This window comes from Carassius auratus, unplaced genomic scaffold, assembly GCF_003368295.1.
Source record: "Carassius auratus strain Wakin unplaced genomic scaffold, ASM336829v1 scaf_tig00023455, whole genome shotgun sequence".
In the NCBI taxonomy this organism is placed as follows: domain Eukaryota; kingdom Metazoa; phylum Chordata; class Actinopteri; order Cypriniformes; family Cyprinidae; genus Carassius; species Carassius auratus.
In genome coordinates, this window is record NW_020525270.1 from 62615 (window position 1) to 125589 (window position 62975).

At 36.8% G+C, this 62975-nt stretch overlaps 4 protein-coding genes across 4 annotated transcripts; all 4 read right to left on the reverse strand.

Annotated features, from left to right (window-relative positions):
- Positions 1-12050: 12050 nt before the first annotated feature.
- LOC113077876 (plexin-C1-like) lies at positions 12051-27855 on the reverse strand. The gene is made up of 15 exons (XM_026250143.1): positions 26860-27855; positions 17818-17943; positions 17407-17541; positions 16489-16589; positions 16246-16357; positions 15990-16149; positions 14938-15049; positions 14558-14651; positions 14330-14365; positions 14080-14213; positions 13802-13981; positions 13515-13620; positions 13039-13209; positions 12745-12906; positions 12051-12560 (listed from the first exon to the last, which is right to left on the reverse strand). Exons 1-15 carry the CDS (start codon positions 27778-27780, stop codon positions 12423-12425), a joined length of 2688 nt encoding a protein of 895 aa, XP_026105928.1. The 5' UTR covers positions 27781-27855; the 3' UTR covers positions 12051-12422.
- Positions 17994-19744, reverse strand: LOC113077878 (uncharacterized). The gene has a single exon (XM_026250146.1). It carries the CDS (start codon positions 18970-18972, stop codon positions 18070-18072), a length of 903 nt encoding a protein of 300 aa, XP_026105931.1. The 5' UTR covers positions 18973-19744; the 3' UTR covers positions 17994-18069.
- A 17266-nt stretch (positions 27856-45121) lies between the features above and the next one.
- LOC113077877 (plexin-C1-like) lies at positions 45122-54083 on the reverse strand. Its single transcript, XM_026250144.1, has 15 exons — positions 53184-54083; positions 52926-53051; positions 52511-52650; positions 51598-51693; positions 51356-51467; positions 51100-51259; positions 49990-50101; positions 47617-47710; positions 47389-47424; positions 47139-47272; positions 46861-47040; positions 46574-46679; positions 46098-46268; positions 45804-45965; positions 45122-45619 (listed from the first exon to the last, which is right to left on the reverse strand). The coding sequence occupies exons 1-15, from the start codon at positions 54081-54083 to the stop codon at positions 45482-45484; spliced, it is 2667 nt and encodes an 888-aa protein (XP_026105929.1). The 3' UTR covers positions 45122-45481.
- Positions 54084-55649: 1566 nt separating this feature from the next.
- LOC113077881 (plexin-C1-like) lies at positions 55650-60495 on the reverse strand. Its single transcript, XM_026250148.1, has 10 exons — positions 59723-60495; positions 59465-59590; positions 59148-59282; positions 58526-58626; positions 58234-58345; positions 57995-58154; positions 57778-57889; positions 57600-57693; positions 57396-57434; positions 55650-56788 (listed from the first exon to the last, which is right to left on the reverse strand). Exons 1-10 carry the CDS (start codon positions 60491-60493, stop codon positions 56699-56701), a joined length of 1740 nt encoding a protein of 579 aa, XP_026105933.1. The 5' UTR covers positions 60494-60495; the 3' UTR covers positions 55650-56698.
- Between the last annotated feature and the right edge of the window lie 2480 nt (positions 60496-62975).

Consider the following 62975-nt stretch of genomic DNA (forward strand, 5'->3'; position numbering starts at 1 on the left):
TGCATTCGTGAAATATGAAGCCACAATTGTTGTGAGATGTAAAGGCATTTTGTAAAATTTGTGAGATTTTTGTAAAACCACAACTCTGAGAAACAAAGTTGCAAACACACATACAATCCAAATCACACTGGGAATATGAAGTCACTTTGTGAGACATACTGTAATTACAAGAAACTAAGGCACCATATGTGATATATAATGTAACAAATATGATGTATAAAGTTACATTCTGAGATTTAAAGTCGCAGTTATGAGAAAAAAGTCAACCTCGTGGCTGCGTCACTATTATAAGACAAAAAATAGCAAATATACAAGAAATTATTAAATAAGTTAATTTGAGAAACAAAGTTGCAAAGGGTTTATTTATTTACTGTGAGGTGAAATCAGGCTATATACAAAGCTGACATTTAGCTTATAAAAATGTATCTGTAAAAGTAAGCATTGATGATGGGATGCATATAAACTTTTGTCCAAATCAAGTACCCTTCAGAATGACAACATCCTTCCTCTTGATACCATACACAATCATGGTGAACCAATCATGGATTACATCTGTGATGTAAACTACAGGCTATAGACTACTTAAAAAAGGAGTTTCAATACCCGACCCAAACTTCTTGTTTCAATAGAAAACACATCAACACAAGATAAAAACACTGCTCTTTTTTTCACAGGTTTTAGAAAGCAGTATTTAGTCATTCGCAAAGCCCTTGACGTGAATGTGTGAAAATGAATATGTGGAAGTGCTGAAGGTTAAAGTAAGGACTCTGAGCATGTCCTAGTGAAGGCATCGGAGGTCATGTGAGATAAATCAGGATCAGGAAGAACATTTAAACCTGTGCATCATCCTTCTCTAGTCAACTGTGTACAGTAAATGCACAGGGGAGACTTTATCAGAGCAAACCATCACAGCCCCACACCTTCAAATCCTGACACCTCTCTTATTGTTTCCTGATCCTATGTTTGTAGGCTTAATGGTCTATTCATGAATCAAGCATAAAAATGAGTGCTAAAGGTCGCTTAATTAAAAGAACAGGAACAACTGCAGGTTTTGTAGGATTGTATATTTTAACATTTAGCATTTATCAACATTTGTGATATGATGTATTGTATCTTTGAAAAGGCGCAAGAGTAACAAGTAGGCTAACCTACATAACAAATCTTAACAGAAAGTGGCTTTAAAGTGCTTAATTTAGCCCAAAAACTGATGGGGCAGCTTCACTGGAAGACAGAAACTGCACCTAGAACCTTCTTTGGATGACACTCCGTCTCTGTGAGTTACAAAAACACGACTGAAACACACGAAACATGACTCTCGATAAGCATATATACGCGAACGTGGTATGATTACATTTACATAGCACAGGGTTGCCAACAATACCGTCATGAGTCCTGAAACTCATGAGTCGGTAAAATTAAGTAAATTAAGTATTTGTAATATACATACAGCAGATATTATTAGATCAGTAGACTTTTTTTCTTGATCGTAGATGGCACACATTCTTATTTCAGCACTTTTGACTGGCTATTTTAGATTTTATCATTTCACCTATCAACATTTATTAAATTATGTCAGTCAAAACTGTATTCCGGTTAACTGATCTAATTTTGAATCTCTGGAAAGTAAAGTAATGATCTATGACCATGTATTGTTGAATTGAAGTTTTTGTCTGTTTGTTAATGAGGGATGTTGTGGACACATGTTTTTGGAGTAAAAGTTATAGGTTAGCCAAGGTTTCTGCTTCAGAGCATGTTGTTACATGTTATTATTTTTAATTATTTGTACTTTTTTAAAAATGTTATTATTTATTATTTTTAATTATTTATTATTTTTATTATTATTTAAATATATAATTATTTGTGTTATTGAATATTTCAATAAATTACTTATACATTTCGGGAATATTCCCTTTAATTAAAACCTAGCTATAGGTTAATTTAGTGACATCATAACATTTGCATTCACAGTGTTGCTACAGTTGCTACAATATTTAATCTTCAATTAAAATATGGTCTGTTAAATATGTAAATACAACTGCAAATCATAAAATTATGAATCTCTTTTACTGGGATTCTGCTTTGCCTGTCACCAGGTATTAAATTATTCAACTAAATTGTTAACATGAAATTTTAAATACAGTATCTGATCTAGTATTGCTAATGTTACTTTAAACATCTATAAATCTAATAATAGAGTTATATCAAAATTAATTTATACATTTTATAAAAGTTTATTTGGACAAGCTTCTTAGCCCAGAAGGAGGCCATCTTACCCCTTTATTAATATTTGACATTTTGTGTTATAACCACTATTTATTTAACAATGGGCTGATGCATAGTCATCCTGAATATGCTAAACTTGTGTCTAAATTGGTTACAATTTAAAAGTAAATCCACATTATTCTTAATGGCATCTTCCCCCATCTTACCCTAAGCATAAGGACATGTACTTTAATAAGTGGTTAAATTTATTTGAAGTAGCGTATACACTGGAGTACCAATATATCAAGTAGCCCATCACTGCACTGTATATAAAACCGCTATAGTATTAACTCTGATACCACAACTGTATATTGTTTTAAATGGACAGAACAACAAACGCTACATCACTGCTACTTATAATCTTTCTGGCTGCCAGTGAGATCAGACACGGCTTGTTCAACATTATGCTGCTCTACTACATCGTATAGCCTTAAAGCTAGACTAACAGCTGCAGTGAATGAATGCAAGAACAAAGAGTTGTGCCTGAGCTTTAGTTTTAGACCGCAGTTCCCCAGTCATCTGACTGCGTGCATTACCGTGGAAATGAGCTCACCCCTGTGTTCTGCAGTATAGCGTTTCAGGCCACACAGTGTTTGCACAGATGTCAGTTTCAATGACATTTAAAGCTCTGGTAAAGGGGGATTTTGTGTCTTTGTGAGACTGTGTGGTGTAAGAAGGCAATGTGATTGGAAGGTGTGGAGAGACAGTGGATGTGTTCATGTCTGTAAGCAGAGAACAGGAAAAATGCGTTTCTCCTATACCAGATTGAGTCATAAGGGTCAGTCGTGATCAATTCTGTTAATCAACAAAAATGCTTAATCACTATCAGTGTCAGAGCTAAAACATCAATAAAGCATGCCAATATACAGCAAACCAGGACTTCCCTTACATACAGTCCAGTATATATATATACACTATATGCTATATAAAGTGATAAACAATCACTGGGATTGTAATGTATTATGCAATCATCTGCTATGCCATGTGTGGCAAGTTAAACATGAAAATAATCCTCTTGAGATTTGTACATAAGCTGTGCATTGTAGGAATTGTTTTGAGGCTATGACATGACAGAGACATGACATTTCTCGGAAATGCATACCGCATTACTTATATACAATAGATGTAATGCTAAACTATGCATTTTGTAAGCGTGTTATCAGTCAGTGGCCTTGTCCTCTGCAGTACATCTCAGCATACTGTGAGCATTACTCCTGTACTTTATATCATGTGACCTGACTGGGGTGGCCATTAATGGTCTTTGTGTGGGTGTAATAATGTTTATTATTTTATGCTAGAATCTATAAATATATTTAAAAATACATAAAAATATGACATTCATACAGACACGGGGTTGATTAAAATACATAAAAGAATAAAGTTAAAAAAGATCTGGTATGACCATTTACAAAAATAAACAGCCTAATTACAAGACTTACATTTTATTTAATATTTGGCACAATTTATTTGATCAGAACTTACTTTATATAATATTATTAATATTTGATCATGTTGATAAACAGTGTGATACAAAAAAATGCCATTTTGCCAAAAGTGGCATTTGTTAAATTATTGTTAATCATGAAACAGAAAATTGCTTAACCTAGGACTGCTGTTGAAACCCTATTGGGGTCTTTAAAATATGAAATTACCTGGCATTGATGGCAAGGTATATGTTGTCAAACATGATACTTATGACTCAATTTTTTTTAAAATGCAGCTCACAAAACAAACAAATAAATAAATAAATAAATATACAATAAAATGAAAAAACATTATCAGCTGCATTGTAAATCTGATCTTTTAAATAGTAATTTCCCCCTCATTCTGTTGGTTTGAATTTTTTATATATATTTAAATTCAATATATTCAATAAAATATATTTTTCCCGTGTTGGTCCAGACAGTGGAGCCTCCCTTGTTTCCTTACAGTCGTGTTCTCAGATTCTGATCCCTCCCTTCAATTCACGTCCTGTTATTCTTAAGCTGTGGTTGTTTTTGCTTGCACAGTAATAAGCAGGTGGGGTCTCGACGTCCATATCCTCTGCGTGTGTGTTTGTGCGAGACAGACACTTAGCATTTACGCTAGGGGTCAATGTGGCCATTCAGATCTCTGGGTGTTGGTTTAGGGAACGGTGTGTATTCCCGCGAGACTGAGACCCAAAGCCACAACATCTCTGGTTATTGTGTGAATGTGTGTGAGTTTGGCCACTAACTTGCCCCAAAATGACATGGCTGAGAGGTGTCTGTCCATATCCGGCCCGTTTCTTTGTTTGTCTATAGAGTGGCCTACAATTATGGCTGTTCGGATACTGTAATCCAACATAGTAAATCATATTTAACAGCAGCTCCAATCTTGCAAATCCACGTATTTGAGATATGGCATGTTGAGTTACACTAGGCTTGATTATTGAGAAATATTCACATATCAATATATATATATATATATATATATATATTTATATATATATTTATATATATATATATATATATATATATATATATATATATATATATATATATATATATATATATATATATATATATATATTCATGCTGTAAAAAAAAAAAAAAAAGATGTTTTAATAATATGTAAGATGTAATAATAGCAGAAACTAGATCTTAAAGCAGCTCTTTTTATCTGTTTGTGCGTTCTGTGATTGATAGTTGTTTATTAGATTTTCATTGATCTCAGTACAACTGGACGCTGTGTTCCCACACCCATATGTTCAGATATGCAACACACACACACATACACACCAACACAAGCTGATAATAAAGCACCATATGTCCAGAAACAGATTTCAGTGAGCCTGGCCTGAGCCACATATTTATGTTGACGCGAGCAGATCCACATGGCTTTTCGCATATGAGATGAAGGCATCAACACTGCATTGATTCTATAGACCGGTGGGTCAGCCCCGATTTTACTGATCATAATGTACGCCGGTTTACCTTTAGTAGCTATTTTTAACCCAAAGGAGCAGAAACGGAGTGAACACGGAGTGTGAGTAGATAGACTTACATAACATCTTTAATATACCGCCTCATGGTTTAACCAGTGTCACTCTCTCTGTCATTCACTCTCTTTTTCTTTCACTCACACAAACATACACTTCTTAAAGAGAGAAAAAATCAAACGTTCTTTCATCAGTTGCAATTATTATGATAATAGTCAATACACTAGCTTTGGACTATTATTCCCTGAAAATATGGAGGAAAGGCAATTTGTGAACAAATCATTCTTTTGACAAAAATATTTTAAAAGATTCACAATGGATGTTAACAACTTCTTAAATTTCAAGAACTCTTTATTGATTGACTATCATATGGCTTATGACAGAAGACTAGGACTACAACTCATGAATATTATATTTATGGTGATTTTATGCTGCTCTTGCATCCCTTTTGAAGTTTGAAAGCTGTAGTCCATGTATACTGTAATTGAATTAAAAATAGTTATTAAAAAAAAAGGATCGAAAAGCATTGTAAAACATTGTGAAAGTAGTCAACATGATAGCTTTGGGTCATAATTTAATGACAGTATTAATGAGAAAAGCAGCAATGTCTAATTTGTGAACAAGTCATTCTTTTCAGTCAAATCGTTTTAATGAATCAGCTAATGTAATTCACAAAACCAGTGACTTGGCTTAGAAAACAGCTTATATTTACTTTATGATACGTTTATATAGCTTTTTTGCATCCCCTTTGAATCTTTAAAGCTGCAGTCCCCATTCACTGATGTGAAAAAGAGCAACTAGCACAGTATTCCAAATTTTTCCTTTTGTGATCGATTAAAAAAAAACATTCAGAGAATTTTTGGTGAACTCTTTTTTTAAATCTACCATTATTCCTTTTCCATCACTAATAGGTTTGGTTGTCGTGGCTAGATATGGCTTTTCTCTTCCTTACTCTCTCTCAGCATCAATGTGCTCCACTGGAACCACGTAGATAGAGCATAATGAATAAAAAGCCATTTCTCTTTTTCCTCCTGAAACACTTTTCTGGCGACCAGCAACAAAAGATGTGTTCCCAGAAGGGCATCTGCTTTCCTGGTAGCAGCACACACCCACAACACACACACATACACTCACTCACTCACTCACTCACACACACACAAGCTCACACACACACACACACACACACACACACACACACACACATACACACAAACACATAACCCTGATGTGCACACTGAGTGAGGGCAGGAGAGTGTCTCCTTTCATGGTCTAAGGAGATGAGAGGAATTTCTCTGGGATTACCTACAGTACAGCAGGCTTCCCAGAATTCCTCACACCAGGAAATGGATTTCTAGGAAGTGGTGATTAGAACGAAGTGGCAGAACGCCAGACAAGTAGGATCACCCATCAGCAGCTCCTCCCCTACTGATGCATACGCTCTCTCTCTCTCTCTCTTCCCTTCTTCTCTCTGTCAGAATGCTTGCTAACTCAGGGACAGTACTAATGCACCTATCTTGGTGTGATTGTATTATTATCATTATCATCTTGATGATATTGTCCTAAGACTTCCAGCATGCACTGCACATGATACTTACAGTTTTTTTCAATCGCTAACAAGCGCTTAACCATACTTCAGATACTTTTTCTAAACTCTTAACACAGACTCACACCTACAAAACACAATTGGCCAAATGGATAATTTCCTTCTCAAAAACACATTTTGTTAAATATATACTAAATCTTCATTTCAAAATAGAACACATCTTTTTCTGCACACACCAACTTTACCAAAACACTGGAAATCTGACTCAAAATCAAATTATTCTGTCAAAGAATAACACTTGTTTTCACCTCAAAAGGTACATGCAGTCAAACAAAGTACACCAGGTTTCAAAATACTGGCTATTGTTGACATTACAAAAACTGCATAGACTTTTCAGTCTCAGTTTTACAGGTAGTTGCATGCAAAACATGCAATTCACTGTTTTACACTAAATGTCTTGGTTAGGAACCGTATGTCCAAATGTACAGTAATGCTCACATTCAAGCATTCCAGTAAAAAGCTACTTTTTTCCTTTACTGTTTACTGCAGGAGGTACAGTAGAAACACGGTATGATAGAACAGAAAAGGTTTGACAGTATTGCTTACAGTGAACAAAATATCCATAAAACACATAAGAGCATTCTGAACAAAAAAACAACAACAGCAAAAAGGCCAGAATAAAAAAGGGGGGGGGGGGGGATAAAATAAAAACAATCTCTCACTGCTCCTGTTCCTCTCACTGCTCCTCTCACTGCTCCTACTCCTCTCACTGCTCATCTCACTGCTCCTGCTTCTCTCACTGCTCATCTCACTGCTCCTGCTCCTCTCACTGCTCCTCTCACTGCTCCTCTCACTGCTCCTGCTCGTCTCACTGCTTCTGCTCCTCTCACTGCTCCTGCTTCTCTCAATGCTCCTGCTCCTCTCACTGCTCCTGCTTCTCTCAATGCTCCTGCTCCTCTCACTGCTCCTGCTTCTCTCACTGCTCCTGCTTCTCTCAATGCTCCTGCTCCTCTCACTGCTCCTGCTTCTCTCAATGCTCCTGCTCCTCTCACTGCTCCTGCTTCTCTCACTGCTCCTGCTTCTCTCAATGCTCCTGCTCCTCTCACTGCTCCTGCTTCTCTCAATGCTTCTGCTCCTCTCACTGCTCCTGCTTCTCTCACTGCTCCTGCTTCTCTCACTGCTCCTGCTTCTCTCAATGCTCCTGCTCCTCTCACTGCTCCTGCTTCTCTCACTGCTCCTGCTCCTCTCACTGCTTCTGCTCCTCTCACTGCTCCTGCTTCTCTCAATGCTCCTGCTCCTCTCACTGCTCCTCTCACTGCTCCTGCTTCTCTCACTGCTCCTCTCACTGCTCTTGCACCTCTCACTGCTCCTGCTCCTCTCACTGCATCTCTCACTGGGCCTGCTCTTCTCCCTGGGCCCCTTGCTCTTACTCTTCCTCGTCCATACATTACAGTGTTTGTCTTTTCTGTTTCCAAAAATATCACTCTTCAAAGTCCTCCCTTTATTGTATAAGTGTCAATGTAATAGAAAAAAATAACCCCTGCCATTGAGTCTAAGCCAGATTGGAATCAGTTGTGGTTGGCCCAATTTACACAACATAAATCAGCTAAGATATATTGTTTTTGAACTGATATCATTGCAGAAGCAGAGGTTTTTATACTGTATCTAAGGTTTGGAACATTGTTTTTGCTATTGTGGGATGTTGTGTGTTAACATTTGTAAATACTACCAAAACGATCCATGATTTTGTTGGGAGGTATAGCTTGTCTGTTCAGAAAATGTAAGCATTGTGGAAATGTGTTCAATGAATCCATACTGTGTGAAAACGACATGAAATGTGTGAATGGTATGGCCACAATAGACAGATGCTGTGCTAATTGTGTTTAGAGTTTTGAAAATGTGACAACTGCTTGGACAAATGCTTGTTAGCGATTGAAAAAAACTGTAAATACAGACAAGGCTTGAATGAGAATGTCTGCCCATTTCAATCATTAAGAGATCTCTCAGAAAAGCCCTGTACCAACATGCTCCAGATTACAATACATGGCATAAATTAGATTAAAATAGCAACAGATTAAAATATGAATTTTAATAGTTGTGATATGAGTACCTAAACCGGTTCTGCTTTTTTATTTTTAATACCAAACTATCAAACTTTTTCTTAGCACTGTATATATTTTAACTAAGAATTGTTAAAATTGTTAATTTTGAAATCTTTTTTTCGGCAATGGCTGAAACAGGTTATATTTTATGTAAATATTTGTGGAAAGAGATTGTAATATTGATCAAATTGCTAATTTCTGTGATGTATCTTTTTTTTCCTTTTTTTAATTTATGGCAAATTATTTATTTTCCTCAATTATAACATTTTATACAATTCCATTGTTATGTGTCATTTTTCTCCAAAAATGTTCAGTGTTTTTTTAACTGATCCACTGTCTCTTTCTGTCTGTGTTTCTCAGACTCTGTCAGTCTTTCGCTTCAGCGCACCTCGTCACATGAGATTTATTGAGTCTAAATTAGTGTTGGAGAAGCCGGTTTGTTTGCCTTGCAGTTTAGTCTCTCTCTGATTACTGTCTTTACATGCTTTTGGCACTTGTATTTAGTCAGGCAGAGGGAATTAACGCTAAACATTTGAAGTGAGCCTAACAGAAGCACTGCGGTATCGTTCAGGCGAAATTTGTGGAAATTACTTGAAAAAAGAAGTTTTTATATATCTAATGAGCCATTTAATTCCAAGAATGTTTGCTCACAGATTGTTTAAGGGTGTTATAAAGAGTTGAAGAGAATACCTTTGCACAGAGTGTCACCTGTCATGTTAGCCAGAGGGTGAATAGGCCACCTGTGTGAACTCTCTCTCTTAACTCACACACACACACACACACACACACACACACACACACACAAACAAAAGAGACGTGAATTGACAAGTGAGATGTGTGTTTGTGTGTCAGAATTTGCTTGTAATGTGGAACAAATGTCACTGCAGAAATCACCTACATTGTGTGGAGTTCCCATGTGAAAAACAGCCAAATGCATTTGCAAAGTAATAAACAAATAAAAATGCAAAATAGTGACAATATGACAGTAAGCTTTAAGGACAGGAGATAAAAAAAAAAATTATTTGCTCAGTATAGAAACACTAGAAGTGAAACAGAAGTCTTTGTGATGGTAGACTTAGTATTACAAATAGTATTATTACTTTAATAAAATCTCTTTCTTGGTAAACAGGCTTGTTAAAACAAACACAGTCTTTCCAACAAAATAGAACACCTTGTCCTCTGCCGTCCTAAGCGCAGTTTAGTTAGCTTATAAAACATATTATTTTTTTTATATATATTTTCAAGTTTCAGAAATATCTCCGTATTTCTATTTATTCCTGCACATAAATCTCTCGGGTGTCCTCGGGGACGTGGTGACAGTGTGTGGTGCTGTGTCCGTGAGGGGCGGTTCAGACGAGGATTCTGAGAAGTCTCCATATACCCCTGCTTGTGCAGATAACAAGTATTAACCAGGGCTTATTGGCAGCAGATGCCCTTTTCCCAAAAGCCTCAGCTGGGTTAATTTCTGAGAGTTCAGGACTGCTTCTTTCACCGCTGTGATCGAGGGGAGTGTTTGTGTGTGTGTGTGTGTGTGTGTGTGTGTGTGTGTGTGTGTGTGTGTGTGTGTGTGTGTGTGTGAGCGCAGTGATTTTTCTGTGAATGATGCTCGAGTTCCTTGAAGGGCTTGCTAACTGATGCGTTTCTTTTGCTGATGTAAAAGCTTAATCAGTAAATTCATGTAATCATATATATATATATATATATATATATATATATATATATATATATATATATGATTACATGAATTTACTGATTAAGCTTTTACATCAGCAAAAGAAACGCATCAGTTAGCAATATATTAAATTCCTGCCACGACAAAGCTACATTTTCAGCAGCCATTTATCCAGTCTTCAGTTTTCACATGATTTTTCAGAAATCACTCTAAAATGCTGATTTGGAGCTCAATAAAAATATTAATATAAATGTTTAAAATGGATGTGCAGTTTAATATATTTTTTAGAACTGTGATTTACCACCATTCAAAAGTTTGGGATTAAAATTTTAAGTAAATTTAAGTAAAATTTAGAAAGAAAGAAAGATAGAAAGAAAGAAAGAAACAAACAAACAAAAGAAAGAAAGAAATGAATGCTTCTATTGCGTAATATCAAATATGACAGTAAAAACATTTAGAATGTTACAGAACACTTCAATTTCAAATAAATGCTATTTATTGTAAATTCTATTTTTCAAAGTTTTCTGAAAGATAAACATTTCCACAAAAATATTAAAGAGCAAACAACTTTTCAACATTGATAATAATAAGAACCATTATTAATAACTGCACACCAAATCAGCATATTAGAATGATTTCTGAAGGATCACGTGACACAGAAGACACTGAAAATGCCATCACAGGAATAAATTACATCTTAATATAAACTAATGGTGAACTAAAAATGTACCCCCTCAGAATAATGATCGGTGTAAAAATACATGATTAAGAAGAAGTGGTTCTGCCTATTGGAAAAGGCTTCAGGGTTTCCTGGAACATTAGAAGGAGTGAATAATGTGCTATTGATCCTTCCAAGTGAAGAACTCAGGAATGTGGTTCGTCTTGTTGCTATAGTGATTACAGTCTCTCCATACCTTTATTTTTATCACTGTCTGATGGATTGTGTCTCAAAGCACGAGCTGTAATTGCATGAATGTGTTTCTGTGTATTTGTGGGCTAGTGCTCTAGTGATGCTTTTCTGCTAGAATAATTATAGTAAATTGAGTGCTCTGAAGCAGTTCTTCTTTTCAAAGGTAATTTGCAGTGACTCTATTAGCAGAATAATAGAGAAATTATGTCTGAAACCAAATGAATCATGTCCCATAGCTGGATTCAGAATTGGCATTGAGTTTAGGTGTTTTTCTTTGTTCTGTCCTCAGTTTGTTTTCTTTTATCACTCTTTCAGAAGGAATATATCCATTTTGTGAAATTGTGATGGTTGCATAGGCACTGGTAAAGTAGCACAAACAAGCTTTTGGAGCAGAAGTAGTTTCTCTGCCGAACTGTGATAAGCTTTCTATATTAGATTTAGATATAAAATATATTTAAACTGCATTTAGGAGTTATTTTGATAATTAAATATATATTTCATGCCAGTAATTTTTGAATAAAATGATTTGCCTGAAAGGGTTAATGCAGTAGCGGAGTTAAATCAAGTAACTATCGTTATAACAGAATAGGCCTTTGTTATGATCATGGAAAAATCTTTATTTAATTACACTTTGTTTTACAGTATAGCGATAACATCAAACTTTCAGATTAACAAGAGAACAATGAGAAAGATACAATTAAAGCCTACTAATGCAAAATAATTATACTAAAGTGTTTGAATGGCAATGTTTTTGCAGCGTATCATAATATGTGAGTATGAAGCGCCACCTGCTGTCTGGAGAACAGCTCTACAGTTTGGATCTGACGGGAGATTTCTGACCAGTCAAAAGGATGAGAGCTATTACTCTGACTTAAACAGAACTTTACAACACAATTTCACTTATAAAGGCTGCATGTTTGTATATATCTTATTTGGAGTGGCCACTGAACAGGAAAAACAGATCGGAAGTTATGTTAAGCCCGAAAAATTGATAACAAAATCAAAAAGATAAGACAAAAGAATACGAATACTAAAGAAAATACTATAGAAAAAAATCCCAAATACTCTGGTCTTTCTTGTCGTAGGGAAGTAGAAAAATACCCAACGTTGATCTGAAATGACAATGAAAGAAATGTCCTACTCATAAAATATCTCATAAAGTTGACAAAGATCTGTGATAAATTTAACAGTGTAGCACTAGTGGGGCAGTTATCAAAGCAAAAATCTGAGATTCTCCCTCCCATAATCTATTGAGAGACAGTATTACATTTACGTAAATATCAAAAACAAACTTACTTTGAGTTCGTCCACTGCTGTGACGGCTCCTGATTCTCCTTTAATCTTACAGATGACAGCTTTGGACTGAATTTCCTCCAAAACACACTGATACTGCTGATATCCCTGTAGACCCGTCACAGTCACCTCATTCACACTCAAATGCAACATATCTGCCCTTTTCTGCGAAACAGAGAGTGTGGCATGGTTCGGAGGTTGTGAGTTTCACTTGCTGATGTGCAGAAACGCTGACTGCTCACAATAATAATATTTACTGAAGGTGTTTTAATACCTGTACACTGATGTTAAACTCACCTTAATGTTCACCTGTAGATCATTGGCCACCTGAAAGGTAGTGAATCCAATGAAAACTGGATCGGACTCATAGGACAAATACTCATAGTTCAGACTGGAGTTCCCCACATGCAAGGTAATAGAACGACATTGATAATAATAATAGCATTCGGGGGAGTGAAACCACATATCCTGAAAAAGAGAAAATATAACTAATTCATGTGATGTACAGAGTAAAGCTACATGTAAGCTGTGAATAAAATAAATTATATTTTGTTTGAATAAATAAATATTGATAGTCAATGAAGTACATTTAACAATTATACTAACAAAGTAATTATAATAATAATCTGCCAAACTAGATCTCATGTGAATATGGGCTGTTTAGCTGTTGATCTCCATATGTTAGATACAGTGCAATAGACTGCTAGACTGGATCCTTTTTTGGGTAAAGCTCACTTTTAGACTAATGCAGGTGTAATAAGGATACAGCTTACCCCTGAGCTTGTGTTGTATTGTGTTTGATCTTGTATCCTGTTATTGACAGAAACTGATTCCACAAATTCCAGATTGCTGCCCTGAACATGAATCTTCCTTCCTCCACTGAAAATACATTTAAGACCATTTAAGCAAAAAGCAAAATCAGTAATAGAGGAGCCAAATCAGTAATATTTGGTATAAAATATCTGAAATATCTACAAAAAATAATAATGAAAAATAAAATTGTCAATTACATTTTTCAACAATGACAATAAAGCAAATGCATGTGTGGAAGCTGTCTGACCTTTTCCAGCTGACTGTGGGCTGTATCCCAGTGCAGCTGGGCTGAGAACTGTAAGTGATGATGCTGTTTCCATGACAACGGTCGTCAGGAGTAACAACACACACTTTGACTGTTCCTTTAGTTTCACTGGGAGGAATGTGGAACCTTAAAGAGTCACTGGAGCGATCAAACACTGGAGATCTGAAGAGAATCATTCATGTACAGATATACAGTATAATTTATCTCAATCTACACACATTTATCTATATACCACTAAACACAAACACACAGAATCTCACTCTTTAGGAACGCAGTCCAGATCTCCTGTAATACGGATTTTATTAACAGATTCCAGGTTCCTTCCTTTTAGTGAAACTCTGTTTCTGCCATGGAAAGAAACCTTGTTGGGCTCCAGAGACAAAATCTCTGGCTTCTACAACACACCAAAGTGTGAGGATATAAGATGCAACCAAACATAGTTAAAAGTACATTTAACATGACCTTTAGTCCTTATAAAGCAAAATCATCAGTATTTGGTATGACACTTACTTCATATTCCATCTGTACATTTACATTACATGCATCCTAAAGAGAGCAGAAAGACGGAGTAATATGAAGATGGAGTTTTCTTCAGCCAGTGCAAAGATATTTCAGATATCAATGATAAAATAATCTCTTTTTGACAGAGAATATCCTTTTACACTTTATGAAGGTTATGCTATTTCCCATTACACATATACAGAATTAGTGGATTGTAGGTTACACATTGTCTCTCACCTGTATGTTTAACTTTGGTCCAGGTCCATCTGCCCATTCACAACGCTGAGAGGATGAGGACCAGTGACACCCAGATGAGATACACTGAACACACCTGCATTTATTTCATGTTTAACGTGTTAAACAAATGTGTTTAACCACTTCATGGCTTTTTTTTATTTATTTATAATATATATATATATATATATATATATATATATATATATATATATATATATATATATATATATATATATATATATATATATATATATATATGTGTGTGTGTGTGTGTGTGTGTGTGTGTGTGTGTGTGTGTGTGTGTGTGTGTGTGTGTGTGTGCGTGCGTGTGTGTGTGTGTGTATGTATTTTAAAACTATTTTAAGCTCTGCATTTCTTACTGTGTATAAGAAGCCCCTGGTGAATTATCTTTGATATTCAGGCAGTTTTTCAGCTCCAGCTTCTCTTTGATCTTTTGTTCCCCAAGAGCCACTTCAGCTGAGATGTTTAAACCTTAACAGATTATCAAAAAGTCATTATAATATATATATATTTTTAAGTTTAGATAGTCAGTACAGCAGAATAGACCAGACAGGCTAATCAGGACTTCTCACATTGATACTGTATCTATGCATTTAGCAAACATCCAAAGTGGCTTACATTGCATACTGCTAGTCTCGTTTATTTTTTTATTTATTTTTTTTAGATACTTTATCATAAAATATATTGGTTTCAGATGCGTCATGAAGTTTACTAACATGGTTACGGTTGCTGGGAGAGTGAAAGGAAATAACAAGATAAGTAGATATGCTCTGTGGTCAAAGAAACTATTAATAATTTCCTTCCTGCAACATACAGACTCAGACATATTATTGAGTCAATGTTACTAGTCCCTGTGTGTAAGTGAGAAATCATTGTCATCATTGAAATCAAGGTTGTCATCATAAGTTATGTATTGCTGATTTATGGGTATTTACAATTTCTTCCTGCTATTAGCAATTTATTTTAGCTTGTGCTAATTTCCTTCCCTTTATTTTGAATAAAAGAGCAGCAGAGTTGGCAACTTCACTTATACATAATTTTAAGCTTATTTCTTCAAAGGTCCTAACGATTTTGTTACTGCTTGCATTTTTAGGGCTTATTTAGAGAATTTGGGCTTGTTGGTAGCAGAAAGCGAATGAAGAAGAATGATCAGATACTTTCTACATCTGATTACGTTTCTGTCTATTAATGCCATTGGAAACTCTGTTCCGTCTGTTTGAATATGTGCTGTGATGTCAGAGCCATTTCCATTTAAATGCTGCTGTTATACATGTCATCTGCATGCATGCTAAAGCTGCTTTTAATGCAATAGTGTTTATATAAAATAAAGTGGCTGGATTGGTGGACAATAAAATCTTACATATGCACATTGAATACAAAAGCACATAACACCAATCCACAGAGAACCAACCTGTAGTATATATTAGCTGGTCAGAAAAACTGCAGGAGCAGTTTGGAAAAACTGCCCTCAGATCAGACCCATCACACAGTTTTACACTTTCAGTGGTGAAGGTGCACGAGAAGGCAGGGTTTTCTGTGCTCTCCAGACTCAAGAAAATACGTAGAGTAATCTGTGTAGGAGCAGGCATTGACTGGTCAGTAGAAATCAATAATATGTTTTCAATGCAATGAAAAAATTGTCTTATTTGAAGTTAATATAATTATACCTTGCTGGAAGTTTTCTCTGGCCAAACCTGAAAATAAAACAGCATTTCCTGAAGGGAGTTTTTTGGGGTGGACAACCATGAAGATTTTGAACATTCATATTGGGTGGAGCATCTAGATGAGCAGAAATATACAGTATCATTTGGAGTTGTTATGCCAGGTTGGATAAGCTATTGATTTTTTAAAACTAGCTAGCATATTAAACTCTTTTTTTTACTTCTTAGTGCAACAGATGTTTATCTGACCTCAATGTGTTCACACACCAGCCGCAGAAAGGATCCAGAGCAGCTCTGCAGTCTTTCAGAGTGCTATATTTAGCACACGGAACCACCGACACTCTTCTTAACTACAGCAAAGACACGAGAAGAATTAGTTTTATATGTAATATAATTTGTATATTATTAGTTTGATTATTTGAAATAAGGACAAATTAAACTAAAAAACAGAGATTGATTATGGCAGTCAGAGAAAAATTAATAAAAATTACAGTCTTTCCTTCTGCAGCTCTATTAAAACACATTGCAGCAGCACTACAGTATAGTTTATCATTATTATATGCCAGAGTATAACAGAAGGTATGGTGTACACAATTTAAAAAGAAACAAAGAAAAGCACTCAGATTTTATAATATACATTGTATATTGGAATTATTAATCATTTTGAAAATACAGGTTGATAGTAGGCTGTTATGCTTCAAGCATAATATAACAACAAACTTTAAATTAATTTTAAAGTATGTTTTTTTTTTACTTTCAGTTTTTATTCTATTTTTATTTATTTATTACAATTTCTGAAACTATGGCTACTTTTCTCTTAACTCTACACCGAAAACTGCAAAACATTACGCATCTCTTGCAAAAGCAAATACTTGTTTCAAAACTATTTTAACTCTCATAAAAATTTAGTTTTTGCACAGTAACTCTGTAAGACTAATTCTTGGCCTTTGACTCAGTTTTCAATTTCAAAAAACACATTTTGCAAAACACAACACACAATTCTTTATGTAACACACAAATAATATAGGAATTAATATTATAGCACGTTTTTGCAAATGTTTGCTTGTGAGATGTGTTTGTGATACTTTGAATGCAGTGCTTCATTTTACAAGATACATTTTGTGTGTGTAGTTTGTAAGATTTGAGTGTAAAATGTGTAAACCTCACCTGTTTCTTCAGAGCAATGTAGATGTGTTTGAAATCTACTGGATCAAAGTGCATTCTGGGAAGCACTGCTCGTTCATCATTAGATTTGTACAGCATTATTGGACAGCCTGGTGTATATCTCTCATCCAACATCAACTAAAAACATAAACCACAGCATTATCCAAACTTTAGCCAAATCATTATGTTGAACACTGTTCATTGCTGGCATATCAAACACATTTTTATTATTCACAGACACAGATTTTATGGCCATTTAAGATGCTTACTGTGTTTAACAATACTTCATGATGCGTAAGCCTTATAATTTTAACAAGGCCCCACAAATTCAAAAGCTACTTATACCCTCAGTGTTTTGTAACTAGAGATGATAACAAATGATGAAACTAGTGAAAAATAAGATATGAGGCAGACCTTAATGAGTTGTCCATCACTGGTTCCTATGAACAGCACAATCCAGGATTCAATCCTCGTTGCTGCCACTGCTGACATTGAGCTGTACCTGAACACCACAGAGAGCGGCTGAAGTCCACTACCACTCTGAAACACAAACAACATTAACTTTAGATGACTTTAGTGAATAGTACAACTATGTTTATCATGCAACATCAATAAGGTGAAATACGGTTCTCAGTCATTTTATTAAAAAATGTGTAGAATGCAATTTCAAACCTCAGAACCACATAACTTTTCACCGTAAGCGCAGAAACCCTTGACTTGGCCTCGAACATTACTGATGTCATACAGAGCCAGCGCGTTCTCCGGATCCTCCTGATTCTGTGAACTGAACACACCTGCCCAAATAACATCGTTCACTGAGGGAATAACGGTGCTGGCGACGAGCACTGGACGAACTTTATCACTGCAGCATCGTACCGTTGAGGCCTGCAGGGATTTGATGATTTCTGACTTTTTCTCTTTAGAGCTGTCCATCCTCAGGACGAGCACTTTCCTCTCATTGTTAGTCTTTGTGTTGAGAAATAAATACGAATCTGAGGGCGAAACTCTCTGGAATCCATCAATAAACTCTACATCTCTCACTGTGCTTTGAATGATGGCCTCTGATCCTTCTGCTATTCTTGAGAAAATCCCTCCTGGTTGAGAATCTAAAGTGCTCCATAAGGTAACAACAGAATACCTGGTATCTTCAGCTTTTGCATCATCGTCCTTTTTCCCAACTAAAAGGTACCTTCCAGCTATGAAGGCAACAGTTTTTCCATTCTGTTCCGGTCCTATCAAATTATCACTTTCATAGTAAATACTGTTTGTAATATCATTTATATCAAGAATTTCACAATACCCATCTTTAAAAGTCCCACACGTTATCAGGGTGCTGTTCACGTCATAAGGCACCAGAATGTTGACTCTGTTGTGTTCAGTGGCTTTAGTGATGTCTTTCCTCTTCTCCTCATTTAGATCGTGTCTCATCTGATGAAGTCGATGGTCAGTAAGAACAAACAACTTACTGTTACCAACTACAAAGTCCTTAATGTCTCCATCAAAGTCCTGCACATCACCGCAAATGCAATATTTCAAAAACACAAGTATTCCAAGTAAGTGTCTTCCCATCTTATTTAATAAGTAAATGAGCAGTTGGATAGGCCTACTAATGTATTTGATGACAAGATCTTGTCACAGAGATCAGCTGTGCTCAGATGAGTATAAGGGTGAAGTGAGTGGATGTGAAGTAACACTCTGAGATGAGGGCGGAGGTTTAGCAACAACAGATAAATTTTGGTTTCTAAAACGAAGATAAACTTTACAAACAGTTACTTGAGTGAAAGTTAAAAATAAATAAATAAAAACACTCGTACAATACACAAAATTATATTAAAATAATGTTTAATCGGTTTAAAATGTAAATTATGACATCAAGGGGAAGGAGATTTTTGCAAAGTAAAAGATCAACGTGTTTAATAATAATATTCATATTGGTTTATGGTTTTTGTCCTGATCCAAAAAAAACTAACAAAAAAACATCTTATATCTAATATAACTTGCAGGGAAAACATACATCTGTATATGTAAAAACAAATTAGGCTATTAGTTTTGGGACATACAGTAATTGCTGATGTTATATCAAGCTAAATTAATTACCATAAAAAAAAAATGAAGATGTAAAGATGTAGTTTCTCAGCTTGTTTATTTTTGCTTGTTTCTGTATGAACAGAAGAAAACGTGTCAAAGTATTGACATTAATAAAATATTACAACGCAGCAACCACTATGAATACAGGAGAAATGTGGTTTTTAATATATTAACCACTGTGCATATGCAGGATATACCATTTTATATAGCAAAAGAATAGCAAAAGAATCTGTTTTTATGAACACACAATTAAAACAACCAGCGTAACAGTGGGGTCAAGGGTCAAGAGCCCAACAAAGGGAAACACTGATCTCATTGATGGTGACTTCAAATGAAATAATATAACGTTTAAACCTCTGCTAATTCTCAATAAGAGCTTCTCTAGATGTCTGACAGAAATAAAGTCAGTCTGGCTAATAATGAGATCCTGGTAAAGCTGTTTAAGGAGTTGTTTAATCAGATCTTAAGAGATTTAATGTCTTGTATTTCAGTTGATTTGTTCTTCATCTGTGGGTGTAGTCAGTTGTAGTTCTTGTGTTTCTCTTTCCTTCGGTGATCCTGCTTGTTAACAGCAGCTGTTCATCATTAATGCTCAGTCCTCTCATAATTATCTTCTTAACTCCTGAACTGCTTCAATGCTACTTTAACACTCTGTAGAGTGGAAACACATGAGCACTGAACAGTGTGGGGACTTTGCTGTGAACTATGACATAAAACTTAATCGTTTCATTCACGTTTGATTGACGCATATGAATCACATTAAATTTATTCATTTGTTTCATGTTAAAACTATGTAATCTGAATGGATGGAAATTTGTTATGTAACTGAAACTAAAATTTAGAAACTTGATTTCACTGTGTTTATAAAGAGTTTAATTAATAGGTCACGTACAGCACCACCTGCTGTTTAGAGAACAGCGACACAGTATCTGACAGAGGATTTCTGACCAGTCAGAAAGGTGAGATAGGAGTAATATTATCCTTCTGATCTCCCAGGGATACTTGTTATACCTTTGTGTAAACAGGGCATTATATCTAAATGATTCCCTGACAGTATGTAAATCACAGTGCTCACTGAACAGGAAAAATTGGTCATTTTATTCAAAAAGTCGGCAAGACATACTATATGAAGTCCTACAGTCAGTTGCAAGAATATTTAATCAAGGAAGTCAGATACAATTTGTGTGGGTACCAGGACATGAAGGGATAAGGGGAAATGAACTGGCAGATAAATTAGCCAAGACAGCATTATTAAAAGGAAATATAGAAATGCAAGTCAGTATCAGCAAAGCAGAGGTTAAAAGTGTGATATGGAAGACAGTAAATCAAATGTGGCAAGAGAGGGAAAAGGAAGGCAATTATATCAAATCCAGAGGGATGTTAAGTGTACAGTGATTGGAAGTGGAAATAGCAGAGAGGAAACGGTCATCTCTAGGTTAAGATTGGGACATTGTTTATTGAATAAAACACTAAAGTTAATAGGTAAACATGACACGGGATTGTGTGAAGTGTGCAAGGAAGAGGAGTTTGGCATGGAAAGAAGTGGAGCATTTGGTCTTGAGGTTGAGCAGGTATGATGTTCCGAGAGAGATGATGAGGAATAAGTTGAGAGAGATAGAGGTTCAGGACATAACATTAAAAGGGCTATTGAGCACTCTACATAGGGCACAGACCAGAATTCTGATGGGTTTCTTAAGGGATACAGGTGTTTATAATAGAGTGTGAAGAGTCATATGAGTATTGAGGAAGGTTATAACTATTATTATTATTCCTTTTTTATTTTTATTTTTTATTATTATTATTAGTAATATAATAGAGTAGAATAATGGTGAAGTGTGTGGATGTATATGATTGGGGAGTAGGAGGGAATGGGGTAAATGAATATATTAACCTGTTTTCTGATCCACACTCCGGAGCAGAGTGTGGCGGTAATGCACCAATTATGCTGGATGCCAACCGCCGTTAAAAATTAAAAAGAAGAAGAAGAAGAACAGGAAAAACATGCTGAGTCCCAATTCGCATACTATCCATCCTAAATAGTATGCGAAACTAGAATTAATGCGTCCCAAATCGTAGTATGTTGAAAAGAGTATTCCAAAGATACCCGGATGGTCTACTCTTTCCGGTTAGAATTCGAAGTGCAGATCAATGCACACTGCTAATATTGCCCACAACCCATTGCGTGCGGGAGGGAGGAGCTTTGCGATGGCTTTGTGGTGATGTAAACATGGCAGCCAGGTGCAGCAGCGGAGATACGCCCTCAGCTTTTAAGTGTAAGAATTCAAATGTTTAACCCTAATTAAAGTTATATTTTATTTCGTTACACACATTGCACATGAAAGTCAGAACCAGCCGCCTCACAAACGACCTGCGTTTGGTTCTACGACGATGTCACCCTGCTTCTTCACTCCTCAACTTGGTAGAAGAACACATTGTAAAATGTATTGTAAAAAAAAAAAAACGATGAGAAAAAAAGATGGGAATAGTAAACAAAATTTTATTGGACATAAAGAATGAATGTAACGTTAACAGTTGTGGTGTGCGTGACTAGGCAACCACGTTGTCGTTCACGTTGCATGATGTCATCGAAGTATGTCCCAGAACGTGCATACTCTTTTGCTACACACTCAAAAGTATGTACTTTTTCCTCACAAAAAAAGTACATACTTTTAGGTCGTAGTATAAGTAGGCAAACTGGGACTTAGCGACAGACTGGATATTGCGTTAAATCCAAAATAATTAGTATATTAGTAAATAGCAAATCATGCTCTCCCAGTCTTTTTTATTCTGCAGATTTTTGCTGTGAGAAACCAGAATTGTTTCTATTACTACTTCATACTTGACCAAATGATTTCTGTGGACCGAGGCAGAAATAGTTTGTATTTTCACTCATTCTGTGAAGACACGAATTTCCAAAGCTGATCTGAAAATATAATGGAAAAAAAAAGTTCTGCTCTTAAAGTATCTCATGAACTTGACTAAGAATTAGCAGCAATTAATAAAGTCAAACTACAGACTTCTCCTTCTCATTATCTATTGAGATTGAACATTATCCATCTTAACATTTAAATAATCATATGCAAGAAACTAAAACATACATTTAAAAATTAAAAAATCCATAATGGGGCACTTTAATATAATTAGTAGTAGTATAAATCCACATTGATAAAATATATTTTAAATATGAATACACACACACACACACACACACACACACACACACACACACAGAAGGAAATCAACATTTGATGTGGATGAAAAGAGTTCAAAGTTAACCTAAAACCAAAATGAGTTCTTGTCTTAGGACACATTTAATGAACTCTTTCGATCCACATCAAATGTTGACTACCACACACACACACACACATACACACACATACATGCATGTATAAAGTATAATTATGATTGTGGTCATTTTTTTCTCAAATGGGGAAACAAAATCTTCGGTCTCTTGTAAAGTCAAGAAAATCATTTAAAACAGGGACATACTGAAAACACAGTATCCCAATTCTATGAAGTTGAAAAACACAATCATGACACTTACTTTGTAGTCCATCTGAGAGAGCAGATGTTTACATGCATCCTAAAGAGTAGAGAAAGAGCAGGTCATGTACTTACTGAGTTCACTTCAGTCAACACAATGAGTTTAACTAACAACAATGAATTGATAATAATTTATAAAGGTATGCTATTTCCCAATAAACATATACTGAAACACTGGATTATAGGTTACACGACATATTCTCACCTTTATGTTTAACTGTGGTCCAGGTCCAAGTGTCCAATCACAACGCTGAGAGGAAGAGGACCAGTGACACCCAGATGATACACACTGAACACACCTGCATTTAATTCATGTTTTTAATATCATTGAAACAAAAGTTCAAAGAAGTCTTTTAAACTATTTTAGACTGTGAATTTCTCACTGTGTATAAGAAGCATTTGTTGAATGATCTGTGATACTGGAGCAGTTCCTCAGTGTCAGCATCTCTATGATCTTCTGATCCTCAACCGTAACAGTAGCAGAGACTTTTAAACCTGAACAGATTACCAACAAATGTTTCTGATTACAATAATCATATTCAGACTAGATAAAGGCACTGTATGTTAGTAAATATACAACTTCTTTGAAGGAGAACTAACCTCCAGTATATAGCATCTGGTCAGAAAAACTACAGGAGCAGTTTGGGAAGACTGCAGACAGATCAGAGCCATCACACAGGTTTACACTTTCTTTAGTGAAGGCACATGAGAAGGCAGGATTTACTGTGCTCTCCAGACTCAAGAAAAGATGTAGAGTAATCTGTGTAGAAGAAAACAATGGTTGGTAGGAAGTAATCTTGTAAATGAAAAAAAAAATGTTTTAAATACTGATTTCTACCTTTCTAGAATAATTCTCTGTCATCTGAAAAGAAAACAGCTGTGTCTCAAGAGAGTTTTTTGGGATGGACATCCATGAAGTATCCGAGCATTCATCTTGAGTAGAACATCTACTGTAGATAAAAACATCACCAACTAAAATATCACTACAGAAATGTTTGCACACTACACATCATGTACAGTATTATTCAAAATAATAGCAGTACAATGTGACTAACCAGAATAATCAAGGTTTTTCGTATATTTTTTTATTGCTACGTGGCAAACAAGTTACCAGTAGGTTCAGTAGATTCTCAGAAAACAAATGAGACCCAGCATTCATGATATGCACGCTCTTAAGGCTGTGCAATTGGGCAATTAGTTGAATTAGTTGAAAGGGGTGTGTTCAAAAAAATAGCAGTGTGGCATTCAATCACTGAGGTCATCAATTTTGTGAAGAAACAGGTGTGAATCAGGTGGCCCCTATTTAAGGATGAAGCCAACACTTGTTGAACATGCATTTGAAAGCTGAGGAAAATGGGTCGTTCAAGACATTGTTCAGAAGAACAGCATACTTTGATTAAAAAGTTGATTAGAGAGGGGAAAACCTATAAAGAGGTGCACAAAATGATAGGCTGTTCAGCTAAAATGATCTCCAATGCCTTAAAATGGAGAGCAAAACCAGAGAGACGTGGAAGAAAACGGAAGACAACCATCAAAATGGATAGAAGAATAACCAGAATGGCAAAGGCTCAGCCAATGATCACCTCCAGGATGATCAAAGACAGTCTGGAGTTACCTGTAAGTACTGTGACAGTTAGAAGACGTCTGTGTGAAGCTAATCTATTTTCAAGAATCCCCCGCAAAGTCCCTCTGTTAAAAAAAAGGCATGTGCAGAAGAGGTTACAATTTGCCAAAGAACACATCAACTGGCCTAAAGAGAAATGGAGGAACATTTTGTGGACTGATGAGAGTAAAATTGTTCTTTTTGGGTCCAAGGGCCACAGGCAGTTTGTGAGACGACCCCCAAACTCTGAATTCAAGCCAGAGTACACAGTGAAGACAGTGAAGCATGGAGGTGCAAGCATCATGATATGGGCATGTTTCTCCTACTATGGTGTTGGGCCTATTTATCGCATACCAGGGATCATGGATCAGTTTGCATATGTTAAAATACTTGAAGAGGTCATGTTGCCCTATGCTGAAGAGGACATGCCCTTGAAATGGTTGTTTCAACAAGACAATACCCAAAACACACTAGTAAACGGGCAAAGTCTTGGTTCCAAACCAACAAAATTAATGTTATGGAGTGGCCAGCCCAATCTCCAGACCTTAATCCAATTGAGAACTTGTGGGGTGATATCAAAAATGCTGTTTCTGAAGCAAAACCAAGAAATGTGAATGAATTGTGGAATGTTGTTAAAGAATCATGGAGTGGAATAACAGCTGAGAGGTGCCACAAGTTGGTTGACTCCATGCCACACAGATGTCAAGCAGTTTTAAAAAACTGTGGTCATACAACTAAATATTAGTTTAGTGATTCACAGGATTGCTAAATCCCAGAAAAAAAAAATGTTTGTACAAAATAGTTTTGAGTTTGTACAGTCAACGGCAGACACTGCTATTTTTTTGAACACAACCCTTTCAACTAATTGCCCAATTGCACAGCCTTAAGAGCGTTCTTATCATGAATGCTGGGTCTTGTTTGTTTTCTGACAATCTACTGAACCTACTGGTAACTTGTTTGCCACGTAGCAATAAAAAATATACTAAAACCTTGATTATTCTGGTTAGTCACATTGTACTGCTATTATTTTGAACAATACTGTATATATATAATGAGAAGTAAAATGCTGTTCTAAATTTAGGCACATTTAATGTAGAAGCAGCATAGAGCAGACATGTGTGATGTGTGAAAAATAACACGTGATAAAGTCAGGCTGACCTGTGAGTGTTCACACACCAGCCACAGAGAGGATCCTGAGCAGCTCTGCAGTCTTTCAGAGTGCTGTATTTAGCACACTGAATAACCGACACTCTTCTTAGCTAAACGCGAAAACATGAACAGAAAGAGACAGGAATGATGATTTGATCTAACACACAGTAAAGTATCGGACATAATGTTTGATAACTTCTGGATAGCTTAATTCAGTGGTTTCTAACTGTGGGGCATGTGAGAATAATTTTCCCCAAATTAAAAAAATTATCTTGGATTAAAGTTTTGGACAAAAGTATGCCTATACAGTAGGTCAAACTATTCCTTTCATACTGAGACTAAAAAGCAATTTAATTTTAATTCTTCAGTCTAAAACAGTGATTACTCTCACACACCTGTATGTGATCGATAGGTGTGAAGGATAAATGACCAAAAACAGGCCAAACATCAAAGCAGAAATCAATGAATCCTGCTAAATATCAATCATTTTTTTAAATGCACCAGATTTCTAAATCTCACCTGTTTCTTCAGAGCAATGTAGATGTGTTTGAAATCTACTGGATCAAAGTGCATTCTGGGAAACACTGCTCGTTCTTCATCAGATTTGAACAGCACTGTTGGACAGCCTGGTGTATATTTCTCATCCAACACTAGCTAAAGAAACAAACAGAAATACATATCATGAATTATGACTGCAGTAACCTAATTAAAATGCAGAATGAAAAAAAAGAAATGGTGTGCATGTGCTTAAAAATAAAAATCCTGTGTCTAGTGAAAATAAAGTCACATGTCTGACAGATGGATGAAGGAGACCTTTATGAGTTGTCCATCACTGGTTCCTATGAACAGCACAATCCAGGATTCAATCCTCGTTGCTGCCACTGCTGACATTGAGCTGTACCTGAACACCACAGAGAACGGCTGAAGTTCACCACCACTCTGAAACACAAACAACATTAACTTTAGGTGACTTTAGTGAATAGTACAACTATGTTTATCATGCAACATCAATAAGGTGAAATACTGTTCTCAAGTCATTTTATTTAAAAACATGTATGAATGCAATTTCCAACCTCAGAATCACAATTTCCACTATTAGCGCAGAAACCCTTGACTTGGCCTCGAACATTACTGATGTCATACAGAGCCAGCGCGTTCTCCGGATCCTCCTGATTCTGTGAACTGAACACACCTGCCCAAATAACATCGTTCACTGAGGGAATAACGGTGCTGGCGACGAGCACTGGACGAACTTTATCACTGCAGCATCGTATCGTTGAAGCCTGCAGAGATTTGATGATGTCTATCTTTCTCTCTTTAGAGCTGTCCATCCTCAGGACGAGCACTTTCCTCTCATTGTCAGTCTTTGTGTTGAGAAATAAATATGATTCTGAGGGTGAAACTCTCTGGAATCCATCAATAAACTCCACATCTCCAAATGTGCTCTTAATGACGGCATCTGATCCATCGGAGTTTATTTTTGAGAAAATCCTTCCAAACTGAGATTCTAAAGTGTTCCAGAAGGTTACAACAGAATACCTATTATCTTGAGTGGATTTATCGTGACCCTTTTTCCCAACTACAAAGTACCTACTGCTACTTGTACCGGCTATGAAGGCAACATATTTCTCATTCTGTTTCGGTCCTACCAATATATTACTTTCACAGTAAATACTGTGTGTAATATCATTTATATCAAGAACTTCACAATACCCTTCTTCAAAAGTCCCACACGTTATCAGGGTGCCGTTGGCGTCAAAAGGCACCAGAATGTTGACTCTGTTAAGGTCAGGGACATTAGTGATGTCTTTCCTCTTCTCCTCATATAGATCGTGTCTCATCTGATGTAGTCGATGGTCAGTAAGAACAAACAACTTACTCTTACTAACTACAACGTCCGTAATGTTTCCATCAAAGTCCTGCACATCACCGCAAATACAATATTTCAAAAGTACAAATATTCCAAGTAAGTGTCTTCTTCTCATCTTGCACATGTGACGAGCAGCTGAAGTTTAGAGATCTTGACACAGAGCTCAGACGCGTTCACTCGTGAAGTGGATGGAAGTGAAAGCGGCTCGGAGGATGCAGATGACTTCCGCGCAACACACCAACAAATCTATAGCCTTAGTGCGGCATTTAGACGTTTTGAATATTTAATGATGAAAAACATTTTACTATAAAACACAAAAGAAAATACGATTCAGGAACAAGTCTAAACTCTTTTAGATTAATTTTACTGACAAACTTCATATTTAATAGTTGTAATTTTGTGAAGTTCTGCAGTTCTTTATGTAGGCTACTGCTGCACCCGTGTGTTAGCCAACATAAACAGCTTCATATTTACAAAAGAATAGAATACACAAAAATGTAATTTATTGTTATTTAGATATAATTTGATATTTGAGCATTGGCGAAACAATTTATCTGTCTTTTTCTATTTTCTATCTAATTAAGCTTCAGTAAAATAGTATAGTTGATTATAGATAAAAATTATTTGGATATTATTTCTGTTGACATTGGCGCGCTATAATATACACACGCATAAACAGTCTATTGTTGCCATACAGGTTTGTTTCTTGTGTCTATAAGCCAGAGACATTTAAAACCCCATTAATAGAGGATTACTAATCAATGACCACTATAATCAATGATTACTATAATCAATAATCATTTGAAGTACATTTATCTGAAAATAAATCACACTATATATATTAATATATATATATATATATATATATATATATATATATATATATATATATATATATATATATATATATATATATAAAATAATAGCTAATAATTTAAATATATGCAAAATGGCAAGAAACAGACTGTATGGTAATTCAATCAACCTCTTGAAGAGGAAATGAGACATTTGTCCCATGTCCACCTTAATTTATATATTTTCTAATATAGACATTTTAAACCTTCTTTTGAATTGCACAATATGTTTTCTTTCCTTAATTGATACAGGTAAATTATTCCACAGCCTCACCCCGTTGACAGATATGCACATGCTTTTGAGTGAAGTAAAGTACGTGCCATTGATTGAGAGAGATTTCCTCTCCTTGTTAAATTATATCGACTATCTCTTTCCTTAAACCATTTTTGAATATTATTAGGAAGTACTTTGTTTTTAGCTTTATACATAATTTGTTTGATAGCCAACATTGCAAACTATTCTCATTGCCTTTTTCTGCATAGTGCATATAAGTATTGCCCCAGCACAGGTAAGGACAAATAAGGAAGAAAAAGCGTGCAATATAAAATATACATTGTTTCCCGGTTCAATATGTGTCTCACTTTACAAAATATACCAGTGATCTTTGCCAATTTAGAACTAATGCAATTGACTTGTGGTTTCCAGCTGAGCTTATGGTCAGTTATTACTCCCAGAATGGTGTTTTCATAAACTCTTTCTAATCTGGTGTTATCACACAGTACTTCAATAGTTAAATCTTCAGGAATTCTATGTTTCCCCAAAATCATAAATTTAGTTTTCTTTATATTAAGAGATAATTTGTTTAAATCAAACCACAATTTAAGCTTAACCAACTCTTGAGAGACAATCTTCAAAAGATGTTGGATATTCTCTCCTTCACAAAATATATTTGTATCATCTGCAAAGATTATGAATTTCAACAAATCAGAAGTTTTGACAATATTATTTACGTATAATATAAATAATTTTGGACCTAGTATTGAACCTTGTGGTACACCATATATTGTATTTTCGAGCTTTGACTTTACCTCTACCATCTGCAAAAATTGTTGTCTATGTTCTAAATAGCTTTTTTATCCAATTTATCCCTATTCCCCTAATTCCATACGTTCCAATTTTTGAAGCAAAATGTGATGATCTATTGTATCAAAGGCCTTTTTAAGGTCAATGAATACACCTATAGCAAACTTCTTATCATCAATAGTTGTTAATTCTTCCACTAGGCCAAGTAGAGCCAGAGATGTAGAATGATTTGATCTAAAACCATATTGACTATCAGTTAAGATTCCATGTTTATCAATAAAACTATCCAATCTGGTGGAAAATATCTTCTCCAGAATTTTAGAAAATTGGGGAAGCAATGAAATTGGCCTATAATTAGTGTTGATTCTGTTCACCAGCTTTAAAGATAGGAACGACTTTAGCTATTTTCATCTTTGTGGGAAAAACCCCACTTTCAGAGAGAGATTGGAAATATATACTATGGGATCTATTATTGCTACAATTAATTGCTTAATTAAAAACATATCAATATCATTACTGTCTCTTGATGTTTTATTCTTAAAGTTATTGACAATATCAAGTACTTCAAGTACTCTCAGTGTCTCTCAAAAAAATAGTTGCTGGATTTCTTTCTTCAAGAAATTGTGAGACATCGCCCTCTTGTGGAGGGATTCTCTCATTAGCCAGATTAGGGCCTACGTTCACAAAGAATTAATTGAAGCCAGCCATGACTTCATCCCTATTTGTAATTATTTTACCCTTATCAATAAATTTGTTTGGAAATCCAATACTTGTTTTTTTCCCTTCTGATAATTGAATTTAAAATGTGCCACGTACCCTTTATATTATTTTTATTGGTTTCCAGCAATCTATAATAATCTTTTTTACATTTTCTTAAGATAGCTGTTAATTTATTTTTATATGTCTTATATGTAATTTTTTCTCTTCAGTTCTGTGCTTAACAAAGTCTTTACATAAAGTATTCATTTTTTTGCAGGCATTCATCAGACCCCTTGTAACCCAGGGTTTATGGACGTTTAGATGTTGAATTGGACAATTTTTATAACACAAAGTCAAAAAGGTATTTAGAAATGAGTTATAGGCCAAGTCAACATCCCCTTCTTCATAAACATGCTTCAAGTCTTGAGCTAACAAGTCATTTTTTAATTTATTCAGGGTGTGATCTGTTATTAATATCCTCTGTATATTTATTTTGGTGGTATTTAAATTATTGTGTTTGCAGTTTGCAGTTTTGGCAGATGGTCAGTGATATAATTTATTAACAATCCACTTGCTAAATTACTACTCATATTATTTGTAAAGATATTATCTATAACTGTTGCTGAGTGGGTGGTAATTCTGCTCGGTTTGGTTATACATGGATATAGGCCTGTACTATACATTGCATCTATAAACTCTTCTATTGCAGGTGATTTACTCAGATTTAAGAAATCTATATTATAATCCCCACAAAAATAAGCAACCTTCTGCTTGGCATTCAATACCATGGCCACAAACACATCTTTAAAACTTTCAATGCCAGAGTTCGGTGCTCTATAAACACAGCTAACGATAACATTCTTCATTTTACCCATATCGATTTCCACCGTTATACACTCACAAATGTCATCAATAACAGTCGTCATATTTTCAACAATCATATACTTTAACCTGCTATCCACAAACATTGCAACTCCCCCACCCCTTTTGTTCACTCTATTCACAAAATGTAAGTGATAGCCTTCTAATTCAAAGTGAGTCACTTTGTCATGACTGAGCCAGCTCTCAGAAATAGCAACTATATTAAATTGCATGGTATTATGTTGCAAATAATTTCTGATCTTATCAAAGTTTGCGTATAGACTCCTGCTGTTGAAGTGTACAATTGATATACCATTCTCCAAGTTAAATTTTTCCTGAAGTTGGTTTTCAGTATAATAAAAACAATTTCTAGTAACTTGGTCAAAAAAATTACTTTCCGGGTCTATATCTCGTTCCTGCATTATAATTGTTCAATGTGGTCTCAGACATTATTCCCAATCTTACACATCCCGATCAGTGCACATACACACCGGTGAAAGTAATAATAGAGCAATTCATCCAAGAGAAATCCAACAAAAAAGTTGAGAAGTTGTAATATTAAAATTTGACAGGTAGGCATATAGTAATAAGAAAGTGGGTTCAATATACTGTAAGTCTCTGGAACATAAAGAAAAGCACTTGGAAAAACAATAAGTCAACCATCAGTTTCAACCAAAAAGGGAGAAAATAACCTTCATAATTTATAGCAGGGTTGTTCCAAGTAAGTGTAGATCTGCTCACCACCACCAAGTTGGGCTTTTTATGTGTGAAACAAACCTCTATCAGGTAGATCTGGGCCTCAAGAGAATGTTCTTGTTGGCTAAACAGTGCCACATTTCTCCAAGTCTTTGAGGTCCCGAACTAGCAGGACCTTCATCTCCTCACCAGATGAAGCATTTATACGTATCCAAATTTTACAATCCCTTGTCCATGTTGATGTTACACTCCTGGACTCATTTAGTGTGTTTTTGCCCCTGTGACCCAGTTTCTGTCTTCCGGATTTGGTTTGATTAGTTCCCAGGTGTGTCTATTCTATTCCCCATGTGTTCCATGTCCCTGTTAATTTAGTCATGCCATCCACCTGTGTTTCCCCCAATTATCCCTTGTACATAAGCCTTGTCCTTTCAGTTCTGTTTTGTCGGGTCTACTAACCTACTTACTACAAACGTGTGTCTTCCTCTGAGTTTCATGTTGGATATTCCCTGTGTTGGATATAATAAATCCTTATTTTGTGTATTCCTCGGCTCCGTGTTCCTTCCGGCAGCGAAACTGTAACAGAAGACCCGACCCAAAAAGTTTTAAAACTGTGTGTTTTTCCCTCCGTTTTGTTTTCGTTTTTTCACAGTCTTTTCTTTCCGTAGTGTGTCATTGGATCCCCTCTATAGCCCCGAATTCCTCCTCCTCCTGCTGGAGCAGGAAGGACGTTCTCTCGAGGACCACACCAGATGGTTTCTTTTGCTAGCGAAGGCCACCAGCTACCCGGACTATGTGCTCTGCACCTTCTATAACACCAGCCTGAACGCCCGAAGATGGTCCTCGGGAGGAATTCGCCGCAGACCCCGACCCAGAGACCAGCCAGCCACCATCCCGCCACACGGAGCCAGAGACCACCGCAGCCGCAGAGCCCGAGCCATCCAGTGACAAGGAGCAGGATCTCGAGAGCACGACTGACCAGGTGTGCGAGTGGGAGTTGTGGGAGTCCTCGTGGAGATCGAGGGCGTGGAGGAAAGCCCTGCCCACACTCCTGCGACTGTGGGTGAGCTGTATGCGATCTCGGGAAAAAACATGGAGCAATGTATGGACCTTATGGACTGGTCTATGGAGGTAATCCCTAATTTTCCTGTTTCTCCGCTGGTTCCGTCCAGCCCTGATCCCCCTGTGTACCCTCTCAGTCTCCCACTCCTACCTCCTCCAGTCAGTTCCTATGCTCCATTTCCGCTGGTTCCACCCAGCCATGAATTTTCTGTTTCTCCACTGGTTCCGCCCAGCCCTGAATTTTCTGTTTCTCTGCTGGTTCCGCCCAGCCCTGAATTTTCTGTTTCTCCGCTGGTTCCGCCCAGCCCTGAATCTTCTGTGTCTCCGCTGGTTCCGCCCAGCTCTGAATCTTCTGTGTCTCCGCTGGTTCCGCCCAGCCCTGAGTTTTCTGTTTCTCCGCTGGTTCCACCCAGCCCTGAATCTTCTGTCTCTCCGCTGGTTCCGCCCAGCTCTGAATCTTCTGTGTCTCCGCTGGTTCCGCCCAGCTCTGAATCTTCTGTGTCTCCGCTGGTTCCGCCCAGCTCTGAATCTTCTGTGTCTCTGCTGGTTCCGCCCAGCTCTGAATCTTCTGTGTCTCCTGTGTTCCCTCCCGGCCTCCCTCTCCCACCTCCTCCTGGACCTGCCGGTCCCTCTGCTCCACTTCCGCTGGTTCCGTCCAGCCCTGATCCTCCTATCTTTCCTCCCATCCTTCCTCTCTCTCCTTCTCCTAGACCAGCCAGTTCCTCGTCATCCCTGCTGGTGCCAGTCAGTCCCGCAGCTCACCCTCAGTCCGCGCCATCTGGGCGAGATGGTTCGCCGCTGGACTGCCAGTCTCCAGCTCCACCTTGGCGCGTTAAGGCCCTGTCTCCGCCTCCAGCCTCCAAGCCCTGGACTCCTCCTCGGTCCTTCGACCCAGCGTTCCGCCTTGGCTCTTAGCTCCCTCGTCTCCACCGTGGCCTGGCATCCCACCTGCTCCACCGGGCTCCCTCGTCCCTCCGGCTCCACCTTGGTCAGTCGTCGACCATCCGCCGCCTCGGGACTCCACTCCTCTGGTTCCACCTCGTCACTCCATCCCTCCGGCTCTGTCAGGCTCCTCCTTCCCTCTGGTTCCACCTCCATCCTCGGTCGCTCCGGCTCCACAGCGGTCTTCCAGGACCCCGCCTCCGCCTTGGTCGCCTGAGCCTTCTGCTCCACCTAGGCCCTCCGGATCCTCTACGTCAATTAAATTCAAGTTTATTTGTATAGCGCTTTTTACAGTACAAATCGTTACAAAGCAACATTACAGAAAATTATGTTTCTACAATATTTAGTAGTAGCTAGTAGTTTGTGCACATTTGACAGGATTTTAGAAAAAATAAAAATTATAATAATAATACAAGACGTAGTCAGCTAGACGATGAACTATCAATATTATTAATTAAGTTATTATATGATGCAGTCACACATTTAGCAATAATTGTTAGTTCTGTTTGTTGATTCAGGGTTAGCATCATCTGAGGTCCTCTGAGGGTCAGCATCATCTCTTCTCAGGTGTTCTGGATCCAGACTGGAGCTTGTGTAAATCCTAGTTACCATGGGATGTAAATCCCATGGCGAAACATAGAAACAAAATACAGACATCATTAGCATAGCTGCTGATCCAACAAAGTAAAATTAGTTTAACCCAAGCTAATGAATAAAAATGCACCTTTGATCAGATGCAACTACACTCACAATTTAAAAGATACATTATTCGTATGCTTGGCGAAAGAGATGTGTTTTTAATCTAGATTTAAACAGAGAGAGTGTGTCTGAACCCCGAACATTATCAGGAAGGCTATTCCAGAGTTTGGGAGCCAAATGTGAGAAAGCTCTACCTTCTTTTGTGGACTTTGCTATCCTAGTGTAACCCTTTATTTTTGTCTGCACCTACTCAAGTCTCTTCAACGTAGATCAAAGAGATAAAACCGAGATAAAACACGGGTTACAACGGTGATAATTCACGTTTCTTCTTTTAATCAGAAGCATCGGCATAACAGCATGAACAGCCGAACACACAACACTCTCGCTTCACTCGCTTGGGTTTTTTGTTTTTTTCCCCAAGTGCGCCCCTGCCTTAAAGGAGCAGGCGCACCAAATATCTTTCTAACAAAACATGTATAAAACTTTGCATAAGACATTTGAAAATACACAAAAATCTTACTAAACAAATTCACCCAAAATGTCTTATTCTTCCTTTTTTTTATATATATAACCTATGAATTGACAAAATGTAAAATAAAATAATGAATTAAACATAAGGTTACAGTCTTCCCAGCTTAACAAGGAAACGTCCTCGTTTCTCCTATATAGATTATCCATTACAGTGAAAATACAGTGAAAAATACAATGCACAGACAACCAATAAGTGCATAACTCCTTAACAAACAAAATCTTTAAACTTTTCAGGTTTTTTAACCAAACGGCCACTACGGGATAATTGAGGTGTGTCTGCTGAAGGCAATATAGCCCTCTCCGGGGCCATAGAGGCCGGAACACTGGGACTTGGCACACTTTCAGGTTCAGTCAACAAAGCAGTTGGATTTGAACGTTCAGTCTTTGCATTGGTAGTAGTCTGTTGTACAGTTTGGTTGGGCACATACGGCAGTGTTGAGGGTCGAAAGGGTAAAGCACCTGACAATGCAGTGAGGGGAACTAAAGAATGTCTTTTTGTCATACTGCCGTTTCTGGTTAAGTTTAGCTGCAGTGGACCGCACAGCAGCATCTTTGAAAGCATAAGACAAACGCATGGTCACATCATGAGCATAGCCTGCAGGGGTGCCTTGTGTATAGGAAGTGACAGCAGGACTATAGTTCAGAATGATATCTGCAGGTAGCCGTGGTTCTCTGCCATGTGCAAGAAAGAAAGGAGAGAACCCCGTGCTAGAATGAATACTGGAGTTATATTACAGTTCCACTTGAGGCAGATATTTATCCCATTCACCCCCACTTTCACAAATGTACTTGGCGAGTTGGTCTTTCAATGTTCGATTCAGTCTTTCGACCATACCATCACACTGGGCGTGGTAGGGTGAGTTGCGGGTTTTCTCAATGCCTAATTGTCTGCACAAATGTTTAATCAAATCTGACTCAAACTGTCTACCTTGGTCTGTATGGATTATCTCAGGGACCCCATGCTGCTTAATGTAATCCTCAAAAATGCACTGTGCTACAGTTGTTGCACGCTGATCCTTCAGAGGGTACAAATTGACAAAACGGGTAAAATAATCCATCACAACTAAAACATACCTATTCCCAAGAGAAGTAACAGGTAGCTCAGTGATGTCAGCGGCAATTCTTTGAAATGGTCGTTCTGCATGAATTGACTGTAACAGGGCCCTTTCATGAGGAGTGGTGGAAGCACAGGACTGACAGGATACACATTCAGCACAGAATATCTGAATATCACGGGACATGTAAGGCCAATAGCACATTTTCCTAGCTCTCAACAAAGTACGCTCAGCACTCAAATGACCACTAAACTTCTCCCCATGAAAACACTTAAGAGCTGTTAGAATGAGTACCTCAGGCAAGACTACTTGGTAAACATGAGGGCTATGAGGAGATGATTTCACTCCACAACACAGTATACCCTCTTGGACTGATAATTTGGAAAATTCATGCCAAAGTTTCCTCAGTGTGGCAGGGGAATGTTTCAGTCTGCCTAGTGAGGGCCTTTGATTACCATTCTCTTTCCAGTCCATGACAGTACTAAGACAAAAGTCAGCCTTTTGCTGAGCTTGTAATTCAGTCAAATCAACTGACAGTGTCGGACCCACGTCAGGAAGAACCCCATAACCCAGTGGCACATCAGATGAAAAGGAGACTTTTTCAGCAGTAGTATGGCTGGGAATTACACACTGCACTGATTTCGTTTCAGTCACCGGCGAGCTAGGACACCGCGCCAAGGAATCAGCATTACTATGATGCTTCCCTTCCCTGTATTGAATGGTAAAGTCATACACATCCGTTTCAAATATCCAGCGTGCTCTTCTACCAGTCGGATCATTATCGACTGCTGCCTTTTTTTGATTTAACAATGGTTTGTTATCTGTAATAATCTTGAATGGCACCCCAGACAAGAAATGTCTAAAATGTCGAACAGACCACACCACAGCCCACAGTTCACGGTCATAAGTTGACCATCTCTTTTCTGATGGAGTGAGAGCATGACTGGCGTAAGCAATTACGCGTTCCTTCCCATCCTGCATCTGAGCAAGCACTGAACCTACACAATCATGAGAAGCATCAGTGTATAGTAGAAAACTGTGAATATAGGGTGAGCTACAATGGGAGGACTAGTAAGGGCCTGCTTCAGTGACCTAAAAGCCTCCTCACAATCACTTGACCAATTGAAGACAGCACCTTTCTGGGTCAGTGCATGAAGGGATGCGGCCACTACAGCGAAGCTCCTGACAAATCTCCTATAATAGGAGCATAGACCAACAAACGCTCTCACCTCTGTGACCGTCCTGGGGGTAGGCCATGACCGGACCTTGTTCAGATTCTTTTCATCTGGCAGCAGACCCTGGCTGGATACAACATGACCTAAGTAGGAAACTTCACTGCGTGCAAAATGACATTTGTTAACCATCAATTTCAGACCTGCTGAACGGAAACGACTAAAAACCTCCTCAAGACTGTTAAGATGTTCGCTGAAAGTTTGACTGAACACAAGTACATCATCAAGGTAAACAAGACAAACCTTCCAATGAAGTCCACGAAGCACCAGCTCCATCAATCGTTGAAAAGTTGGAGGGGCATTCGTAAGACCCATCGGCATTACCTTGAAATGACATAAAGCACTGCATGTATTGAAAGCGGTTTTCTCCCTATCCTTGGGGTCTAGCTCAACTTGCCAGTAACCACTGGAAAGATCCATTGTGCTAAACCAGCGTGCACCTGCCAAGCTGTCTAAAGCATCTGAGGCACGAGGTAAGGGGTAAGAGTCTTTTACAGTGACTGCATTAAGCTTTCTGAAATCAATGCAGAATCTATAACTGCCATCTTTCTTCTTCACTAAGACAACAGGAGAAGCCCAGGGACTACAACTTTCCTCAATTACATCATTGGAAAAGAGCTGCTGAACTTGCCTGTCTATCTCAGCTCGAACATGTGGCGATGTTCTGTAAGCCCTCTGCCTAATGGGCTGTGCATCCCCAGTACGGATGGTGTGCTTGACCAAATCAGTACGACCATAGTCATACTCATTTGCACTGAAAACATCTGAATATTTGTAAATCAGAGTCTCTAGCTGAGTCCGTTCTGCACTGTCCAATGCAGACTGACTGAAGTCTACATTCGGTTTTGGGCAGGGCTCAATTTGAGTCTGTATCTGAGCTACTTTGGGTTCCAGCATTGTGTATTCTTCCCCTGGTTGCATGACTAAGGAATGAAACTCACCTAGCCTTATGCCACAGGAAACATGGCAATCCTCATTTGTCGGATTCATAGCTCGCACACAAGTCACGCCTGCTTTCACAGAGGTTACTGTACGTGCCACAAAAAGACCTGGTACTGACTGAATTTCAGGATCTAAGAGTCCAACATAATTACATGTGTACTCTTTTTCCCCAATGTTGGACTGGATTTTTACCAAAACGTTAATCTGTGACCTAGCAGGGATTAGAATGGGCTCTAAAGTCACTGCACTACTCCTTAGAGGGACTATTTCCTGCGAACACTAAAGAGGAACAGTCCAGTTCCACAATTTTAAATGATTTTCTCTGAGGTCAATTGCACCATGATGTTTGCTAAGAAAATCCCACCCAAGGATAACTGGCTGTGTAGCATTTCTAACCACCTGAACATCATGTGAGAACACTTCCTCACCCAGGCTAATAGTAATGGGCAACATACCCAAAGTGTCAAGATAGTCACCAGTTACTAATTTTGCCAAAAGAAAGGATTTCTGAATAGGTTTTTTTGTTAAAGAGGGAATTGACATTCTCAGTATTTTACTGATTAAAGATATTTCTGAACCTGTGTCTACAAATGCTTGCATGGCAATGTTCTCAATGATTGCAAAAACATAAGGCGTTGGAATGACAGGATTTACCCGTTCAGTTTGTTTGGGCCCAACCATAGTCTCAGCAGATACCCGGCCCATAGTACCTGCTACCAGCCGTTTCCCTGAAGATCAACATCCTCTCCAACAAAACTGACATGATGATCAGCAGACGAGGGTAGATGGTCAGTAGAAGATCGTGGGCCATATCTCTCGCCAGAGAACTTGTTGGAGGGACATTCTGTCATATGATGATCCTGATGATGGGATGCGTGATGTAAGCGATGATCTCGATGATCAGAGGTTGGACTGCCACAACGATCACGGTGAGGTGGGGGCGAGCTGACACGCTGGTTACGATGAATAGGAGTACGGCTGGCATGTTGAGTAGCAAAATGTGGAGACATGCTGGTGCGATAATCTCGATGAGGTTGAGGTGGGCTGACGTGACGATCTCGGTAATATGAAGAAGCACTGATGTGACGATCTTGATGATGTGGAGATGGGCTCACATGACGATCTCTGTAATGTGGAGAAGCACTGATGTGACGATCTTGATGATGTGGAGATGGGCTCACATGACGATCTCGGTAAGGAGAAGATGGATTCACATGATGCTCTCCATAGCCCCGACGTCTGTCACTGTCTCGGTGGCTGAATGAGTAAGGCTCATTTTGACGATGTGGAGAAGACGCCGGTGACAATGGATATCTCCTAGGAGATGAAAGTGGAGAGTAACGTTGCTTGTCTCTTCCACGTTCAGATGAGTAATCTCTCTGACTGGTGAAAGCGTGTTGCCTCTTCATTTGACTCACTTCCATCCTGAGAGCATTAACATCAGCCGTCAATTGCTTCACCGCAGTCAAGATTTCAGAAGAAATGTCCCCAGATGCTGTTGTCTTTGTGGACACCATAGCTGAAAGCGATTCACTGGGTAAGGTAGTAGATGAGTTTGGTGACAGGCTGGTCTTTTGACTCAGAGGGGGCAGAGGTGCAAGTCTGAGAACTTCTTGTGCCCGTTCCCACTTGCAAGCAATAGCTAAAGCTTCCTCTATGCTAGTAGCACCATGTTCATGACATTTTGCTTGAAGGACGGGATCAAGACGAGCTACGAACCATCTAAATCTTTCCATGGCAATGGCGGACTCACCATAATTTGGAAATGCTTTCAAAACTAGTCTTGTGATCTCAGCTGCAAATACTTCCAAAGGTTCTTTGGGCATACGTGGTCTGGCATTCACAAAAGTTTGAAAATGTAGCAAAAATTGTTTCCTCCCAAAAACATCATTTAATGCAGCAACACACAGTTCATAGTTCTGTTGTATGTCGGGAGACAGGGAGAGCCAATAAGCTAAAGCATCTCCACTCAACCTTGTAGGCAAAATGGCGGCCAAATCTTGCGTTTGTGCATCCGCACAGGCCTTAACTGCAAGCTCTAAACGGGCTTTCCATAAAGAAAAACTGTCTTTGTCCCTACCGTCTCCATGAAAACACGGTGGTAGATCGACTTTAAAGTGCAGCAATCTTGTAGTGCGATTTGCAGAAGTTGCGTGCTCTCTGCCCTCCGCTGTAGGTGCACTTTCATCACTATCCGTCTCATTAGAGGACGCAGCACGTGCGGGGAGCACGCGAGAATCGGTAGACATTTTCACTGCACAGCTGCTGTGGATCTTGTAATGAAGCGAGTAGTAACGGCATCCACTTTAATTAAACTAACGACTGGCAACTGTGCACTCACCAGTACCCTTCACGGTGCATTAAAAAAAATGCGCCTTCGTAATCGAATGCTTCAGCCGAGAAACTTCCAGAAACTCTTGAACTTGAACACCGCTGCCACCAGTCTGTAACCCTTTATTTTTGTCTGCACCTACTCCAGTCTCTTCAACGTAGATCCATAAATAAAACACGGGTTACAACGTTGATAATACACGTTTCTTCTTTTAATCAGAAGCATCGGCATAACAGCATGAACAGCTGAACACACAACACTCTCGCTTCACTCGCTTGGGTTTTTTGTTTTTTTCCCCAAGCGTGCCCCTGCCTTAAAGGAGCAGGCGCACCAAATATCTTTCTAACAAAACATGTATAAAACTTTGCATAAGACATTTGAAAATACACAAAAATCTTACTAAACACATTCACCCAAAATGTCTTATTCTTCCTTTTTCTTTTTTTTTTTTTATATATAACCTATGAATTGACAAAATGTAAAATAAAATAATGAATTAAACATAAGGTTACACTAGGAACTACCAAAAGTCCAGCGTTTTGTGACCTTAGGGTGCGTGATGGGTTGTAGCGTGGTAGAAGGCTAGTTAGGTATGCAGGAGCTAAACCATTAAGGGCCTTATAGGTAAGTAATGATAATTTGTAACTGATACGGAACTTAATAGGTAGCCAGTGCAGAGACTGTAATATTGGGGTAATATGATCATATTTTCTTGACCTCGTAAGGACTCTAGATGCTGCATTTTGGACTACCTGTAGCTTGTTTATTGACGAAGCAGGACAACCACCTAGAAGTGCATTACAATAGTCCAGTCTAGAGGTCATGAATGCATGAACTAGCTTTTCTGCATCAGAAACAGATAACATGTTTCGTAGCTTGGCAATGTTTCTAAGATGGAAGAATGCAGTTCTTGTAACATTGGAAATATGATTTTCAAAAGACAAATTGCTGTCTAATATAACACCCAGATTTCTGACTGTAGAGGAAGTAACAGTACATCCGTCTATTTGCAGATTGTAATCTACAAGATTCTGTGTAGTGTTTTTTGGTCCAATAATTAATATCTCTGTCTTATCCGAATTTAATTGGAGAAAATTATTTGTCATCCAATCTTTTACATTTTTAGCACACTCTGTTAGCTTAGATAATTGGGAAGTTTCATCTGGTCTCGTTGAGATATATAGCTGAGTATCATCAGCATAACAGTGGAAGCTAATTCCGTATTTTCTAATAATGTTACCAAGGGGCAACATGTATATTGAAAATAGAAGGGGACCTAGGACGGATCCTTGTGGCACTCCATATTTTACTGCTGATAAATGAGATGACACCCCATTTAAAGGGACAATAAGTAACTTTTTAGGTATTTTATTATCTAAAATCAATATTTTTATTCATAAATATGCCCTCAATGGTGTACAAATACCTATGCCAATGTTTAAACTAATCCTCGTAAATGAAGAATTTATTATCTTTATATACATGGGACGGGTAGGTCGACGGAGGCTTCCATGTAGTTCCGCCATCTTGCAAAACTATAATAGCAGAGAGGGACAAAAAGTACTAAGCCAACGTGTTTCCACAACGCGTTTTCGGTCAGAGCCAGAAACGCAGGTGCAGAGCAGTGAGAGCCGCTTGAAACTGCACCGGCAAGTTTAAAAGTCTGGATTGCATTCTTATTATGGACCACACATATGCCGCGCCACAGGAGAAGAAAACATCGGCCAAAACAGTAAAAAATAGAACGTAAAAGGAAACGTGACCGTAGATTACAGAAAACAAGAGTTAATGTCGGGGAAGCTTTTTCTAGGTGGAAAGAGCTAATGCTGGATAAAGATTTCAAAAGAGACGCTGAAGTGGCCAATTTTCTTCTCAACAGGTAAGTCAGTGTTACAATCTATATTACAATATTTTTTTTATATCTAACAATGCACATTATTCAGAAAATATAACGAATAAAGAAGACATAACTACTAATTACAATATTTCATGTTTTCCACAGTCAGTAATTCATACTGTAACATTCGTTTGTTTATGGTCATGTTGCAGTTTGTTTGAAATAACACACCTGTTCACCTGAAGGAAAACTCGACGAAGTGCTATTAGAAGACATCCCGTCAAAGCTTTTTGGTACATATGGCCTACCGTAGATGCAACGCGCATTTGAAAAAGCGAGGCGCTGGAAAGCAAAATTAGTTTGAATGCAAAATACAATTTCACCACTAGATGGGAGTAATTCCTACTTAGTGTCCCTTTAAGTAAACAAAATGGTAGCGATCGGACAGGTAGGATCTAAACCATCTTAGAGCCTGCCCTTGAATACCTGTATAGTTTCGTAATCGATCTATGAGTATGTCATGATCTATGGTGTCGAACGCAGCACTAAGATCAAGTAAGACTAGAAATTAAATGCAGCCTTGATCTGACGCAAGGAGCAGGTCATTTGTAATTTTAACATGTGCAGTTTCTGTGCTATGGTGGGGCCTAAAACCTGACTGAAATTCTTCATACAGACCATTTTTATGCAGGAAGGTGCTCAATTGAGCAGACACAACTTTTTCTAAAATTTTAGACATAAATGGAAGATTTGAAATAGGCCTATAATTTGCCAGTACACTAGGATCTAGTTTAGGTTTCTTAATAAGAGGCTTGATAACCGCCAGCTTGACTGGTTATGGGACGTGACCTAAAGATAATGACGAGTTAATGATATTGAGAAGCGGTTCTTCGGCTACAGGTAACAGCTCTTTCAGTAATTTAGTGGGTACAGGATCTAATAAACATGTTGTTGGTTTAGATACAGTGATAAGTTTATTTAGCTCTTCCTGTCCTATATGTGTGTGTGTGTGTGTGTGTGAGCGCAGTGATTTTTCTGTGAATGATGCTCGAGTTCCTTGAAGGGCTTGCTAACTGATGCGTTTCTTTTGCTGATGTAAAAGCTTAATCAGTAAATTCATGTAATTATATATATATATATATATATATATATATATATATATATATATATATATATATATATATATATGATTACATGAATTTACTGATTAAGCTTTTATATCAGCAAATATATATATATATGATTACATGAATTTACTGATTAAGCTTTTACATCAGCAAAAGAAACGCATCAGTTAGCAATATATAAAATTCCTGCCACGACAAAGCTACATTTTCAGCAGCCATTTATCCAGTCTTCAGTGTCACATGATTTTTCAGAAATCACTCTAAAATGCTGATTTGGAGCTCAATAAAAATATTATTATAAATGTTTAAAATGGATGTGCAGTTTAATATATTTTTTAGAACTGTGATTTACCACCATTCAAAAGTTTGGGATTAAAATTTAAAGTAAATTTAAGTAAAATTTAGAAAGAAAGAAAGATAGAAAGAAAGAAAGAAACAAACAAACAAAAGAAAGAAAGAAATGAATGCTTCTATTGCGTAATATCAAATATGACAGTAAAAACATTTAGAATGTTACAGAACACTTCAATTTCAAATAAATGCTATTTATTGTAAATTCTATTTTTCAAAGTTTTCTGAAAGATAAACATTTCCACAAAAATATTAAAGAGCAAACAACTTTTCAACATTGATAATAATAAGAACCATTATTAATAACTGCACACCAAATCAGCATATTAGAATGATTTCTGAAGGATCACGTGACACAGAAGACACTGAAAATGCCATCACAGGAATAAATTACATCTTAATATAAACTAATGGTGAACTAAAAATGTACCCCCTCAGAATAATGATCGGTGTAAAAATACATGATTAAGAAGAAGTGGTTCTGCCTATTGGAAAAGGCTTCAGGGTTTCCTGGAACATTAGAAGGAGTGAATAATGTGCTATTGATCCTTCCAAGTGAAGAACTCAGGAATGTGGTTCGTCTTGTTGCTATAGTGATTACAGTCTCTCCATACCTTTATTTTTATCACTGTCTGATGGATTGTGTCTCAAAGCACGAGCTGTAATTGCATGAATGTGTTTCTGTGTATTTGTGGGCTAGTGCTCTAGTGATGCTTTTCTGCTAGAATAATTATAGTAAATTGAGTTCTCTGAAGCAGTTCTTCTTTTCAAAGGTAATTTGCAGTGACTCTATTAGCAGAATAATAGAGAAATTATGTCTGAAACCAAATGAATCATGTTCCATAGCTGGATTCAGAACTGGCATTGAGTTTAGGTGTTTTTCTTTGTTCTGTCCTCAGTTTGTTTTCTTTTATCACTCTTTCAGAAGGAATATATCCATTTTGTGAAATTGTGATGGTTGCATAGGCACTGGTAAAGTAGCACAAACAAGCTTTTGGAGCAGAAGTAGTTTCTCTGCCGAACTGTGATAAGCTTTCTGTATTAGATTTAGATATAAAATATATTTAAACTGCATTTAGGAGTTATTTTGATAATTAAATATATATTTCATGCCAGTAATGTTTGAATAAAATGATTTGCCTGAAAGGGTTAATGCAGTAGCGGAGTTAAATCAAGTAACTATCGTTATAACAGAATAGGCCTTTGTTATGATCATGGAAAAATCTTTATTTAATTACACTTTGTTTTACAGTATAGCGATAACATCAAACTTTCAGATTAACAAGAGAACAATTAGAAAGATACAATTAAAGCCTACTAATGCAAAATAATTATACTACAGTGTTTGAATGGCAATGTTTTTGCAGCGTATCATAATATGTGAGTATAAAGCGCCACCTGCTGTCTGGAGAACAGCTCTACAGTTTGGATCTGACGGGAGATTTCTGACCAGTCAAAAGGATGAGAGCTATTACTCTGACTTAAACAGAACTTTACAACACAATTTCACTTATAAAGGCTGCATGTTTGTATATATCTTGTTTGGAGTGGCCACTGAACAGGAAAAACAGATCGGAAGTTATGTTAAGCCCGAAAAATTGATAACAAAATCAAAAAGATAAGACAAAAGAATACGAATACTAAAGAAAATACTATAGAAAAAAATCCCAAATACTCTGGTCTTTCTTGTCGTAGGGAAGTAGAAAAATACCCAACGTTGATCTGAAATGACAATGAAAGAAATGTCCTACTCATAAAATATCTCATAAAGTTGACAAAGATCTGTGATAAATTTAACAGTGTAGCACTAGTGGGGCAGTTATCAAAGCAAAAATCTGAGATTCTCCCTCCCATAATCTATTGAGAGACAGTATTACATTTACGTAAATATCAAAAACAAACTTACTTTGAGTTCGTCCACTGCTGTGACGGCTCCTGATTCTCCTTTAATCTTACAGATGACAGCTTTGTACTGAATTTCCTCCAAAACACACTGATACTGCTGATATCCCTGTAGACCCGTCACAGTCACCTCATTCACACTCAAATGCAACATATCTGCCCTTTTCTGCGAAACAGAGAGTGTGGCATGGTTCGGAGGTTGTGAGTTTCACTTGCTGATGTGCAGAAACGCTGACTGCTCACAATAATAATATTTACTGAAGGTGTTTTAATACCTGTACACTGATGTTAAACTCACCTTAATGTTCACCTGTAGATCATTGGCCACCTGAAAGGTAGTGAATCCAATGAAAACTGGATCGGACTCATAGGACAAATACTCATAGTTCAGACTGGAGTTCCCCACATGCAAGGTAATAGAACGACATTGATAATAATAATAGCATTCGGGGGAGTGAAACCACATATCCTGAAAAAGAGAAAATATAACTAATTCATGTGATGTACAGAGTAAAGCTACATGTAAGCTGTGAATAAAATAAATTATATTTTGTTTGAATAAATAAATATTGATAGTCAATGAAGTACATTTAACAATTATACTAACAAAGTAATTATAATAATAATCTGCCAAACTAGATCTCATGTGAATATGGGCTGTTTAGCTGTTGATCTCCATATGTTAGATACAGTGCAATAGACTGCTAGACTGGATCCTTTTTTGGGTAAAGCTCACTTTTAGACTAATGCAGGTGTAATAAGGATACAGCTTACCCCTGAGCTTGTGTTGTATTGTGTTTGATCTTGTATCCTGTTATTGACAGAAACTGATTCCACAAATTCCAGATTGCTGCCCTGAACATGAATCTTCCTTCCTCCACTGAAAATACATTTAAGACCATTTAAGCAAAAAGCAAAATCAGTAATAGAGGAGCCAAATCAGTAATATTTGGTATAAAATATCTGAAATATCTACAAAAAATAATAATGAAAAATAAAATTGTCAATTACATTTTTCAACAATGACAATAAAGCAAATGCATGTGTGGAAGCTGTCTGACCTTTTCCAGCTGACTGTGGGCTGTATCCCAGTGCAGCTGGGCTGAGAACCGTAAGTGATGATGCTGTTTCCATGACAACGGTCGTCAGGAGTAACAACACACACTTTGACTGTTCCTTTAGTTTCACTGGGAGGAATGTGGAACCTTAAAGAGTCACTGGAGCGATCAAACACTGGAGATCTGAAGAGAATCATTCATGTACAGATATACAGTATAATTTATCTCAATCTACACACATTTATCTATATACCACTAAACACAAACACACAGAATCTCACTCTTTAGGAATGCAGTCCAGATCTCCTGTAATACGGATTTTATTAACAGATTCCAGGTTCCTTCCTTTTAGTGAAACTCTGTTTCTGCCATGGAAAGAAACCTTGTTGGGCTCCAGAGACAAAATCTCTGGCTTCTACAACACACCAAAGTGTGAGGATATAAGATGCAACCAAACATAGTTAAAAGTACATTTAACATGACCTTTAGTCCTTATAAAGCAAAATCATCAGTATTTGGTATGACACTTACTTCATATTCCATCTGTACATTTACATTACATGCATCCTAAAGAGAGCAGAAAGACGGAGTAATATGAAGACAGAGTTTTCTTCAGCCAGTGCAAAGATATTTCAGATATCAATGATAAAATAATCTCTTTTTGACAGAGAATATCCTTTTACACTTTATGAAGGTTATGCTATTTCCCATTACACATATACGGAATTAGTGGATTGTAGGTTACACATTGTCTCTCACCTGTATGTTTAACTTTGGTCCAGGTCCATCTGCCCATTCACAACGCTGAGAGGATGAGGACCAGTGACACCCAGATGAGATACACTGAACACACCTGCATTTATTTCATGTTTAACGTGTTAAACAAATGTGTTTAACCACTTCATGGATTTTTTTATTTATTTATAATATATATATATAGTATTATGTATTAGAGATCGACCGATATGGGTTTTTCTATAGCCGATGCCGATGCCGATGTTTAGAGGTCAGGGTCAGCCGATGGCCGATATGTGCTGCCGATTTTTAGGGCCGATATCTTGGAGTTTTCCCCTTGATTTGCATGCTAAAATGTCACACTAATAATAAGTGGATGCACAACACATTTTTTCTAAACCTATCATAATTTATTGAGCACTGACTTGAACCATCTCTTCATTCATCTCAATTTAGTGCACTAAAATTAATAAACTGACCAAGTATTAAATATATAAAACAGGTAATATATATATATATATATATATATATATATATATATATATATATATATATATATATATATATATATATATGTCAATCATTTACATAAAAGTTTTAGAGCATTTACATTTATCAAGTAGAATTTTTCAAGTTTGTTGGAACATAAATGTAAACTTAAATATACATTTAAATAAATACAATTTTAGAAATAAAAATCAATTAAACTGAAAAATATAAAAACATAAATATATAAAAAATAAATAACAGTAGTGCTGCAAAGACACTAGCAACCAGCAACATTTGTGTTTGGTATAAATGACACAGAACATCTAAAGTGCATTCTAATTTCGAACTTACATCGCAGTCTGTTCATTATTAAAATAGAGTCAACCAAACATTTAAAAAGTTACACTGGTCAGTTTAAATACACCCTATATCGGTCCTCTCTGCTGTTTATATTATAGTTTAAAATAGTTTTAAAATTTAGTTTTAAATATGATAGTTTAACATTCAGATACATTGCGAATATGGAAACATTTGGATATGTGCAGAACGAGACGTGAGCAATAACCTCCAAATACATCTAGTCAAACCCGCGCTCGCTCGTCCTCGTATGGACTTAGTGCACATGGCATAATATCTTCTTTTTAACATAATAATAAGGACTTCTCATCCCCCAGTCTGCTGTGATGAAGTGAGCAGTTATCATCACAGAGCTCTCCGTCCCCCTGGACGTCCACCCGTCTGTCGTGAGCGCAACAGAGGATGCTCGGGATAGTTCATCCACAACTTTTTTCTTCTCCTGTTCATAAAGATCTGGCACAATCTTTTCACTCTAAACTCTTTCCTTCATCATTATATCTGACAGGGAAGCCAAAATGCGCGGGGCGTTCAAGCTCCTCCGCTCGGCATTATCACTGAGTGTGGACTGAACATGCGCAACTTTTTTTTTTTTTTTTTTCATAAATCAATCCGCGGGTCACGCGTATGCCGAACTGAAGATATTGATCTGAACGGATCACGGATCAATGATGATCCGTTGCACAACTACTATAGTGTCATTTGAAAACATTGCAGTTGCGTTTCAAAATACAACAACGAGCACCACAAATCATTTAAAGAAGCGCATTCAGCGGTCTCCTTGACAGAAAACATTCAGCAAAGTAAAATGATCTCAAACGTATGGCGCGCTCTCTTCATTTTATCAAACGATCATAATCACATTTATTCATTTTACAGTCCTGCTACTAGCATTTTATTAATGCTAAAACCCCTTTAATTCAGGTGAGAAAGCTTTTTTTCCAAGTGGCTTTTGCACATAATAATAATACCGCTGCAGACGCATTTTGCAGCATTAAGGTTATTGCTTGATCGTTAATTTAAACGACGATCGATCATGGAAATTATCAAATATTGACATCCCTAAATACAAATGAGTTGGATGGAAACTGGTTATTGTCTGCATTAAACCATGCTTCCGAACACATGTGATTCACCGTTCTGGGCAGCTCCAGGACGTCTGTCTCTCAGAGCGCGGTGCTGTCTGTGAGCGGGGCGGAGTAACGGAGCCCTCAATCACGCTGCAGTGTTTGTAAGAGCTGCCAACTTCTCCACCCCATTTACAGAGTGAAATTCTCTGACTACCTTTATCTCGCAGGTCTGTTGTTGAATCTTCCAAAAGCTTCACATGCAGTGGCTGCAGCAGCACTTTCCACCGCGCCAATAACACGGGGCTGTCCGCCGACGTGCCTGACTTTAAATCGGCGCTACTAAACACGGATATCGGCCGATGCCGATATATTAAAAAATGACAAATATCGGCCTGATATATCGGCCGAGCGATATATTGGTCGACCTCTAATATGTATATGTATGTATGTATTTTAAAACTATTTTAAGCTCTGCATTTCTTACTGTGTATAAGAAGCCCCTGGTGAATTATCTTTGATATTCAGGCAGTTTTTCAGCTCCAGCTTCTCTTTGATCTTTTGTTCCCCAAGAGCCACTTCAGCTGAGATGTTTAAACCTTAACAGATTATCAAAAAGTCATTATAATATATATATATATATATATATATATATATATATATATATATATATATATATATATATATATATATATATATATTAAGTTTAGATAGTCAGTACAGCAGAATAGACCAGACAGGCTGATCAGGACTTCTCACATTGATACTGTATCTATGCATTTAGCAAACATCCAAAGTGGCTTACATTGCATACTGCTAATCTAATTTATTTTTTTATTAATTTTTTTGTAGATACTTTATCATAAAATATATTGGTTTCAGATGCGTCATGAAGTTTACTAACATGGTTACGGTTGCTGGGAGAGTGAAAGGAAATAACAAGATAAGTAGATATGCTCTGTGGTCAAAGAAACTATTAATAATTTCCTTCCTGCAACATACAGACTCAGACATATTATTGAGTCAATGTTACTAGTCCCTGTGTGTAAGTGAGAAATCATAGGGAAAAACATTAAAGGTTGTCATCATAAGTTATGCATTGCTGATTTATGGGTATCTACAATTTCTTCCTGCTATTAGCAATTTATTTTAGCTTGTGCTAATTTCCTTCCCTTTATTTTGAATAAAAGAGCAGCAGAGTTGGCAACTTCACTTATACATAATTTTAAGCTTATTTCTTCAAAGGTCCTAACGATTTTGTTACTGCTTGCATTTTTAGGGCTTATTTAGAGAATTTGGGCTTGTTGGTAGCAGAAAGCGAATGAAGAAGAATGATCAGATACTTTCTACATCTGATTACGTTTCTGTCTATTAATGCCATTGGAAACTCTGTTCCGTCTGTTTGAATATGTGCTGTGATGTCAGAGCCATTTCCATTTAAATGCTGCTGTTATACATGTCATCTGCATGCATGCTAAAGCTGCTTTTAATGCAATAGTGTTTATATAAAATAAAGTGGCTGGATTGGTGGACAATAAAATCTTACATATGCACATTGAATACAAAAGCACACAACACCAATCCACAGAGAACCAACCTGTAGTATATATTAGCTGGTCAGAAAAACTGCAGGAGCAGTTTGGAAAAACTGCCCTCAGATCAGACCCATCACACAGTTTTACACTTTCAGTGGTGAAGGTGCACGAGAAGGCAGGGTTTTCTGTGCTCTCCAGACTCAAGGAAATACGTAGAGTAATCTGTGTAGGAGCAGGCATTGACTGGTCAGTAGAAATCAATAATATGTTTTCAATGCAATGAAAAAATTGTCTTATTTGAAGTTAATATAATTATACCTTGCTGGAAGTTTTCTCTGGCCAAACCTGAAAATAAAACAGCATTTCCTGAAGGGAGTTTTTTGGGGGGGACAACCATGAAGATTTTGAACATTCATCTTGGGTGGAGCATCTAGATGAGCAGAAATATACAGTATCATTTGGAGTTGTTATGCCAGGTTGGATAAGCTATTGATTTTTTAAAACTAGCTAGCATATTAAACTCTTTTTTTACTTCTTAGTGCAACAGATGTTTATCTGACCTCAATGTGTTCACACACCAGCCGCAGAAAGGATCCAGAGCAGCTCTGCAGTCTTTCAGAGTGCTATATTTAGCACACGGAACCACCGACACTCTTCTTAACTACAGCAAAGACACGAGAAGAATTAGTTTTATATGTAATATAATTTGTATATTATTAGTTTGATTATTTGAAATAAGGACAAATTAAACTAAAAAACAGAGATTGATTATGGCAGTCAGAGAAAAATTAATAAAAATTACAGTCTTTCCTTCTGCAGCTCTATTAAAACACATTGCAGCAGCGCTACAGTATAGTTTATCATTATTATATGCCAGAGTATAACAGAAGGTACGGTGTACACAATTTAAAAAGAAACAAAGAAAAGCACTCAGATTTGATAATATACATTGTATATTGGAATTATTAATCATTTTGAAAATACAGGTTGATAGTAGGCTGTTATGCTTCAAGCATAATGAAACAACAAACTTTAAATTAATTTTAAAGTATGTTTTTTTTTACTTTCAGTCTTTTATTCTATTTTTATTTATTTATTACAATTTCTGAAACTATGGCTACTTTTCTCTTAACTCTACACTGAAAACTGCAAAACATTACGCATCTCTTGCAAAAGCAAATACTTGTTTCAAAACTATTTTAACTCTCATAAAAATTTAGTTTTTGCACAGTAACTCTGTAAGACTAATTCTTGGCCTTTGACTCAGTTTTCAATTTCAAAAAACACATTTTGCAAAACACAACACACAATTCTTTATGTAACACACAAATAATATAGGAATTAATATTATAGCACGTTTTTGCAAATGTTTGCTTTTGAGATGTGTTTGTGATACTTTGAATGCAGTGCTTCATTTTACAAGATACATTTTGTGTGTATAGTTTGTAAGATTTGGGTGTAAAATGTGTAAACCTCACCTGTTTCTTCAGAGCAATGTAGATGTGTTTGAAATCTACTGGATCAAAGTGCATTCTGGGAAGCACTGCTCGTTCATCATTAGATTTGTACAGCATTATTGGACAGCCTGGTGTATATTTCTCATCCAACATCAACTAAAAACATAAACCACAGCATTATCCAAATTTAGCCAAATCATTATGTTGAACACTGTTCATTGCTGGCATATCAAACACATTTTTATTATTCACAGACACAGATTTTATGGCCATTTAAGATGCTTACTGTGTTTAACAATACTTCATGATGCGTAAGCCTTATAATTTTAACAAGGCCCCACAAATTCAAAAGCTACTTATACCCTCAGTGTTTTGTAACTAGAGATGATAACAAACGATGAACCAAGTGAAAAATAGGATATGAGGCAGACCTTAATGAGTTGTCCATCACTGGTTCCTATGAACAGCACAATCCAGGATTCAATCCTCGTTGCTGCCACTGCTGACATTGAGCTGTACCTGAACACCACAGAGAGCGGCTGAAGTTCACCACCACTCTGAAACACAAACAACATTAACTTTAGATGACTTTAGTGAATAGTACAACTATGTTTATCATGCAACATCAATAAGGTGAAATACGGTTCTCAGTCATTTTATTAAAAAATGTGTAGAATGCAATTTCAAACCTCAGAACCACATAACTTTTCACCGTAAGCACAGAAACCCTTGACCTGGCCTCGAACGTCACTGATGTCGTACAGAGCCAGCGCACTGTTCTCCGGATCCTCCTGATTCTGTGAACTGAACACACCTGCCCAAATAACATCGTTCACTGAGGGAATAACGGTGCTGGCGACGAGCACTGGACGAACTTTATCACTGCAGCATCGTATCGTTGAAGCCTGCAGGGATTTGATGATTTCTGACTTTTTCTCTTTAGAGCTGTCCATCCTCAGGACGAGCACTTTCCTCTCATCGTCAGTCTTTGTGTTGAGAAATAAATACGAATCTGAGGGCGAAACTCTCTGGAATCCATCAATAAACTCTACATCTCTCACTGTGCTTTGAATGATGGCCTCTGATCCTTCTGCTATTCTTGAGAAAATCCCTCCTGGTTGAGAATCTAAAGTGCTCCATAAGGTAACAACAGAATACCTGGTATCTTCAGCTTTTGCATCATCGTCCTTTTTCCCAACTAAAAGGTACCTTCCAGCTATGAAGGCAACAGTTTTTCCATTCTGTTTCGGTCCTATCAAATTATCACTTTCATAGTAAATACTGTTTGTAATATCATTTATATCAAGAATTTCACAATACCCATCTTTAAAAGTCCCACATGTTATCAGGGTGCTGTTCACGTCATAAGGCACCAGAATGTTGACTCTGTGAAGGTCAGGGGCATTAGTGATGTCTTTCCTCTTCTCCTCATTTAGATCGTGTCTCATCTGATGAAGTCGATGGTCAGTAAGAACAAACAACTTACTGTTACCAACTACAAAGTCCTTAATGTCTCCATCAAAGTCCTTCACATCACTGCAAATGCAATATTTCAAAAACAAAAGTATTCCAAGTAAGTGTCTTCCCATCTTATTTAATAAGTAAATGAGCAGTTGGATAGGCCTACTAATGTATTTGATGACAAGATCTTGTCACAGAGATCAGCTGTGCTCAGATGAGTATAAGGGTGAAGTGAGTGGATGTGAAGTAACACTCTGAGATGAGGGCGGAGGTTTAGCAACAACAGATAAATTTTGGTTTCTAAAACGAAGATAAACTTTACAAACAGTTACTTGAGTGAAAGTTAAAAATAAATAAATAAAAACACTCGTACAATACACAAAATTATATTAAAATAATGTTTAATCGGTTTAAAATGTAAATTATGACATCAAGGGGAAGGAGATTTTTGCAAAGTAAAAGATCAACGTGTTTAATAATAATATTCATATTGGTTTATGGTTTTTGTCCTGATCCAAAAAAAAAAAAAAAAACATCTTATATCTAATATAACTTGCAGGGAAAAAATAAATATGTATATGTAAAAACAAATTAGGCTATTAGTTTTGGGACATACAGTAATTGCTGATGCTATATCAAGCTAAATTAATTACCATAAAAAAAAAATGAAGATGTAAAGATGTAGTTTCTCAGCTTGTTTATTTTTGCTTGTTTCTGTATGAACAGAAGGAAAACGTGTCAAAGTATTGACATTAATAAAATATTACAACGCAGCAACCACTATGAATACAGGAGAAATGTGGTTTTTAATATATTAACCACTGTGCATATGCAGGATATACCATTTTATATAGCAAAAGAATAGCAAAAGAATGTGTTTTTATGAACACACAATTAAAACAACCAGCGTAACAATGGGGTCAAGGGTCAAGAGCCCAACAAAGGGAAACACTGATCTCATTGATGGTGACTTCAAATGAAATAACAATAAGAGCTTCTCTAGATGTCTGACAGAAATAAAGTCAGTCTGGCTAATAATGAGATCCCGGTAAAGCTGTTTAAGGAGTTGTTTAATCAGATCTTAAGAGATTTAATGTCTTGTATTTCAGTTGATTTGTTCTTCATCTGTGGGTGTAGTCAGTTGTAGTTCTTGTGTTTCTCTTTCCTTCGGTGATCCTGCTTGTTAACAGCAGCTGTTCATCATTAATGCTCAGTCCTCTCATAATTATCTTCTTAACTCATGCACTGCTTCAATGCAACTTTAACACTCTGTAGAGTGGAAACACATGAGCACTGAACAGTGTGGGGACTTTGCTGTGAACTATGACATAAAACTTAATCGTTTCATTCACGTTTGATTGACGCATATGAATCACATTAAATTTATTCATTTGTTTCATGTTAAAACTATGTAATCTGAATGGATGGAAATTTGTTATGTAACTGAAACTAAAATTTAGAAACTTGATTTCACTGTGTTTATAAAGAGTATAATTAATAGGTCACGTACAGCACCACCTGCTGTTTAGAGAACAGCGACACAGTATCTGACAGAGGATTTCTGACCAGTCAGAAAGGTGAGATAGGAGTAATATTATCCTTCTGATCTCCCAGGCATACTTGTTAAACCTTTGTGTAACAGGGCATTATATCTAAATGATTCCCTGACAGTATGTAAATCACAGTGCTCACTGAAGAGGGAAAAATTGGTCATTTTATTCAAAAAGTCGGCAAGACATACTATATGAAGTCCTACAGTCAGTTGCAAGAATATTTAATCAAGGAAGTCAGATACAATTTGTGTGGGTACCAGGACATGAAGGGATAAGGGGAAATGAACTGGCAGATAAATTCGCCAAGACAGCATTATTAAAAGGAAATATAGAAATGCAAGTCAGTATCAGCAAAGCAGAGGTTAAAAGTGTGATATGGAAGACAGTAAATCAAATGTGGCAAGAGAGGTGGGATAGAGAGGGAAAAGGAAGGCAATTATATCAAATCCAGGGGGATGTTAAGTGTACAGTGATTGGAAGTGGAAATAGCAGAGAGGAAACGGTCATCTTTAGGTTAAGATTGGGACATTGTTTATTAAATAAAACACTAAAGTTGATAGGTAAACATGACACGGGATTGTGTGAAGTATGCAAGGAAGAGGAGTCAGTGGAGCATGTGGTCTTGAGGTGCAGCAGGTATGATGTTCAGAGAGAGATGATGAGGAATAAGTTGAGAGAGATAGAGGTTCAGGACATGACATTAAAAGGGCGATTGAGCACTCAACATAGGGCACAGACTAGAACTCTGATGGGTTTCTTAAGGGATACAGGGGTTTATAATAGAGTGTGAAGAGTCATAGGAGTATTGAGGAAGGTTATAACTATTATTATTATTCCTTTTTTTATTTATTTTTTTATTATTATTATTAGTAATATAATAGAGTAGAATAATGGTGAAGTGTGTGGATGTATATGATTGGGGAGTAGGAGGGAATGGGGTAAATTAATGTATGAACCTGTTTTCTGATCCACACTCCGGAGCAGAGGGTGGCGGTAATGCACCAATTATGCTGGATGCCAACCGCCGTTGAACATTAAAAAGAAGGAGAAGAAGAACAGGAAAAACAGACTGGATATTACATTAAATCCAAAATAATTAGTATATTAGTAAATAGCAAATCATGCTCTCCCAGTCTTTTTTATTCTGCAGATTTTTGCTGTGGGAAACCGGAATTGTTTCTATTACTACTTTATACTTGACCAAATGATTTGTGTGGACTGAGGCAGAAATAGTTTGTATTTTCACTCATTCTGTGAAGACACGAATTCCCAAAGCTGATCTGAAAATAAGAAAAAAAAAAAGTTCTGCTCTTAAAGTATCTCATAAACTTGACTAAGAATTAGCAGCAATTAATAAAGTCAAACTACAGACTTTTCCTTCTCATTATCTATTGAGATTGAACATTATTTATCTTAACATTTAAGTAACCATATGCAAGAAAGTAAAACATACATTTAAAAATTAAAAAATCCATAATGGGGCACCTTAATAATTATAATTAGTAGTAGTATAAATCCACATTGATAAAATGTATTTTAAATATGAATACACACACACACACACACACACACACATGGAAGTCAACATTTGATGTGGATGAAAAGAGTTCAAAGTTAACCTAAAACCAAAATGAGTTCTTGTCTTAGGACACATTTAATGAACTCTTTCGATCCACATCAAATGTTGACTACCACACACACACACACACATACACACACATACATGCATGTATAAAGTATAATTATGATTGTGGTCATTTTTTTCTCAAATGGGGAAACAAAATCTTCGGCCTCTTATAAAGTCAAGAAAATCATTTAAAACAGGGACATACTGAAAACACAGTATCCCAATTCTATGAAGTTGAAAAACACAATCACGACACTTACTTTGTAGTCCATCTGAGAGAGCAGATGTTTACATGCATCCTAAAGAGTAGAGAAAGAGATGTTCATGTACTTACTGAGTTCACTTCAGTCAACACAATGAGTTTAACTAACAACAATGAATTGATAATAATTTATAAAGGTATGTTATTTCCCAATACACATATACTGAAACACTGGATTATAGGTTACACGACATATTCTCACCTTTATGTTTGACTGTGGTCCAGGTCCAAGTGTCCAATCACAACGCTGAGAGGAAGAGGACCAGTGACACCCAGATGATACACACTGAACACACCTGCATTTAATTCATGTTTTTAATACCATTGAAACAAAAGTTCAAAGAAGTCTTTTAAACTATTTTAGACTGTGATGTTCTCACTGTGTATAAGAAGCATTTGTTGAATGATCTGTGATACTGGAGCAGTTCCTCAGTGTCAGCATCTCTGTGATCTTCTGATCCTCAACAGTAACAGTAGCAGAGACTTTTAAACCTGAACAGATTACCAACAAATGTTTCTGATTATAATAATCATATTCTGAATAGATAAAGGCACTGTATGTTAGTATATATACAACTTCTTTGAAGGAGAACCAACCCCCAGTATATAGCATCTGGTCAGAAAAACTACAGGAGCAGTTTGGGAAGACTGCAGACAGATCAGAGCCATCACACAGGTTTACACTTTCTTTATTGAAGGAACATGAGAAGGCAGGATTTCCTTTGCTCTCCAGACTCAAGAAAAGATGTAGAGTAATCTGTGTAGAGGAAAACAATGGTTGGTAGAAAGTAATCTTGTAAATGAAAAAAAAAAATGTTTTAAATACTAATATCTACCTTTCTAGAAGAATTCTCTGTCATCTGAAAAGAAAGCAGCTGTGTCTCAAGAGAGTTTTTTGGGAAGGACACCCATGAAGTATCCGAACATTCATCTTGAGTAGAACATCTACTGTAGATAAAAACAGCACCAACCAAAATATCACTACAGAACTGTTTGCACATTTCTCATCATGTATATAGATGATGAGAAGTAACATGCTGTTCTAAATTTAGGCATAATAATGTAGAAGCAGCATAGAGCAGACATGTGTGATGTGTGAAAAATAACACGTGATAAAGTCAGGCTGACCTGTGAGTGTTCACACACCAGCCACAGAGAGGATCTTGAGCAGCTCTGCAGTCTTTCAGAGTGCTGTATTTAGCACACTGAATAACGGACACTCTTCTTAGCTAAACGCGAAAACATGAACAGAAAGAGACAGGAATGATGGTTTGATCTAACACACAGTAAAGTATCGGACATAATGATTGATAACTTCTGGATAGCTTAATTCAGTGGTTTCTAACCGTGGGGCATGGGAGAATAATTTTCCCCAAATTAAAAATTATCTTGGATTAAAGTTTTAGACAAAAGAACGTCTATACAGTAGGTCAAAATATTCCTTTCATACTGAGACTGAAAAGCAATTTAATTTGAATTCTTCAGTTTAAAACAGTGATTACCCTCGCACACCTGTATGTGATCGATAGGTTTGAAGGATAAATGACCAAAAACAGGTCAAACATCAAAGCAAAAATCAATGAATCCTGCAAACTATCAGTACTTGCAAAGTAGATTTATTAACATAACATTTTATATTATGTAAACTACTTTTTTAATCATTAAAATATTATATATCCTACAGCAATATATATATATAAAATAACTATATATATAATTTTTTTAAATGCACCAGATTTCTAAATCTCACCTGTTTCTTCAGAGCAATGTAGATGTGTTTGAAATCTACTGGATCAAAGTGCATTCTGGGAAACACTGCTCGTTCTTCATCAGATTTGAACAGCACTGTTGGACAGCCTGGTGTATATTTCTCATCCAACACTAACTAAAGAAACAAACAGAAATACATATCATGAATTATGACTCCAGTAACCTAATTAAAATGCAGAATGAAAAAAAAAACTTATAGCTATGTGTGTAAATAGAAATGGTGTGCATGTGCTTAAAATAAAAATCCTGTGTCTAGTGAAAATAAAGGCACATGTTTGACAGATAGATGAAGGAGACCTTTATGAGTTGTCCATCCCTGGTTCCTATGGACAGCACAATCCAGGATTCAATCCTTGTTGCTGCCACTGCTGACATTGAGCTGTACTTGAACACCACAGAGAGCGGCTGAAGTTCACCACCACTCTGAAACACAAACAACATTAACTTTAGATGACTTTAGTGAATAGTACATTTATGTTTATCATGCAACATCAATAAGGTGAAATACTGTTCTCAGTCATTTTATTTAAAAATGTGTAGAATGCAATTTCAAACCTCAGAGTCACATAACTTTTCACCGTAAGCACAGAAACCCTTGACCTGGCCTCGAACGTTACTGATGTCGTACAGAGCCAGCGCGCTGTTCTCCGGATCCTCCTGATTCTGTGAACTGAACACACCTGCCCAAATAACATCGTTCACTGAGGGAATATCGGTGCCGGCGACGAGCACTGGACGAACTTTATCACTGCAGCATCGTATCGTTGAAGCCTGCAGGGATTTGAGGATTTCTGACTTTCTCTCTTTAGAGCTGTCCATCTTCAGGACGAGCACTTTCCTCTCATTGTCAGTCTTTGTGTTGAGAAATAAATATGATTCTGAGGGTGAAACTCTCTGGAATCCATCAACAAACTCCACATCTCTCAATGTGCTCTCAATGATGGCATATGATCCTTGAATTATTTTTGAGAAAATCCCTCCTGGCTGAGAATCTAAAGTGTTCCATAAGGTTACAACAGAATACCTATTATCTTGAGCGGATTTATCGTGACCCTTTTTCCCAACTACAAGGTACCTACTGCTTTTTGTACCGGCTATGAAGGCCACATATTTCTCATTCCATTTCGGTCCTACCAATATATTACTTTCATTGTAAATAATGTTTGTAATATCATTTATATCAAGAACTTCACAATACCCTTCTTCAAAAGTCCCACACGTTATCAGGGTGCCGTTCGCATCATAAGGCACCAGAATGTTGACTCTGTTGTGTTCAGTGGCTTTAGTGATGTCTTTCCTCTTCTCCTCATATAGATCGTGTCTCATCTGATGAAAGTCGATGGTCAGTAAGAACAAACAACTTACTGTTACCAACTACAAAGTCCTTAATGTCTCCATCAAAGTCCTTCACATCACGGCAAATGCAATATTTCAAAAACAAAAGTATTCCAAGTAAGTGTCTTCTTCTCATCTTGCACATGTGACGAGCAGCTGAAGTTTAGAGATCTTGTCACAGAGATCGACCGCGCTCAGACTCGTTCACTCGTGAAGTTGATGGAAGTGAAAGTGGCTCTGAGGATGCAGATGACTTCCGTGCAACACACCAACAAATCTATAGCCCTGGTGCGACATTTAGATGTTTTGAACATTTAATGATGAACAAAAGAAAATATGATTCAGGAACAAGTCTCAGCTCTTTTAGATTAAATTTACTGACTATTTAATAGTTGTAATTTTGTGAAGTTCCGCAGTTCTTTAGTTACTACTGCACCCGTGTGTTACCCAACATAAACAGCTACATATTTAGAAAAGAATAGAATACACAAAATGTAATTCATTGCTATTTAGATATAATTTGATATTTGAGCATTGGCAAAAACAATTTATCTGTTTTTTTCTATTTTCTATCTAATTAAGCTTCAGTAAAATAGTAGGCTATAGTTGATTATAGATAAACATTATTTGGATATTATTTCTGTTGACATTGGCGCATTATAATATACACACGCATAAACAGTCTTATTTTGCCATACAGGTTTGTTTTTTTGTGTCTATAAGCCACAGAGACATTTAAAACCCCATTGTCTGCACTGATGCTGAAACGTGGTTCTGAGATTGGAAATTGCATTCATAAATGTTTTTTTTTTTATTAAATAGAACAATATTTCACCTTATTGATGTTCCATGATAAACATAGTTGTACTGTTATATACATTCTATAAAGCACATAAATTAATCTACATGGCATTATACTATTTTTCTAGATCTCTTAACCCTACTCCATACTTATACATAACTTTAAATAACTACTTTACTTGCTTTTAATAAGCCGCAAATTGAAGGAGCTTACTGAGGGAAAACTTTTATAATGAACATGTGTTAACTAATCTAAAATAATACCACTTAACATTATCCCTCACATGTTTTACTGGATAAATGTGTTATTATGGGCAAAATGTTTATGCATAAATCTAGATTTAAAATTCATTATAATATAATGCATTTAATTTGGCCCTGGCTATCTGGTAGAAAGAAATATATCAACTCAAATGTGATACCGTGCTTTAACCACTAACCTCTTTAGCCCTACTTATAAACAGACAGCATTTTCAGACATAATTACATACTTTTATTAGGTTTTGCATTTGAAAATATATTTAGAAATAATTAAATACTACCTTTAACAAAGTTTTTTTTAATGTTTTTTTACATCTTCTGGTACAACTGGTAAACAGTGTCCAGCACAGGCTTTGATCTCACTCGGTCTCAAAACTGATATTTCTTCTGACTGCTAACCAGTAACCATAAAGAACATCACTATGAACCTAAATGACACTCAGCTAAATAACACTGGATGTTTAATGCATGTTATTGTTTTATTGATACAGTATAAAGTCTCCTTAACATGTTTATCAGTTCAGTTAAATAAAAATAAAAATATTATTTTAATTCTCTCCCACTAACTTATGAAATAATTGCTACACCCTGATAACAGCATTTAAATAAATATTAAAATGAATATAAAGTTTTCTTGTTATTCATGTTACATTAACATAATATAGTAATAACAGTAAATTATGCATAAATTCAAACAACTAATCCTGTAATAAGTACATGATGTCCATTAATATTACTCAGTACTTAATTGTATAATCAACTGCTGTTTAAAATCAACATAACATTTGCACACTCTCTTTATAATCATTAAAAGTAACTAATCTCAGTCCATGCCAGCTCTTTTCATCTAGACAGCTTTATTTGCAGTTTACATAAAACCTGCATCATTTCAGGTACATTAAACACAGATTTATCAATATCAAATTTTCTCATTTTTTTAAGTAAGATTTGATAGGAGTAGAACGCACACAGATAGAAGCATTTTATAGGTTGCAGTCTGCAGGTATTATGGCCAATAACAAAAGCTGACCATAAACAAAAACATCCCACTATGTTTTACAAAATTTATGTGCAGGACTTTTATTTTTTAAGAAAATCTAGAAGGCTGTACCCCTCGAAATTTACTGTCTGCACTCCGTCCCCCTGCATCTCCCATGTCCAGCCCTGCAAAGCAATCATAACATGTATAAAATTACAAATATTGTTTAAAACATAGATTTTTTTTTTAATTATTTTGTAATTTTTTTATTGTTGGCTTTTCAGATATAAAAAAGCATTATTTAGATGGTGCAGATACAATTTGATCACTATTAGATCATTTTGGAAATAATTGTTTGTGATGTTGTGATGAATACAGCACTCTGAAAGACTGCAGAGCTGCTCAAGATCCTCTCTGTGGCTGGTGTGTGAA

What these genes read in the sequence shown, in the direction of transcription:
- LOC113077876 (XM_026250143.1), bottom strand. Translation starts at nt 27,780, where the DNA reads ATGTGCAAGATGAGAAGAAGACACTTACTTGGAATATTTGTACTTTTG. An exon ending in CCAGGGGCTTCTTATACACA is followed by an intron (nt 14,652 to 14,937) that starts GTAAGAAATGCA and finishes AAATAAATGCAG; the next exon opens with GTGTGTTCAGTGTATCTCAT. An exon ending in CTGGACTGCGTTCCTAAAGA is followed by an intron (nt 13,982 to 14,079) that starts GTGAGATTCTGT and finishes GATTCTCTTCAG; the next exon opens with ATCTCCAGTGTTTGATCGCT.
- LOC113077878 (XM_026250146.1), bottom strand. Translation starts at nt 18,972, where the DNA reads ATGGGAAGACACTTACTTGGAATACTTGTGTTTTTGAAATATTGCATT.
- LOC113077877 (XM_026250144.1), bottom strand. Translation starts at nt 54,083, where the DNA reads ATGGGAAGACACTTACTTGGAATACTTTTGTTTTTGAAATATTGCATT. An exon ending in TGGTGTGTGAACACATTGAG is followed by an intron (nt 51,468 to 51,597) that starts GTCAGATAAACA and finishes CTGCTCATCTAG; the next exon opens with ATGCTCCACCCAAGATGAAT. An exon ending in GACCAAAGTTAAACATACAG is followed by an intron (nt 47,425 to 47,616) that starts GTGAGAGACAAT and finishes TGCTCTCTTTAG; the next exon opens with GATGCATGTAATGTAAATGT.
- LOC113077881 (XM_026250148.1), bottom strand. Translation starts at nt 60,493, where the DNA reads ATGAGACACGATCTATATGAGGAGAAGAGGAAAGACATCACTAAAGCC. An exon ending in AAAAGTTATGTGACTCTGAG is followed by an intron (nt 59,591 to 59,722) that starts GTTTGAAATTGC and finishes TTTGTGTTTCAG; the next exon opens with AGTGGTGGTGAACTTCAGCC. An exon ending in TCTCTCAGATGGACTACAAA is followed by an intron (nt 56,789 to 57,395) that starts GTAAGTGTCGTG and finishes TCTTATTTTCAG; the next exon opens with ATCAGCTTTGGGAATTCGTG.